At 31.2% G+C, this 72,089-nt stretch overlaps 4 protein-coding genes and 1 long non-coding RNA gene across 6 annotated transcripts; 2 read left to right on the top strand and 3 right to left on the bottom strand.

Moving 5' to 3' along the window:
• Positions 1-2,662: 2,662 nt before the first annotated feature.
• On the bottom strand, positions 2,663-4,490 carry LOC107946870 (bidirectional sugar transporter SWEET10). Its single transcript, XM_016881363.2, has 6 exons — positions 4,287-4,490; positions 4,133-4,169; positions 3,820-4,030; positions 3,563-3,724; positions 3,334-3,453; positions 2,663-3,227 (listed from the first exon to the last, which is right to left on the bottom strand). The coding sequence occupies exons 1-6, from the start codon at positions 4,327-4,329 to the stop codon at positions 2,979-2,981; spliced, it is 822 nt and encodes a 273-aa protein (XP_016736852.1). The 5' UTR covers positions 4,330-4,490; the 3' UTR covers positions 2,663-2,978.
• Positions 4,491-27,334: 22,844 nt separating this feature from the next.
• Positions 27,335-29,334, bottom strand: LOC107947646 (bidirectional sugar transporter SWEET12). The gene is made up of 6 exons (XM_016882234.2): positions 29,186-29,334; positions 29,004-29,040; positions 28,689-28,899; positions 28,427-28,588; positions 28,072-28,191; positions 27,335-27,946 (listed from the first exon to the last, which is right to left on the bottom strand). Exons 1-6 carry the CDS (start codon positions 29,235-29,237, stop codon positions 27,641-27,643), a joined length of 888 nt encoding a protein of 295 aa, XP_016737723.2. The 5' UTR covers positions 29,238-29,334; the 3' UTR covers positions 27,335-27,640.
• A 9,179-nt stretch (positions 29,335-38,513) lies between these two features.
• Positions 38,514-44,158, top strand: LOC121211083 (uncharacterized). Its single transcript, XR_005906459.1, has 2 exons — positions 38,514-38,552; positions 43,933-44,158. It is a non-coding gene; the product is annotated as an uncharacterized lncRNA (long non-coding RNA).
• Positions 44,159-65,697: 21,539 nt separating this feature from the next.
• Positions 65,698-68,930, top strand: LOC107946871 (probable protein S-acyltransferase 7). 2 transcript variants are annotated; one of them, XM_016881364.2, is made up of 5 exons: positions 65,698-65,971; positions 66,480-66,662; positions 67,205-67,501; positions 67,706-67,939; positions 68,163-68,930. In XM_016881364.2, the coding sequence occupies exons 1-5, from the start codon at positions 65,876-65,878 to the stop codon at positions 68,709-68,711; spliced, it is 1,359 nt and encodes a 452-aa protein (XP_016736853.2). In that variant the 5' UTR covers positions 65,698-65,875; the 3' UTR covers positions 68,712-68,930. The 2 variants fall into 2 exon arrangements, with proteins under 2 accessions (XP_016736853.2, XP_040939233.1); XM_041083299.1 differs by having other exon boundaries at positions 65,748-65,971; positions 66,586-66,662.
• Positions 68,931-69,956: 1,026 nt separating this feature from the next.
• Positions 69,957-72,063, bottom strand: LOC121211084 (mitochondrial import inner membrane translocase subunit TIM8). The gene is made up of 2 exons (XM_041083300.1): positions 71,906-72,063; positions 69,957-70,330 (listed from the first exon to the last, which is right to left on the bottom strand). The coding sequence occupies exons 1-2, from the start codon at positions 71,951-71,953 to the stop codon at positions 70,142-70,144; spliced, it is 237 nt and encodes a 78-aa protein (XP_040939234.1). The 5' UTR covers positions 71,954-72,063; the 3' UTR covers positions 69,957-70,141.
• Positions 72,064-72,089: the final 26 nt, after the last annotated feature.

Consider the following 72,089-nt stretch of genomic DNA (forward strand, 5'->3'; position numbering starts at 1 on the left):
CCCAAACGAGAAGATGTATTCAATACATAAGAATTTAATTTCTCGCGTTTTCATCTAAAATGAATTAATTTATCAGCACAACAATACCAACAATAAAAGAATGAATATATTTATATATTAATTAGAAGTATATTAATGTTAATTAATATTAATTTTATCCGAGGAAATATATATATATATATAAATGTTAAAGGGGTAAGAAACAATTAATTTGATCTGGGAATGGTTCTATCTATCTACACCTATTATGTTAAGGGCAATATTCCCCACAATCCACTATCAATACTAAGATGTAGGGCACACCTTGGGCCCTAAAAATAGTGCCTAATTTGTTGAAACAATGAGACCCAATTCTTTGAACATAAACAATTATATATAATTTCCTCAACCAAGACAACCTTGCCAAACAAATAGTACCTCTCTTTCTTAAGCAAAAAGGGTTATATCACATACGTTTTCAACAAAATCCCGAAACTTTTTTACAAATTAAGCATTGACCACTAAAATTAATGGTTTAGTATTCAACCAAAGAATCGTACGGCATCAAAGAAAATTTCTACAATCTTTTTTTTTCTTTCTTTTTTGATATAAAGAGATAGTTAATTCGGGGATCAAAAAGAAATTATATATGATTGTTAGCTCGGGGTAGAGAAGGGTTTTTTTTTAACAATAAAGGGTATTATGTGTATGTTAATTTGAACCACATCTTTCATATTATTGCAATAAAATTAATGTCAATTAAATTAGAATTCAATTGACCTTAAATATTAAATTCTAAACCCTATATGTGTAAAGTGGTTGTAAGCTTAGGGTAAGAAAAGAAATTTTTGCTTTTTATTTATTTATTCTTTTGTATAAATTATAAAGTGATTTTTAACTTAGGGATGGAGGAGAAGTTGCAGGATAGAATCTTATTAGAAATATTGTACAAATAAATTAAACTAAAAATTGAATTTTATGATAATTTTTTCAAAGAAATTTAAATCCCCTACCATTTGTTTGGTTTAAAATTTCAGCATCGTAGAAAATTGATGTGGTGGGGCATTTAGGTACTCTGCTTTAGAGTCATTGAACACTATTGATACAAGAATCTGAGACTCTCCACTATTTTAGATTTAGACTTAGGAGGGTAGGCAGGCGCTCCTCGTTTGATCTTTGAGTGCAAAAGGTACTTCTCTACAGAGCCAAAATTTTAAAAATAAAATAAAATAAAATCCTAGAGGGATTAAAGAAAGAATCAATTTCACAAGGTACAAACACCAAATTGGCAAAATGTGGGTTAGTGGATCACCTTGGCCAAAGAAAGTATACCCTAAATCAAACTATCTTATTTTTATTTATTAAAAAAATTCGTGGTTATAAAATTCACAATTAAAATCAAAAACTTGTAATAGGTTGAAATTAGATTGAGTTAAACATGTCAAAATTGACTTGTCCAATAAAATTGTAAGAAATTATTTAGTGAAACCCCAAGCCAAAAACAAGTATCAATGATTGAGTGTTGAAATTTCAGAAAGATATGCATAGTGGGCATGGGTTTGTCATTAAGCAATAAAGTGCTGGGATCCCAAACTGAAGATAATAAGTAAATAATACCAGATGCTGGGAAGTGCTTCAGGTTTGGCATTAACCAAATAATCACCTGATAAACAGCAAGACACCTGCTCCTGTTTGTGGGCCTTCCATTTGCACCATTTCAAAACAATAAGTCTATGATCAATATTATATAATACACCCATCAGTAGGAGAATTTCTAAAATACCCTTCCACAGATAATATATATATTACATGTTTTTATATTCCAATCTCAATATTTATAATCCATTACAATATATTTTCAGCCCGTTCAATTTTCGAAGAGCCAACCCTAAAAGTGCTTATATATATATATGCCCTATAATTTCTTTTGTTGTTATTAACAATCTTTTATAATTGTGATTCGAGGTTCACCTAAGAATATATTGCTGATTTAGGTGTTTCAAATTTCTTTTACAAAAACTTTAGGATTGAAACAATTTCTATACAACTAAAATAATTTAATTAGGGTAAAATGTAAAATAAAATCTACTAATATCTCATATTTTTAATGAATCTTAATATAAATAATGTTATTATATATGAGAATTAAATGATAAAAAAAAAACTTCACTAACAATCGAGGGGATAATTTGTTCAAATTAAAATGAAAAAATTAAGATAAATATATTGAGAATTCTGAAGGATGTTTAGAATTTTGTTTTTTTCTTTAAAAAAAAAATGTGTATAACTATAGTCGAACTTAATTATTCATAATAAAAAAAGTCAAAACCCAAATTTGTCCTTTTAACTTTAATCTTCGGTAGGAAAAAAGACAAGAAACATAAATGAGTGGCAAAAAGGAGCAGTAAATTAAAGTCTTCTCTGTTCGGTTTTGGCTAGCTTAAAAGGATAACAATCCGCAAAAAAAGGCTTAAAAGTAAGAGAGTTTTTTTATTAATAAAATTATATGCCCGAAAATAATTTCTTATTAAATCCAAATAAAAGTGTAACTTAATATATTTAAATTCGATTTTTATATGTAATTTTGTTTTTTATTATTTAAATAATATCTATTTTCTTTTATCTTTATAAAGTATATATTAAAATCGGTAATAACATGAAAAACATAGGATGAAGAAAATAATTATAAAAGAAGTACGTTTCATTAATAAAACAGTAAGTACAGAATGCTAATTACAGATTACATATGATTATTATAGATTTGAAAAGAAATGAAAGAGAGACAAAGATTTCACGATGTTGACTGAAAAGACAAAGAAATTAAACCCACATTATTAGACATTAATTTTTTCTTTTCTTTTTTCTTTTTAAAAGTTATTGTTTTGCATGGGTTAACCTCAGCCCATGCAAAAATCAAAGTAAACACGTAAGCTTAAAGACATGTTTCAAGTGGAAACCTCTTTTTCATATCACCCACTCGAAATAAACTTTTTTTTTTTTTAAACTTTGCTGAAAGCATTCCCTTCAGTTCTTCCGCCGTTGTTGCCGCCGTTGTTAGAGTTGGTTGAGTTAGGAATGACGGCGTTTACATCCGAGCCAAGCTTGGCAACATCAACGACGACGACTGGGTGGTCCGATAATTGAAGCTTGGGGTCTGATTCTTCCACTGTTTTCTTGGGATGGTTCTTGTAAACGGCATAAAGTATCATTTGAAGTACTCCAAAGATGAATCCGAGGATATTTGGAACCTGTTGTTGATTAGACGTTAACCCACAATCATTAAAGATAAAAAACAAAAGTAGATATAAATGTTTAAATCAATTGATTTGTGGTTAAATGAGATAATTAACGTACGGCGACATTCATATCTTTTAAACAAAGGCCATAGAAGAACCACATCACAGCTCCTAAAGTGAGGAACACTGATAAAGTAAATGGCATGTACTCAACGCTCTTCGTTTTTATGACTTTTCTCTGCAAAAAAAAAAAAATCAAAAAATTAATCTATTTTAAAATTATTAGTTTAAAGGGTTTACGTTTATTATGTTAATTATTAGCTTAAAAATTGATGAGTTATCCTCACCACAATGGCGAGAGGTGCGACGAACACAGCCAAAGCGAATGCCATGCAAATGTAACCCAAAATCAGGAGACGAAGGGAAGGGTTTTTTAGGAAGTAAGTTGCGAGAAAGATAACTCCGAACCCGAAAACGTTGAAGAGAAGCATAAGCTTCACCGTGACGATCTGCAAATTCACCCATTTCAACGTATTTGAATCAGATATGTATAAACTATATATATATGTTGAGAAGTAATTGATGGATGTAAAGAGAGTGTTACCTTTTCTTTCTTTGGGCCGTAGTAAAAGTAAGTAACAATGTAAAAAGTTTGAATGAAAACGCAGAAAGTGTTGATGGTAATGAGGAAAATGGCATCTTTCTTAAGCAGTGCATAGTAAATCCAAAGCATCGCACTGAAGAGCGAAACCACGTAGGGAATCGACTGGAAACCTTCCGATGTTTTCTTCTTGAATATTTGGTAAAATGTTGGCCTGAAACATTAATGGATAACATAATACCCTCCATTAATAACACAAACTCTCACTAACATCATACAGCAAAATAAAAATAATAGAGCTGACGAGAAAACTCACAGTGGAGCCAAGGAAACCATGAATGAAACAGCGTTGCCTAGAAAACATGACGACAAATTAACGAAACGTCAAAAGGGATTGAATAGTAAAGCTGATAATATTCACTAAAAGGAAGAATAATAAACATGAAGAATATGTGTGTGTGTATATATACCTAGAATACCAAAAACGAAAACCCAAGACAAGTGAAGAGCCATGATGATCACTGTGCTATATAAATGTGTGTTTGTGATTTTCTCTCAATCTCTGTAAGAGAAAGTGAGTATTGTTGTCAAAGTGAAGAAGCTCTTTCTATCTCTTACTTCCACGATCTGTGAAGCAATCAAGGTTTATATTTATAGCCGAGGAGAAGGGGCTGGGGATGAAGAAACGACAAGGAAGGTCAAGTTTTATTTTATCATATGCAATATTTGAATTTTTAATTCTCCTTACTTTTTAAATCTGATTATTGCTGTGAACAAAAAAAAAAAAACAAATCACACCTCTAATTCATGTTCAATTTAATTGTATTTTTTTATAATTTAATATTAAAGGTGGGTTTATCTATAATTAGTGTAAAAATAACAATGACGATAAAATTAAATACTGTAGTACAATATATTTAAAAAATTGTAATTCTGAATTCACTATTTAATAAATAATTTATATATATTTAAAAAACTGTAATTCTAGTATAAAATTTAACATAAATCTCAATAATTAAAGAATAACATATCATTAATTATAGCTAAAAAATAAAAAATATATATAAAATCACAATTCTAGCAAAAAATAAAAAAATCATAAAACCATTGAATTGATAAATGATTTTGTCATTCTAAATAAATCATCATTTAACCAGTCTACTTAATTAATATTATTTTTTGAATGTGTGGTATGCATTAAAAGAGTATTAATTTGTTTTTTTCTTGGGCAGTGAGCTTTTAGAAATACAAAAGGTGTCAATAGGTAAAAAGAGCTTTTGTAATTAAACTTCCAAATAAGCTCCCTTCCTAGCAATAGACAAAGGTGTAGTAATCCCAAATAGGACGGTTGATCTTGAATTGAATGCAAGCACCCCTAATCCCACCTAATTAAACCCCCCTACATCACATTAACCTTATATATTTCCTACTACACACATATATTTACACAATGCTCCCATATGGGTCCTACATTGATCCCTTTATGATGTGTCACCCACCATGTGGTTTTAAGGTTTACAACTCACACCTGATTGGGTCTCATTTGGGTTCGTGGAACTTGCAATGTAATTTCCTCATTCCTCTCCACAACTTGGGTATCTATTGCCCTATTTAGAAAAAGTTGCCCTGCTACCATTATGACATACCATATCAGTACCACATAACAACATAGTATATATAAACACATGGTTTAAAATGATTTTGATAAAGACCTTCGATTTAAGACTATATGCTTAAATGTTTTTTTTCTGTTAAGTCAAAATTTTATTAAAAGTTTTTTAAAAAAATGATCATCAATGAGATACAAGTCTCACAAAAAAAAGGAAAAAAAACAAAAACCACTATAGGTAGATTAGTCACTCGAAAATCCAAATATAATGTAATCAATACAATGATTTATGCTTAAACACGTATGAACTTTTAAGATTTTGAATGTTTTTCGTCTTGTAATTTTGTTTTTCATCAATAAATTAAATTGAGACCCACGTAATCTTATGTTAGATTATTAATACTTATAATCATGAAAATGTTTAAACTAATCATATTTTGATTTTTTTTAATTATTTGTTAGATGAAATTTTCTTCGAGGAGAAAAGATTATGATGATGTATGTATGTATGGTGATGGGATGCTATAGGGTAACACAAAACTGCATAGGAATGTATAATGGATATCCATACATAAAGAGAATCTAACCCACTTGCTCCATCTGATGAGTTCTTTTGAGTTGAGGGATCTTAAAAGTCATGATTTTTAGTGACATCTTTTTACTCCCAGGTGTAATCGCACTTGCTTAGGCATGAACTGAATGGATCCATCCCCATCCAACCCTCCACAATCCATCCACCATCACCATGCAACATAATCTTGATGTTCTTTCTTATTTACTAAAACAAGCAACACTTCTCTTTTTTCTCAATTTTCTTTTTATCTTCTCACAGTTAATTCTAAATACAGGACTCCTACTCTTTGTCAACTGTAATAGGTTTGGCCCATATGAATTAAGGATTTTACTATTTCAACTCCATCTTTAAATATTAATATATTAAATCATTTTAACCATTTAATAAGTTTTTAACTTGTAAAAAAAATGAAATTTCAAAAAAATAATATGAGTCGACATAGTCTAGCCAAATCCGATCTATAAATAAATCTATATTCAAGGCCAAAGTAGTAGACGACAATGCCAGAATTATATATATACTATATAAACAATGGCTAACTGAGTAGGCGTCACGAGTCAACTTAACACCAATTCAGTTGTAAAATTATTAAAATACTCTTTATTTTAAAGGGTAATTAATATTATTAGTAGGGTATTTTTATCTTTTTAAACTTTTATATAAATTTTAAACAAAACAATTGAACAGCATTATTTAAGAATCAAACACAAGACCAACAATCATATAGAAAACTCTTACCACTCCACCAATAATCATCATTTGCTGATATATTTTTATAAATATTTTTTTAATATAAAATATTTCCATTCACCTATATCCTGGTTGTGATAAAATCTAGTATATATATATAAAGTGTGAGATTTATCATTTTGTCTAAGTTTGAACTTGTGTTAATTGAAAATTTGATATTGAAAATAAGTGATTTGTCACTCCACCAACAATTAGTTATTAACATTAAGATTAAAAATTTAAAATTATAGTGAGTATAACGAATTTTAAAATGATGAAATAAGATAAATAATAACAAAAAAATATATAAAGTATAAAATATTGTGAAAGTTGTTTAAAGTCCGAAAACCTAATCCAGGTTCAACTTGCATTTGCAAAAAGAATGAAATATCCATTGCTTTTGTTTACGTTGGTATGGATTACAGAAATGGATGGTTACATTATCCAGAACATCATCCATACGATATAATAATAATAATAAGGAGGGAACTAAATATCTTTTCTTATTTTAATTTAATTTAATATAATTCGTATGTTCATTACGTAAAATTTCCGGAAAAGAAAAAGAATCGAAAGTGGGCAGCAATGGTGGGTGTGGGCAACATGCATGGCTGCCTTTATTAGGTTTAACTAACTACTTAATTCAAGCTACATTCTCTCGTATCAACTAATTTTATTTCTCGTAAAATGTTTTTCCAACTTTATTTTTCAGGTCAGATTAACTTCCATTTTATCATTTATGAAATTATATATTATTATTAGAAAAATTGTCAGCAAATTAATCAAGCAACTTTTCTTTTTCTTGAGCCGGATTAATTATACATAGCATTTGGTCCGAAGAATTGGGCAGGGATAAGGATTTATTTCCACTCTGTATATAAGGTTAGCATTTGGAAAGTTGAAAGCCCACCACCAAAAAAAAATTAATTAAATAAATAAAAAGGGTAGATAAGTTCTTGAGCTTTATACTACTGAAGGAAAACTAGAAATGAGGGATGAGAGAAAGTGCGATGGAAAGTGCTTGATGTGGAATATTTTTTAAATACTAATAATTGTAATTTAAAATGAACAAATGTTGTTTTATATATATCCGAGATTATAATTAAATTAAAGTATGATTAAAAATTTTGAATCAAATAATCTATTTAATTAGATTTATTTATGTTAATTGAGTTTTAGTTACATTGACACGAGGAGGATGTAGGTTCTAAAGCTTATTATCTATAGATTGAAATCTATAATAAAATTATTTAAAAAAACGAATCAACTAGATTTATCTATAAATTAAATCAATCTTTTTAAAATTAAGATTAAGCTCGAATTAAATTAGTCCAATTTAGTTCAACAACCCATTTTACTAATATATATATTTATATATTTGATAATTAAATCTAAATTTGAAATATTGTCTTATTTAAATTGAATTCCTCTTAAGCTAGAAAATCTCTTGCTTAAATCTAACCTTAAAAAAAAATTAAAAAATAGTAAAAATTGGGAAAAAGAAAGCATAAAAAATATCTTTATTTTATAAAACATTTAATTATTATTTGATTATTTTTGTAAGTGATAAGACTTAAAATCGTAACTAATTAGTTAATATATTTACCATTTATTTAACATTAAAATCATTTTCAGAATTTTTAAAATCCATTTAGATAAACTGACAAGTGGCAACCAGTTGAAGCAATTATTAGATCGAAACAGAAAGTCAGACCAATTTAATTTTTGGTCCGATTTTGTTTTTCAGACAAAAGCATCAAGGAGGAAAATAAATGTTTATAGTGATGTATATTAGATTCATGTGACTTTATAGGATAATGTGGCTGCTTATCCGGAGTAGATGTTTGACAAATGAGGAGCACACACGAAAATGTATGATTTTCTTCTCTTTTTGTGAATAATGTGGAAAGGCAGTGGAATGAATAATTCATATGGTGAGAGATTCAAGCGAAAGTTGGCTGACAAGTTTTGATATGGTAACAAGGGTGTCCGATAGTTTCCAGATTGAGGCACAGATGATTGTTGAAGCTTGAAGTTGGTTTGGTCAAAAGACTTCAATCAAGAAGTGGTTTATTGTGATAATGCAATGTTAATTAATACTATTTGAAATAGTTTCGCATCAATTAGTAACATTGCAGAAACTCGGTTAAACTCAGGATTGAAAAGTGAAGTTCAAACATATATTAAAAGGAAATAATAAGGTGGTTGACTACTTTGCCAAAGTAGCAGCAGGCATTATTCTCACATATCCACTACAGCATTTAAGAAGACTGCTAGAGGAGCATATTCATAGCTCTCTCCATGTGGAGAATTTTATTTCTATACATTCCTAATTTTTAGGCATGTATTTTTTATTTGCTACCCAAAAAATATTTATAGTAAAATGTAGATTCAGTTCATCCAAATTGCATTTGCTTCTACCCATAGAAATGATTAACATATGATAACATCCTTTCGAGAAAGAAAAAAAACAGTAATTTTAAAAATTTGAATTGTTGCTGATTGAGTCTTAGCTCGGTTAGAATAGGCATTGTTGCCAATGTAAAAGGACATGCGTTTGAGTGCGCTAAAACGTATTATCCTTCTATTTATGAGTTGGGAAAAGATTATAAGTAGTTTTAAACATTATATAATAAAATTGATAAAAAAAAATTGTTGAGAGATAAAAAAGGGAAATTTATAAGCTCTCGTTGACATCTGCCGAGCTTTAGCTATTTCCTTGTAAACAATTTTCATAAATTTTCAAATCACAATTCCAAGTAGGTACACTAGTTTTAGTAAATGAGGGTTGAAACTTTGAGATACCAAGTTTAAATTTTATTATGCATAAATGTTATTAGAGAGTATTGTGTAGATTTTATTTAGATTTATTCTAGTTTTAATTTGAATACATTCTAATTTTCAATTTATTGTGTTTTTCAATTGTATTAAGCTAATTCTAATTTAATTTTATTTGATGGAACCTATTTTATTTATAATTTGTATTGTCCTTATAATTATGATTGTTTCTCTAAAAAGATTCACAATAATTGCAACAAAGTCTATATCTTCAATTGATTCTTTATTACAAAACAAATGATAATGTAATTTATATAAACACAATTCTACTAATAATATTTATAATCCCACAGAAAATTGCATCATGTAATAATTCTTAAAATTAAGTATTTTATAGTTAGAATTTTCAATTTATTTTCATATCTACAATAAATATTTAATCATATGAGTTAATTTTTTTTTCTAATCAAACTTAATTAGAAGAATCTCATATAAAGTATGTATTCTTTTTATTATTGTAGAGGGCTAATATTTACATACATGATAAGAATATCTTCACACCACATAGCCGGGGCTTAGTTAGGGGAACTGGCAAGAGTTTTGATTTCTCCTTAAATGGAAAAATTTCTATTTAAGCCTTTTAAAATTTTAAATTAATAAAGGTAAAATGTACTTTGCCTCCTAAAAATGATAAAATTTTGATTTAATCTTTTAAAAATTATAAGCTATTAAAATGATGAAATTATATTTTCACTTTCGTAAAAATTATAATTTAATTTCGACCTTTTAAAATAATTTCCTAACTTGACGCTACATATATCCATACATTACATCCAAATGAAATTAACCAAATAAATGTTTAGTACCACCTAGAATCCAAATAAAATTTATAGGTAAATATCTGACGGCAACAATTACTAAAAGTCGTATACGTGAGCATGTGAAATTTATATTTAGAAGTATAATAGCAGTGTAGTAGGCAAGATATAGGAATTATTAACATATGATTAGCTCTAGGTTTTAATGTTTTGTTTAGCATATTCTAGGCTAGGCATGCCACATATATGTATTATTTATACAGTGTATAGTAAATCTACCAGACATTTGAGATTCCAATCTATTATAATCAATATAAAAATTTACGTGTATTTTGTTAGGGTGAAAATAAATAAGGGATGAAAGGAAAGAATAAGAAAATAAATAAATTTTAAGTGTAAATAAAATGAAAGAAAATAAGATAAATGATTATTTTTTATTCTAATGCATATAAATTAATCCTTTTAAATTGGGGTTGGGGTGATAAAATGAGAGGAAATGAAAGATATATATATATATTAGTTTAATTTTATATATATTTCAAATATTTTATTTTCTTTCATTCTATTTTTCAACTCTATTGAACAATGAATCTTCTTTCCATTTTCCAATCTCTAGTATCAAACATACCTATGAAAAGAAAACTTATGTTTTCTATCCTTTCAATTTTTCATCCTTCCAATTTTCTTTCTACCCTACCAAGCAATATAAGATTAAAATCTATTAGTTCACAAATGCTACCAAAAGAAGTCCAGAAAAAAATTTAGATTTTCAACTATATCTCAATACTACATGTTTGAAGCACATTTAAACCTATGTTCTTTTAATTATTGTAACCATTAAATTTTAATTAATAAAATGCATTATAATTTTTTTATATTTTCCGAGTTGGTGGCAAAATATTTTTGTTTAATAAAATGTTTTTATTGTGTATAAGGTAAGTTACTTTTCATGTTTGAGATTTATGATTGTCTCAATTAACAATTTTGTCTCAAGGTTCAAACCTATAATTTCTTTTGAAAATATAATATATCTCATCATTGTACTCAACATTTATTAATAAGGTAATATTATTTTTAATTTAATATGAATTGAATTTTTGATTTTTTTTTCAGATTTTAGTAAATTCTATCCAAATCATTGTTTAATGATGACAATTATCTAAGTTAAAATATATAATATTTTTGTAATTACTATTATTGTTATATGGCAAAAATGAAAAGATATATAATAAATAAATCGCGACTCGACTCAGCCTATCAACGATACTACGACTACTATAAGACAAGAAAACGTTATAAATAGGCAATAAATGCTGATACGTTGTGATTTCTATATTTGGTTCTCAAATAACATAACAAAGATTCACCAACTTTCTAATTTTTTTAATAATAGTTTATATTGTTAGTCCTTATAATTTTATAAAATTTGAAATTTATATACTTCAAAATTAAAATCTAAATCCTTTTACTTTTTAAAAATTTTAAAAATTTAGTCCAATCATTAACACTATTAATAGTTTCAATCAAAATTTATAAACTTGAAATATTTATTTTTCATCAATTATATGTCATGCTATATAGAGGTAGCCTAATCAATATGTCAAGTTGACAAATTTTAACAAAATATATCATCAATGTTAATTATTAGACCGAGATTTGTAAATTGAAAAAGTAAGAATTAATTTTTAACTTTTTCAAATATGAAGATTAAATTTTAAATTTTATCAAATTACATTGACTCATGACATATTTTAACCTTTCATATTTGATATACATTATTAGAAATACAGTGCACTCATAAGTATAGTACAAACACAAATACATCTTTCGCCTCTCAAAAAATAAAAAATTGTTTATATAATCCTTTAATTTTTTAAAAATTACCCAAATTTTATTTATTTATTTTTGACCCTAATACATTTCTCTGACTCCGCCCTGAATGGAAATTATCATTTTAATTCACTAAGCGTCAAATATCTTTGTTTAATTATATTGCAATTTACATTTGTATTTTTCGGAAAAAAGAAAGAAATATGGTTTGAATTATGACTTAGTTATAGGGATCATTAATGATTATTTTACTAATTTTGTTGTTTTCTTTATAATCAATTTTGTCGTTATTGACGTTTTAACTTAATATTAGTGGAGGGGATTAATTTGTATCATGTACACATTGATTAGGTGGCTCCTAAAATTGTCTAATGTTCAGAGTTAATTACTTTGAATTTAATTTCCATTAATATTAAATTAGAAAATTATTTTTGATGTTATGTTTGAGTATATAAATTTATGATATTTATAATTTAGTCCTTAAATTACCTTTTAAGTCATGATTTAGCTCTTGAATTATATATATATATTTCCACTTAGATATCTAAATTTTTTTCATTCCATTTTGATACTTTTTATTCTGTAAAAAATGCAATACGAAACAAAAACTATAAAGCACTATTCCTCGGAGATAACGCACTAATCGGCGCGCGGTTAAGAAAAAAAGAACTAAGCCTAGATCTTTATTAGCTAGTAAAACTGCGATAGCATTAACTACCACGATAAATATCTGTGAAAGTCAACTCCTATTATCTCTTGCGCGCGGATTGCTCTAATAAATCAACCTTTGTCTATTTCCATCATCAACTTCATTATCTAGCATCTCAATTACCATTGCATTATCACACTCTACAACCACTTTTCGAAAGCACTTGTCCTGAGCTACAGTAAGTCAATCCAAGATACCCTATAACTCTGCTTGGAGCACGAAACATACGCTTAATTGTAAGTTGTAACCAGCGATCCAATTAGCCAAGCTATCTTTCAGAAAACCACCAATACCTGTATGTTAATCTTCCCCTCGCACAGCATCATCAAAGTTATACTTGATCTAGCTCGCTTGAGGCAGCTTCCATCCAACCGGTAACAAACCCCATTTCAGTTGTAATCTCTTACATTTCAACAAGCTTAATATGCTTTGCCCAGCCCTATTATTGTGCTAGTATACCATCAACATTGAAGTTTCCATCTCCGAACATAATCAAGTTCCTTTGTTTCTATACCTTCCAGCACACAAGTCCAAATAATGTCTCCTATTCAAAGTCATCAAAAACAATCCAAAATGATTAGTAATATTTGCACAGAACCAATCAAGGTAAAGAACCTAATAATATGATTGGTTACAGGTATGAGCTCCCTCCAAACTGCTACAGTTGGGCAATCCCGTAAGATATGGAAGATCGGTTCATCCCAAGACCCACATAATCGACAGGTTCTATCTTCATAACGACCCCGTCAATATCATCAGGATACTCCTGATTACCTTGAGCAAAAAATTCATAAGCTTTCGGAACTGAAATTTGCGTAGTTTTTGACCATTTCCACTCGCAAATATCCTTCCACTCTCCCACGAATGGAGTCCAAATGATAGCAATCTGTAATATGATGGAATCATTAAGATAACTTGAAAACTTACCCCAATCTCAATTTCTATCTCTATCCACCATATTATGATCCATTACACTTAGCAAAGTGCAATAGTTTTTAAGAGGTAGCATGCCCGATACCCAAGTATCGTTCCAAAAATGAACCCGTTAACTAGAACCTATTGACTACAAAATACTTCCACGTAAGTGTCCCAAAAAGATTTCCATACAAAAGAGCTACATCGCCCTTCAATTGAAACCAGGATTACCATCCCGAATCTTCTATTTGCTACGCATGACTATGATCCAAAATGCCTCCGAATTAGTCAACAATATTGAACCCCAGCTTCGACATGAAGCTCCATTCTGGTCCCCTCGTTTCCTTTATCCAAGACTACCTCGCTAAAGAATCCTATTTAACTAAATCCATTTATCAACTTCTATTCGATGAACCCCAAATAAAATTACGAACAAGCTTTTCTATTTCATTACAGACTCCAATTGGGATAAAGGTTGTCAACATAAACTAATTAGGAACCGTCATTAAAATCGACTTGGCCAAGGTAACCCGACCAGCCGTCAATAAAAGTTTCTCATCCCAGCCATTTAGATGACTACGAACCTTGTCTATGACAACCTAAATAGTGCCTCTTGTAACCCTCTGATGGAACAAAAGTACTCCAAGGTATGAGCCAAGATCATTAACCCTTTGAAACCCAAACATATTTGAACAATAGCATCCCTATTACCCTTAATTATCTGTGTTAGCTAACAAACAAACCTGTGTTTCCTGGCATTAATTCGATGCCCAGAAAAAAGGCTAAACTGGAGATATATTTCACAACTATCGCTTGATTCAATTCTGCCTCACAAAACAACACCAAATAATCCGCGAAAAGTAAATACGAGATCAAGGGACAATTTTTAACCAACTGAATTGGTTTCCACCTCCCATCCTAAATCGCCTTTTGGATACTATGGCCTTGACTTTCCATACCCAATACAAACAAATAAGGTGATGAGCTATCCCCTTGTCCACCACTCCTACTTGGCTGAAACTCCACAATAGAAGTGTCATTCCATAGAATTTGCATGGAAGAAGAACTGCAATTCATGATTACCATAATCAACCTATTTGTAAAGCTCATTTTTTATGAAGCTAGTATGTTCCATAAACTACCATCTTAAGTCATCATACATCTTTTCCAAGTCAACTTTGATTCTCGTTTCTAATATTTTATTATTATGTGTCTTCTTATTTTTTTAAATGATTGTATTTTTTTAAATATTTTACTATATTCATATATGATACTTTTTAACTTTCTACTCTTATTTGTCGAGTCTAAAAAATCCACTCACAGTGTATAAATAAATGGGACACATGAAAATATCTTAATCTTACTTGTGGAGTTAAAAAACTCAACGACTTGTGTAACAAATAATAATATTTCTATTCATATAATAATAATAATAATAATAATAAAACATGCCCAACCTAAAATATTTAATGTACATAAATTAGTTGCGTCTGTTGATAATAATGTAAGGAATACACAGAATTGGGAGTGGAGACCTCAGCCTTCCGGGTACATTAAAGTTAACACAAATAGAGCAAGGAATTCAGGCTCGGGGTTGGCTTCAGTAGCAGTGATGAGAGATGGTCATGACACTTGGCTTGGTGGAGTTGGGAGGAACATCGGAAAATGTAGCATTGAGAAAGCTAAACTTTGGGCAATATGATGGTCTCATATTGGCTTGGAATGCAAAGAGGAAGAAGATTATAGTTGAAACAGATTGTGCTCTAGCTTTTTGGGCCATTTTGGATACATCCCGTGTAGTTTTATAAAGAGACTTGGTTCTACGGATTCAGAATCTTTGTAGACGAGATTGCTAGTGGTCACACAACAAATTCTATGGGAGGCTAATGTTGTCGTGCATGAATTGGTTGATTCGATGATGAATCTTTCTTAGGTCCTAAAGTGTTCCAGGAGACTCCGAATCTATTGGTGGAGTAGTTACGCATAAATGCTCAGGATGTGTTTACTTGTGCTGCATATAGTCTGTAGTTGATTTACATTTTTATCTACCAAAAAAAATATGTTATTCTTTTTAATTGAAATTAGAGAGAAAAATCAAGGTTTTCAAAACTAGATTGGTGGTCGAACCGGTCATACCACTGATTCTCAATCTAATTGATTTGTTTGGTTTAATTGAATAAATTATTAAAAAAACATAAATATTAAAAAAATATATGCTAAAAATAGAGGAAACTGATTCAACCAGTTCTTTAATTTGATTCAATCGGCTTGTCTGTCAACCAATCTAATTGTAACGACTTGAATTTTACGGTTATCGAAAAAATACATTTTTGGATCTTCATTTTTGAAAAATGAATTTGTAAATATTTATTAAAAATATTTAGGAAGTTAATTGAGCGGTTAATTAAAGTTTAATTAAGTGAATTAGCTCAAATTAAGGATAATTGGATAAAAGGATTAAATTGAATATAGTGTGAAAGTTTAATTATAGAATAAAGAAAATTGACGGGACTAAATAAGCAAATAAGCCAAAATGAGTGCCAAGTGTGTGGTAAAAATAAAATACATGTGTAATAAATATTGTATATACATTTGTAATACATGTATGTATTTACTTATTATTTAAGTAAATATTATATTATTATTCTTTTATATTAATTAAATAAAATAAATAAATAAATAAAGACAAATGTGTGGTGATGATTTGATACAAGTGTGTAAATAAAAAAAATACATACACTTGTAATACTTGTATTTAATTACTAATAGATATTTACTATTTATAAAAGATATTTATTAATTAAGTAACTATATTATAATATATTTATATAATAAATAAATTTAATTATGACAAGTGTATGGGGATGATGATATACAAATGTAAAATAAATATTTATTATTTAAAAAATATTTAATATAGATGTTTTATTGTTATTATTATATTATATATATAGTAAATAAAGAAAGAACAAGAAAGGAAACAAAGAAAAGAAACAGAATGCTCAATCGAAAATGGGGAAAAGAAAGAAAAAGGGAGAAATTGAGGTTTTGATGAAATTAAGTTGATATTTTAAAATATATTAGATTTCTAGATATGGTTCATGTTAAATAAATTAAAGAATTAAGGGTTAAATTGATAGAATTTCAAGTTAGAAGTGAAATAATGATTGAATTGTAAGGTAAATCATAAGTTTTGAATAGTAGGGACTAAATTGAAAGAATTTCGAAATCATGGTTTTATGGTGAAATTAGAGAGTTGAAATTAGTTTAAAGTGGAAATTGAATGAAAGTATTGAGTTAAATGTGAAGAATAAAAGTTAGTTTCGGTTTAGTGACTAAATTGGAATTTAGACAAAAGTTGAATAAAAATTGAAATGTTCAATGTGAAATTGAATGGTAGTATATTGATAATTTTTAATTGATTTCTGTAGCTAACATTGTGCCGGAAAATCTCGGCTAAGCAAGGAAAAAGGCAAAGTCGACGAGGGTTAGCTCGGAAATTACGGTTTGTATTTCTATAATCCGAACTTGGTTATTGATTGTTATATTTTTATTTAAAGTATATGGAAAATGTTAAGGTAAGAATTATTGTGTTTTATGATTGAGATGGATTAATTGGTATATGTTAAATTTATTGAATTTATATGGATAAATGTGATTGATGTGGAATTGAATATGAATGTAGGTTATATTGAAAAAAAATATTGATTTGGGAAATGATGAAATTGATTTGAAAATATATGATTACTGTGAAATTTGAACATTTGTTATTATAAAGTGAATTGAAATATATTGAATTAAGAATATATCTGATTAATTGAAATATATACTCATTGAAAACTGAAAGTTTACTGAATACCCTATTAACAGTATCGGGCTAAGTCGGATATAATTGGCATGCCATAAGATTGGAAGTGTACAGGGATACTTCGACCATGGGTCGACGAGGCACTAATAGTGTCGTACTGTTACTTTGGCTTTGTGTTGATAAGGCACTTCGTGTGTCGTACTGTTTCTGTTACTTCGGTTTAATCTGATAAGGTACTATGTACCATACTGCTACTGTTTACTTCGGCAAAGCTGATGAGGCACATTGTGATGTACTGGTGTGTTTTGTTGGATCCGTGTATCCGCTAAAGTTTGAATTATGTTAATAAGGGTAAATAAAAGTACTGAATAACTAATTATTACTGAATAATTGACTGTTACTGAATAAACGACTGTTACTGAATAATTGATTAATACTGATGACTGATTGATACTGAACAATAAAGATCAATTGATTGTTACTAAAGAATATCGACTGTTATTGAAATGGAATAGTACAGAATATTGAATAAAAGATGAATAATTTTATTATTCAAATGAATTGTAGATATATGTTGGAAACTGATTATCAAAGAATAATTGATTATTACTGAATGATAATGATAAACTGATTGATATTGAAAATTATTGACTAATATAGAAGTTGGATTAAAACAGATTATTGAATGAAAAGTAAATAGTTGATTATTACTTAATGATATTGAACAATTATACCATTGTGTTTATTATATGATTTTAAGAGTTTGTAATATTATTATTATTATTAAGTGTTCGAATTATAGAAATACCACTGAGTTCATACTCAACATACAGTTTGTTTCCATACGCAGGATAGGTTAAAGTCAAACCATTGAATCAGCATCCCAGGCCAATCCCGAACTCAACGTGATGAGGTATATAAATTATTGGTAATGGCATGTACCTAAAATGTCTGTGTGACATTTTAGATTGTCAATGTAAGGATGAAATAAGCAAATTTAGATTTAGTAATAGTATATGGTAGGAATTGGCTTATTTGGTAAGAATTTGAACTATTTGATAATGCAAGTAAAATACTTAAAAGATTCATCAATAGGCACATAAAATATCTAATTTGACATGTTTTGAGTAGGTTTGAATGTGATTTAGAGTAATTGAACTATATTAACTGGTAATGCCCCGTAATCTTGTTCCGAGGACGGATAAGGGTTAATGGTGTTACACTAATCCCTTATTTTGGACTGATGCTTCATCAGTTCTCGATCCAACCAATTCAATTTAATTCTAAAAAAAAGGCGAAACCATCTAAAAAGAATCTTAATTCCATAAAACCTCAATAATGTTATTATATTGTTGTTGCTTGCAAGTTACTTGTCCTCTTGTCCATCTTGATTAATCTCCATCTTCTCTGATGTCAACTTATCATCTTGTCCATTTTCGACTCTCTGTCTCTCTAGGTGAATGGCCTCCTTAACACCATCACTTACTTTTCCTTACATCTTCCTTATCTCATCCTTACCTCTTCTATTATTGTACATGGTAACAACTAGTGAAAAGTTAGGATTGAGATGCTAGATTGAATGCAATGATAAAGTATATTGCACTCTTAAAAAAATATAAATTTAAATTTTGAATACAACACATTGATATTTCAAGTTTGAATATTACATGCTGTTATTGTTAGGATCGACTCGATTAAGCAACAAATAAAAAAATAGTGGAATAAATTGAGAAATTGAACACACAAATTTAACGTAGAAAAACCCCTCCAACGAGGATAAAAAACCATTGGCAAAGATAATTTTACTATAATGGCAAAAGAACGAAGAGAACAAAAGAAGGAGATAAAAACTAAACCCCGAAAACCCAAAAACAAAGAACCCTCAAAACGTAAACACAAAATTCTCTAAATGTGTTATGAGTTCTAATATCTAATGGGTGTATTTTCTAATGTTGTAAAAGAGCCTATTTATAGGCTAAATTCATAGGTAAAATAATAATAAAATAATCTAAACTAATCAGTGTTTGATTGAAACAAATAAACAGAGTTTAACTAAAAGATTATTTCTCAAATTTGACTAAAAATAGGAGTCATGTTTAACAAATCTCCACCTTGACTCATATTTCCACAACGCCATCTTTGCCAAAGCCCGCCACGAGCCTATCTTGAACTATGTAGAGAGTTAACTGAGTCAAATTTGTACTTAGAAACTGAAAGACTTCTAGCCTTCGAATTGTACACTACCAAATCAAAACTAACTCGAGTCTTATTTTCACGAACACAGTGTCCTAACTTTTCAAAACCTGCATCTAAAAGAGAACCTCTCTTCAACGAAATAGTCATACCTTTTTTCCTCCTATGACTAAGTTGCCTCTGCTCCAAATGAGTTGACTTCAACTCCATAACGGACGAGGGACGTTCGATTTCACCGGTCACTATAGAACCTTCCAGAATATAAAGACTGCCGGTTCTTTTACCTTTTAACAAAATGAGAGCTCCACGAGATACTTTAATGTCGCTCGACTTGATGTTGACTCTGCATCCTTTCAAGTCTAAAATACTCAATGAGATGAGATTCTTTCGTAAATCAAGTACATACCTGACATCTAAGAGTGTCATAATCGTCCCATCGTGTATCCTAATTTTAACAGTACCAATACCAATTACTTTACTAGATGAATCGTTTCCCATGCGCACAACTCCACCTTCAACCGAACTGTATGTGGAAAACCATTCTCTATTGGGACAAATGTGGAAAGAACATCCCGAATCTAGGATCCACTCGGACGTGAGCTTGGAGTTATCGCTCGTTGACACTAACAAGAAATCATCACCGTTTTCACCGACTAAATTAGCACCAGCTACATCTTCCTCGTTACTCTCAACAGTTCTTTTATTTCACAGTTTATAACAATCTGCTTTAATGTGACCTAACTTTTTACAATAGTGACACCTTTTGTCTCGTTTCTTTGATGCTACTAAAACAGAAGCTTGCTTATCTGTCTTGCTATCCAAATGAAACTCATTGTCAAGTTTGTCTTTACTCAAGAAATGACCCTTCACATCTTTGAACGAGAGTTTATCTCTGCTATAAATCAGGGTCTCCCTGAAAGACTTATATGAAGGGGTAAAGAGCACCATAATAGCATAACCTGATCTTCATCATCAACATGAACCTCAACATTCTTTAAATCATTTAAAAGAGTAATGAATTGACTGATGTGATCTCTGAGAAGCTCACATTCGTTCATGAGAAACGTAAATAGACATTGTTTTAACACTAAATGGTTAGCTAAAGACTTAGTCGCATAAAGAGTTTTTAACATTTTCCACAAGGCGGATGAGGTTTTCTCCATCAATACCTCCTACAATACCATATTCGCGAGGCACAACTGAATTGCAGACAAAGCCTTTTCATCAAGCTCTTCCCATTCTGTTTTATTTAGATTCTCAGGCTTTTTCCCGGTAACAACCTTTTTCAAGCCGGATTGAACTAGAATTGCCATCATCGAACTTGCCACAAATTGAAATTTATCTCATCATCGAACTTATCAATTTCAAACCTTGTTGTTGCCATATCTGAATGAGCTGATCTATGAAAACTGAACTAGCTCTGATACCACTTGTTAGGATCGACCCGATTAAGCAACAAGTAAAAAAAAATAGCGAAATAAATTGAGAAATTGAACACACAAATTTAACGTGAAAAAACCCCTCTAAAGAGGATAAAAAACCACAGGCAAAGATAATTGTTGAGGCCCAATTTTGGCCCGCAATAAACCCCGCTACCCAATTACAATAACTAAACCTACCCAAGCCCAATACCCAAAACTAACCCAAATAACAACAAGCCCAAAATTAAAACACCAACCCTAGCCCAATACATTAAAAAATCAAAAAGAAAGAAAAACCCTAGCCCCTCTATGTTCAGCCGCCGCCCCTAGGGCCACTTGCCTCTGCCACCACCTGCCCACTGCAGCATCGGCCACCAACTCGAGTCACCTCCACCGCCTCTGCACTTGCAACCATTAATAAGAAAAGACAACATAGAATATAGGAAAAAAACATCTAAAAAGGCTATATAAGCCACAAAAGAATCGGGGGCTTTCTTCTTGATTTTCTCTTTTTTTTCTTTGAAATATAAAGAGGTGAATAATATCAAAAGGCTTCAACAAAACTAAAACTTGCAGCAAGAAATATCAAGGACGAAATTAAAGGTCTTTTTACCTTTTTATCTTTTTCTTTTTTTCTTTTTTCAAATTCATTTGTATATACAATCTATATTCTATTAAAAACAATATATATTAGATTAATATATTAAATAAAAAATAAAAAAGGAAGAAAAAAACAATACCTTTTGAAATTTCGGCCACCGCGTGACGACGGTCGGCGGTGACCCTACGACGGTCCGGCGATCCCTCCTGGCCGGGATCTGGGATTTTCCGAGAGAAAAAGGGAAAGCTCTCCCTCTGTTTTTTCTGAAACATCAAGGAAATGAAAGATTTTAAAAAAATTTTGGGTTTTATAAGCTGATCGAAACTGTAGCGTTTTGGCCCTCCCCCCAAAGCATAAAACAATGCTGTTTTATGGTGGAGCGGGCCGACCCGACCCATCCGGCTTGGGATCCGCGCGTTTTGAAGCGGAGGGGTTATTTGCGCTTCTGGCCCCTCCGCTTTTTCATGGCTTCGCAATTAAGCTTTATTTAATTTTAATCTTACCCTGAAATTTATTTCGTTTTCAATTTGGTACCTATGTGAACGACACCGTTTTAGGGGGTCGGGATATTTCCTCCTTTAGACCCTCCTGATTTTTTGCGTGTTCAAATCAGTCCCCTTTTCTTTTATTTATTTTAAATTCGCCTCAAAAATTCCATTGTCAATCCAATTTCGTCCCTTTTTCACTTTTTTCTCATTATTCTATTTTAATTTTAATATTATTCATAATATTATATTTTATTTATTAGCATTCTATCATTATCATTTTTATTTAATACTTATACATATATATATTATATATATTTATAGTTTTTTTATATCATTATTATTCCTAATAAATATTTTATGTATACATATTTAAATACTATATTATATACATATTTTTAATACCACGTTATATACGTATTATCATTATTTCTATTTTTTTACCCCTATTATGTTTGTTATTAATATTAGCATATGTTTTATTATATATGTATATATCTTTAACATATATATACACGCATACATTTATATATTATTATTAATAGTTTTTTAATATTATTGTTTTGTTATGCATTCGTATGCCATATATACATCCTTTTAATATATATATAATACTCCATATTATGCACATGTATATTAATATTATGTCATGCATATCATTTTTTATTATTATGTTTTTTTATGTATATATATTGTAAATATCATATTATTCATATATTCTATTATGTATATGTTTATAACTATTATGTACTTATTTCACGTATGTATCCCGTACATATATTTTTAATATTATATATATTTTTATTTCTATTATCACGTATATATTTTAATACCATATGTATTATTATCGTCTTATGCTATTATTATTATTATTATTATTATTATCGTTTTCGTTATCATTGTCATTTTTATTTTGCCATGCTTTATTTATTTTTATCTGTTTATTTATTTATTTATTTACTTATGTATTCGATCATTTCATTTACCTTATGCTTGTGTTTTATATTTTTATATTACTAGCCTTGCTTCCATCTTTTTATAATTGCTTATATCATTGTTATTGATACTGTTGCACTTATTATTGCGTATTAGCACGATGATTTGGTTTTATGTTTTACAATAAATCACATTATATTTTTTACTCGATACCTTAAAATAATTCCTTCATAAAAGTAATATTCCGTATTTGGTAATTTGAGACAATCGTGCCCTAACTTATTGGGTTTCGATTTTTCTTATTTAACCTAAATAACAGAATACTATTTTAAATCGCAATACGTGTTTTGAAAAATGCTTATTCTCGGAGATACGAGGTGTTGTGCCCCAACTTACCGGATATGACATTTTGTCACCTCGAAATAAGAATTTGTTTTAAAATAAAGGCAATATTCGGTGTTTGAGAATTCGAGAAAACGTGCCCTAACTTATTGGGTTTTGATTTCTTTCGTTTACTCTAAATAAGAATTTATTTTAAAATAAAGGCAATATTCGGTGTTTGAGAATTCGAGAAAATGTGCTCTAACTTACTGGGTTTTGATTTCTTTCGTTTACTCTAAATAATCGAATACCCTTTTAATAAGTTAAAATACGTAAATTTTAAATAAAAGGCAAGCTCGCTCTCGAAAATTCAATATGTCGTGTCCTAATTTACTGGATGTGACATTTTATATTTTGAGACAAGAAGGTCTTTAACACTTGAGCAATTTTTTACAAAGAGGGATCGTATTTCAACGTCTTTCAAGTTTTCAATCTTCGACACTAAGACACTAATTAATCAACTAGGTACCAATTTTTGGGCGTATCGAGGGTGCTAATCCTTCCTCATGCGTAACTGACTCCCGAACTCATTTTTTGATTTTCGTAGACCAAAAATTATCCTTTTAGTAAATCTTAAATTTTATTAAAATGATTAATTTGAGGTGACCCGATCACACCTCATCAAAAAGGATTGGTGGCGACTCCTCTATTCGTTTTCATTTCCAAAATCTGAGTCGATTCCCGTTTTCGAAAAATGGTTATGACAATAATTTTACTATAATGACAAAAGAACGAAGAGTACAAAAGATGGAGATAAAAACTAAACCTCGAAAACCCGAAAATAAAGAACCCTCAAAACGTAAACATAAAATTTTCTAAATGTGTTATAAGTTCTAATATCTAATGGGTGTATTTTCTAAAGTTGTAAAAGAGCCTATTTATAGGTTAAATTCATAGGTCAAATAATAATAAAATAATCTAAACTAATCAGTGTTTGATTGAAACAAATAAACAAAGTTTAACTGAAAGATTATTTCTTAAATTTGACTGAAAATAGGAGTCATATTTAACGCATACGACTAATTCTAGCAATGGTAAGTTTGAGGTCTCTAGTGCAATAAATAAGAAGATTTTATTGTGAGTAATAATGAATGTCATTGATAAAGTAGTGAAGATTGATTTAATGTTGGAATTGGTTCGTGGGAAGGCCTCTCACATTCCCATGTTTCATGGGGCCACTCTTATATGCTCACATTTTGTTGCCCACCACTTTCACACCTTTGTATGTGTAATAGTGGGATGTGTACTTGGTGATTTTTTATGGGGAACCACCATTATAAATACAGATGAGCATAAGGTCCCTAAGCACTGGAAAAATAAAAAACAAACAAAAAAATTTTCCATATCTAGTGAAATTTTTTTCGAGTACTTAGAAGATTTTTGCGGTTATTAGTTTTTTCGTATGGCTAAATTTGACAACCTCATCGGTGATTTGACATGCTCGACAATGGTGCCACAACATTTGAAATTTTTGCATTTGATTCAGGTGATGATTAAAGGTATTTATATTTGATATTTTTCACTATACTATATTATAATCCCACGGATAAAAGATGAAGAAGGTGTTTCACACAAATGGCGCCGAATGTTGATTTCTTCAATTCGTTAATGCCAACAATGTTAATTAATAGGAAATTGCAGCATGTTGAATATGAAGCTTTAGTTGATTTCAATATCTTAATAGCATCTCTTTTGATGAATGAGACATAGATATCACGTTTAATACATGTTTCATACATTTAGTGCAAAAATTCATTTCAGTCGCATCAATATATAATTTTAAGACCTCAATCTTAGCATTGAAACCAAAATTTTGTTTTAATTTTTTTTATTAAATAATAATTTAAACCTACAAAATTCTTACAAAGTTTTGTTTGTATGCTCAACTCTATTAAATCGTATAAATAATTTGATCACTCAATAAAATTAGTGCAATCATTTTTATCAAAAAATATTTATACTATTGATTAGGAGTAATTCTCAAAATTAATGAAAATTTTTAATTTCTTTAGAATTAAAAAAAAAGTAATTTAATAAGGAGAATTAAGACATTAACTATACCGGTTAATAAATTACAAGGTATGAAGCAATTTTGTGCCTATAAAATGGACAATACAATTTAGTGCTTACAGGGAAGTCATGTTAATCATTTCAGTTAACATGGCCTTAAGGAGGGGGAAAAAGGACAAATGCATATATGTGGAAAACTTGGTTATGTGTAAATGTATAATTTGATTAAATTATTCTTTAAAAAACAATTAAAAGATTAATATAATATTCATAAAATTTATAGAATATTTTAAATATTCAGAAAAATATATAATGTAAGAAATTAATAAATGGTTTTAAAATTTTGAAGATATTTTAAAATTTCAAAAAGTCCTCTATTATCAAAATCCTCTCATTTTTCTTCCCTTTTCTGATACACCCGATCCAAAGCCCACTTTCCTTATTGTATCCGTTGTTCCCTCTCCCAATAATGGCGGCACAAATGTCTCATTTGCTTTGACCCTCGTTGCCATTTTATCTGTCTGTGAGGCCATTATCCTGCCCACACCACCACCATACAATGTCAACGCCATCGCCTTCCTCTTCTCCGTGGACTGCTCCTCCCTCATATTGAACATGATGGATTATTTGTCCTTTTTTAATGGAATCTTGACCTAAGGTTGTAACCTTTTTTATGGTATGATTTGCACAACTACTAAGTTATATAAAATCACAAAGCCCTTTTTGGTTATTGTTGATGACGTGCAAGAGGGAGGATGGAGATGGAAAGAGAAAATATTAAATAATAATTTTATTTAATTTCATATTTTTATTTAACATTAAATTTATTTTTAATTAAAAATGTCACATATCAACTCTTGATTGATTGAAAGGCTTAAGGAGATAACAGTTAGAACCTATAATAGTTAGGGAATTATAGTTTAGGTATTTAATTCAAAAAAAAAAAGCTTAAATACCTAACTTAAATAAAAATATAAATTGAGGGCTTATTATTCAATTAAACTTGTTCTAAAAAAAAACTTAATATTATACCTTAAAAATACATGTGACTCATTTAATCTTCCTTGTGGAGTTCAATTCCACCATCTTTATAAACTGTTTATAGCAATAAGGTAGAGTTGTTGGGTATTTAAGTATTTAGATCTAAGTTTCATCTAGTATAATTGTAATATATGGATCTCTAATTTTATTATGTATGGAATTTTCTTCGGATTTAGAATTTTTATTTGTTGTGCTTTGTATTGATTTTTTTATGTTGTAATTATTATTATTTTATTTATACTTGTATGGATGATGTAATCTATTTGTAATATTAACACTTGTAAAAATAAAATAAAATATTTACATTGAATTAATAATTTAGATAATTTTAATTTAATAAGCATAATTTATATTAAAACTAAAGTTGTTTTATAAAACCGTGAATATATATATTGAGAGTGAGAAATTGTTTTAATAAGATAAAATAAATGAGTTAGTATTGTAGGGCATAAAAAGTTATTAGATTATGATACAAGAATAAAAAAATTTATCTAGAAAAATTTTTATTAAAATTTTATAAGAAAAACTGTTTTAGGTTTTTGGGGTCACAATCAAGCCCACGACTAGAGAAGAAGTATAGTTCCATAACCATTATAATTTTGTTAATAATTTAGTTATGATTTGACATTGTGAGAACATCTAAAATATAAAATATATTTACTCAAAAATAGTAATAAATTGCGAAATTTATTTAAAATAAATAATATTGATCTCTGCAGGTATATGGAAATACACCATGAAGTATATATCAATGATTATTATAATTTAGCTCCCTCGATTCAACTTACAAGTGATCACATATATAGAAACAGTACTACTAGAGAAGTTATAGAAAATCATAAAATGTTGACATATACATACATAACATTTATAACAGTAACAGAGATGGCAATCTAGAAATTAAGAGAGATCAAAGTAGTACAGAATTCCATGCATGCATATGCATGTGATCATTGATGGAGAGGAGTGATTACTGCAGAACTATATCAAGCTTGACATGTTCCCAGCATCTGGTTTGAATTGGGCAACTCCAAGATTTTGGGTTCCCTTTGATCATGATCATGATATTGGTTTTGTAATTTACAGCTCATTCCAATCATTTGATTGTGATCATCACGGATTCCCGGCTCTGATGAACTAATTTCCTCAACTTCAGAAGTGGTAACCGCACCCACGTCGATTGTATGCTCTGGTAACTTAACCTCCTCCACTACCACCGTCTTGTAGTTCCTGTAGACTGCATACAGCACCATCTGAAGCAACCCGAACACCAACCCCAGAACATTTGGGATCTGTACAGCCAAACCAACAATACATTTATGTCTGAATATATGTGTACATGCATCAAACACAATGATAGTATTTAGGAGATTGCTTTTGTGTGGTTGGTTGGTGCATAAATTGGACTTCCACTTACCGCAATATGTAAATCCTTAAGGAATATGCCATATAAAAGCCAGGCGATAGCACTAAAGGTGAGCATCAATGATAAATGAAATGGCATAAACTCCACGCTTTTTGTAATTATAACTTGCCTCTGCAAGATTTTAAACAAAGTTATCATCGTCATGTCAACATTATAAAAGAATATTTATTTTAATCCAAGTAACAATGTTTTGTTCAGTAAGTGGGAGTCACATAAACTTTGGAAACAAATCAACTAAAATAGGAGAAAAGCATCAAAAAGCAAGAATATATATATATATTGAATATGAATCAAGTATTGATGTTGGTGTAGGAATATGTAAGGAATATGGGATGAGAGTCCTTACCATGATGCTTAGAGGTGCGGCGAACACACTTGTAGCAAATACTACACAGATCCATCCAAGAAATTCAACTCGATTCGATCCTTTGGTTAAGAACTGGATGAGAAGAAGAATCGAAAAAAATACTACACCGTCCAGCAATATAAGCATCCTCAACGTAGATATCTGCAATTCATTTTTACAATTTAGTAATGCAGACTTTGATCATTTTCATTAGCTTTAAAACCAAAGGAAAAAAGGGAGGATAAACTATATATATATATACCTTGGATTGCTTTGATGCGTAAGCAATATAGATAGCAATGTAAATGGTCTCCACGACACAACCGAAGGAATTAATGGTGATGAGAAGGAAAGCTCCAGATTTGACAAAGGCATAGTAAATCCAAAGCATGGCACTGAAGAGAGAAACCACATATGGAATGCACTGGAAACCCTCTGTTGATTTCTTCTTACAAATTCGGATAAAAGTTGGTCTGAAATTAAACAATTACTTAGTATCTCAGTTCTTTGTCTTAAATATATATATATATATAAGCTTATTATCAGATCAAACCATGTAAAGTGTAAACAGACTTACAATGGAGCTAGGAAAACCACGAAGGAGGAAATGTTACCTACAAACATTGAGAAAATAATCAGCTCTTTAGTGTGTGTATTACTCAAATGTCATTAAATGAGAAGATTGAAACTTTTGAAACAAAGTTTTTTATTGTAAACATTGTGAAGTAGAAACAAGTAGTGTTAATGAATAATGAATACCTAGGAGACCAGAGATAAAAACCCAAGGATTATCAGCTGAATACACGCCCATCTCTTGGCTATATACTCACCCACTCCCAAAGAGATGATCAATGTAAAAACTGGGGATGTAAGGCAAAATGCCCTTTGATTTTGATCTCTCTCACTCGACCTGGGATGCAATTCTTAGTTCAAGGTCGTGGGGTATATATAGGGGAAGGCGCTCTGTTGCTTTTGCATGAAAATTGGTTAGTTAATATGTTTCGACTTATCACTTTGGAGCTAGTGGGTGCTTACTATAGAAATCCATGTCTTTAATATTTTAATTTTATTTTAAACTCGAATCATCATTGTTATTGCAATTGAAAAATATTTTTAAAAATTATTATAAAAAAGTGTAGATTGTTAATTTAAAATATTTGATATTATTGATAAAAATTATGGTCAAAAGTTAAGTAATTCATTTTAAACATATTTTTTAAACTTAAAAATAAATTAAATTAGATAATATTTTAATATAATTATATATGAAACTTTTAAATTGACAATAAATTATTTATAAATTTAAAAGATAAATATAATAATATTGGAAAAAAAGGAATTTATGCCTCAATCATTGAATCAAATGTTGGGAAATCCCAATGTAATAGACAGCAAAGCAGAACCGGCAAAAGGAGAAGTCGTAACTTTAATGAACTTTTACTGTACGGATTTCAAAGCATCCAAACTTTAGACAGGTGCAGGCAGCATATGCAGGAGTTGATCATTTTCAGCAGTAACTAAATCAGCACTATTCCCTTCAATTATTTGTCGTAGAAAATCCCTAAATCTGGTAACCTCTTGGCTTTTTCACTAACTTTTGCTTTTGTTGTTCTGGGGTTGATGGTGACAATGAAACTAAAAGATGAGATGAGCAAAAAAATTGTTAAAACTTGCTGCTATTGCGTTCTATCTCATATGTCCTTTATTTTTTGACTGTATCACGCGTGAAACTGAGGGAATTCAAAGTCAGCTTCGTAAAGCACCCAAGTGGCCAAACTTCATTCCCTGACAGTTATATGTATCTACCACCATTTACACAAGGAAAATCAAACTTCCACAACTACCCTTCTGTTTCTTCATCTTCTTCTTCAATGTAGGGGTCGTGTTTGGACGAATGAAAAATCAAAAGCACAAAAGCATGAAATGTTAAACCAAGATAGGCCCTCAAGTAGTAGGTGGGGTATTAAATTAACTAAATCTCACCTGAAATGATAAGATTTTTACTATATATAAAATTATATGTCATGTATTTTTTTTTTTGCGCCCACTATGATCATCAGAATAAATAAGATTACCCTATGCATGATTAGATATCATCAGCATTCACCACCATCACCCATTTTAAAACAATTTCTTCACTTGAGATATTTCCTTGCTGGTTCTGCACTTGTGAATGTTAATGGAGGTTCCAAGTTAGTTACTTTCATGAACAGAGTTTTTGAAGGCGAAAGCTGTCCATCAACTTTGCACTTGGACATGCAATAACCCCTTTGCATGTCTTTAATGGGGACATTGAAAGTTTTCAAGCTTCTTTTTGCTTTGGTAAAGATGATTTGTTTCATTAGGAGACGACCTTTGGGTTATTGAAACATCTGTTATAGATTAATATTTAAAAAGTTTTTTTTTTTTGCTTCTGAAACAATAATTCTCTTTATAAATTTGGGTAAAGTTGAATGAAGATAATGCAAAGAATTGATGAAAGGGGTCATTATCTTTGCAAGGTGGTAGATTACCTGACTTAATTAAATGAATAACTTTGATTTACCTTTGATCGTCTAAAACCTGTACTTTCCTAACTGTAGTTTAGTCAAATATGTATGATATATGCAGTGTTTAGTTTGGTTAATTAGTAGATTTTGGTGGTAAAATAAGTCAAGAAATCAATGATTGATCAATTATTTCTTTTGAATGTGTAATCATCAATTTTTTTACCTAAATTTCATATCTCAACTACTCTAAAAACACTGACATTTCATTCCGGTAAAATCTGTATAATGGGATTCAATTACTATCATGTACTCATAATACTTTTCTGAAGGAAAAACAAAAAAAAATTAAGAGCATCTCACTCTTATACCTTAAATACATTCGAATATGAATATTCAAAAATTAATTATTCTACATACAAAGTAACATAATATTTTATAAGTAATTAAGATTAGAATGTTGCATGTGTACTTATAAAAATTGTTATAGCCTTATCTTAGCAATGACATGTGGCAAAATTTAAGACGGCTTGGTAAGGATTCCTCCCCTGATGAGTGGCTCTTTGTTTGATACCTCTTATGGTAGCCCTTCGTCCAAAGCCATCTATTGCCAACCCTTCACGGATCTTTCTGGATCATCTTAGAAACCATTTACTACAGACCCTTTGCGGGGGTCACTAAAGGACTCTTTGCTAGTGATATGGCACTACCAAACAAGGGACACCCCCTATATATACCTTGGAGCACGAGAGGCAAAGGATTCCTCCTTCTTCTCTAAAAAAATTTAAGCATTCCTCAGCTATCCTTTTCTTTTCCCCCTCCCCTCCTCTTTCAATCTTTGGCTCTCTTCATGTCATAGGTGAACCAAACCTATAGTCACCACAACCTTCTCCTCCCAAACTCTCCCTTACTAATTTCTTATATCAACAATTTTTTTTAAAAGATAGTTATATAATTGTCCAAAATAAGTCATATAAAAATATCACTTTAAAATACATAAAGAAAATTAAAAATATAATAATAAATTTAACCCTTATTATTTAGCCTTTTTGTCAGTTTGTGTAACAGTCCAGTTTTGACCCTAGTCAGAACAATGGTTTCAGGACAACAAATCCGAGTCAAAAAATATTTTAATATTATTTTCTGTGTTTATAATATGTGAATTAGCATGTGTGAAAGTTTCGTATGAAAATTTGGTCATTTGTGTGCTTAATTTGTGAAAAGGACCTAATCGCATAAAATATAAAATTTATAGATCCTTTGAATAATGGATGGACATAAATGCCTATGATTAATGATGGGCGTCGAATCCAACAAAAATAATTCCTACTAAATACTCTAAATAGTAGTAAGAGTGGTAGTAGGGTCGAGTCCACCCCCAATTTTTTGAAATTGGTAAAGTGAGGATTTTGAAATTGATTAGAAACTAAATAAGAAAATAAATAAGTAAAGTGAGGATTTTGAAATTGATTAGAAACTAAATAAGAAAATAAATAAGTAAAGTGAGGATTTTGAAATTGATTAGAAACTAAATAATTAAAACTGTTAAGATAAATAATTAAATAAATTAAAACTGTTATAAGAAAATAAATAAGTAAAGTGAGGATTTTGAAATTGATTAGAAACTAAATAATTAAAACTGTTAAGATAAATAATTAAATAAATCAGAAATTAAATTGGGATTTGAATCAAATGTAATAAGCCTTAGCCTTAGACTCGGTAAATCCCGTGTTGAGGATCGATCCTCGAAAATTGATCTTCTCCTTCAAACGATAAGCTGGTTATAGTGATTAAGAACGTCCTAACCACCAATTCTTCCTCTCATAGCTGGTTCTGGTACATCCTGCAAACCAACCCTTACCAATAGTCTAACCGAGATACACGTGTTCCCGATTCAAGATTTCAGCAGCCTTGCATTCTGAAAAACCCAACTCGAATTAACGGCCTCAACCGCGTGGGTCGTTTAAACCCGATCACCTCCTCTTCGATTTGTTCTCGGAGATTCAAATACAACATGACCGATTCGTTTCTCCAATTGTCAGAAAACACGACTCTAACCCAACGAGCTCTTTTTGACTTGAATCGAATTATCCTTAAGGGATGAGTTGTCAATCTCGATACTTAGGAAAAAGGTGAATACCGATTAGAAGGATTTTAAGCACGAGTACGAACTCACAATCCTCAACCGGAAAGAACACTGGCCTAAAGCTAAGATAGAATTTAGCTAAGCATGAAATTGTTCATGCTTTGTGAGTTTGGAAAGAAAATTGATGATTATGGTGAAGAAATAAATGGAGAGGACTTGGAGAGCAATTGACCCAATTATGGAAAAGAAACAAAAATTGGAGACAAAGCTACAAAATGTAACGTTAAATTGAAGAGAAAAAAAAACGATATTCCAACTCCAAATTGAAAAAGAAAATACAAGAGAGAGAGTAATTCAATTCCAAAATGAAATAGGAATGTAAAGACAAATGATGATTTTCTAAGAACTAAAAGCCCATATTTATGTACATGGGGTTTACTAAAAATAGCTTAAGCTAAATTAATAAAATAAATAAAATAAAATAAAAATAAATAATAAAATAAAACAAAATAAAATAATATCTTCCTATTTTTAGCTTTTTACAAAGTCAAAATATATGATAAATCCTTGGCTTTCTCCATCCTTTTCATTTAGCCCCAATGCAACGATTTGTCTATCAATTTGGCCATTTTTTGCTCGTTTTTGACCAATTGCATCCTTGATAAGATTAAATCATAAAAAAACCAATTAAGCAGGGATCAATTCAGAAATAAACCAAATTAAGCACCAGAATCATGTAAATTAATATGTTTATCAACTCCCCCCTACTTAGCTCATGCTTGCCCTCAAGCAGGTTATCCTTTCAAACATTGAAATTAATTCTACAATTTATTAAAAATCGAGTCTCTTTCTCGCATACATAATCAATGTAAACAATTTAGGCAAAAATAAATAAATGCTCAAGACATATAGTTTGATCAACAAATGTCATAAAATTGAAATATGTGAACTAAATAATTTCATTAAATTGAGTTTGAATCCAATAATTTGCAAGGCATTATTAATTAACTACGCATTTAGAAAATAAAATTATTGACGTGGTCAAACCTTTTTACACAAACTAGGATGACAACCAAAGCACTCTATCTCGGTTACTTAGTTCAAACAGTCTTTTTCTTTTTTTTTTGAATGAAGGCTCAGTTAGCGGAATGTTTATGAGTTATCGACTTGTCACTCAAACCTTTTTACGCGAGATAAGATGACAATCCAAGCACCTTACCCCGGTTACTCAATCTGGTCACGTTTTCGAAACTTCACTCATAACTTGAACCTTTATTTATTTATTTATTCATTTATTTATGCACAAATGTAATTTTTCCAAACAATCAATTTATACGAAAAATCTAGCTACATATATCAACTTTAAAACACAAATGTTGACTAATCTATTCACTTGAACATTTAAAATAAAAAATTTGCCCAATTGTCCAAATTGACTAAGTATAAGAGTACAGGCTCAATGTAAAATAAACTATCGAATGAATTCAACGTAAGATTGAACACAAATGAAAAGAGAGACATGCAGCAATAGTCACGCATATTTACTTACCAATTTAACCCCCCTACTAAATCTATGCTTGTCCTCAAGCATGTGTTATGTGCAATAAAGTTTAGTAACTCGAACAACAAGCAAAAAGAAAGGTTAAGAATACTCCCCATGTGTTTCAATCGATGTTGTCGGCATTGGGAAATAATTGTCAGCATTTAACACGGCGTGCCCACACCACCATCATTATCCTATTTCTGAAAAACCTCCATTACGTTCCTGAAAATAGCAAATTCACTAGATTAAATAAAAATTTATTTATTTACAACCTAAATCTTACTAAAACTCAAAATTAAATAAATGAAAATAAATTTGAGTTGCTTCCCAAAAAGCACTTTTGTTTAACATCGTTAGCTCGACGACCATAAATGTTATCCGTTTGGCTCATTGAGACTTAATTTCTCCATCTCGTGCACTTGGATGTTCTTGCAAAAAAGTTTCGACCTTTGCCTATTATCTTTAAAGCCCTTCTTGGATTCTCCTATCATTAGTGGATTGAGGTGTCTTTGAGCTTCTCCGTCCAAGTTTTCATTTTTCTCTGTCGAAATCATTGTATGTTCTAGAAACGGTTTCAGCTCTAACTTCAAGGCTTTCATGACAGCTTCACATATTGGTTTTTTTATCATCGATAATTCCTCTTGCTTAACATCGAGATCTACATTCCTGCAAGGCACAATTTGTGACTTATTATTGGGATGTCCCATATCCTCATAAACATTAAACCTAACCACTTCACTGTCAAATTCCATGGTAAGTGTTCCACTCCAAACATCAATTTTCGTTCGTGCAGTACTTAAGAATGGTCTCCCAAGAAGTATCTCAGACGAATTAACCGAGTTTTCATCCTTCATGTCGATGATGTAGAAGTCTGCAAGAAATATCAACTCGTTTACCTTAACAAGAACATCCTCCAGCACTCCTTCCGGATGCACTACGGATCTATCTGCAAGCTGAATAATCACACCTGTTTCTTTTAAAGGACCCGCGTTAAGTAGTTTATAAATTGAAAAATGCATAACATTAATTGATGCGCCTAAGTCACACATTGTTTTTCTAATACCAACACTAACTATTTTACAATATATGAAAAACATACTTTGGTCTTTACATTTGGGCGGTATTTTTCGTTGCAAAACGGCGGAGACATTTTCTTCGACACTTACATTTTCATTGCCCAGAAGTTTCCTTTTACTTGTGCATAACTCTTTTAGGAATTTTGTGTATCATGGGATCTGCTTAATCGCATCGAGAAGAGGTATGTTGATTTCCATCTTTCGGAAGGTGTCGAAGATCTCCTTTTCATATCGCTTTTTCTTGCATTGAACAAGTCTTCTAGGAAACGGAGGTGGTACTACAAATGACTTTTATAGTGCTGACTCTACTGGAGCTTTTATGTCAAGTTTCTTCTCATCTCGACCTGTGTTGTGGGCATGACTCGTGACAAGTACGGACTCCAAAACCTTCCCGCTTTTCAACGTTATAACTCTTACATTGTGTCGAGGATTTGGCTCAGTTTGGGATGAAAACTTATCTTGGGACTCCAAACGGCTAACCGTGAGTGCAAGCTTGCTCACTTACTTATCTAACTCCTGCAAATGCATTTCAGTTTTTAGCTGAAACTTCTTAGTACTATTGGCTAGCCTTTCCACTATGGCTTCCAAAGATGACTTTAGGGGCGGTATCTGTTGATTTTGCAGCGGCCTTTGTTGGAACGGTTGATTGAACCGCAGATTCGACCCGTAATTGAGATTCGGGTGATCTTTCTACCCCATATTATACGAGTTCGAGTAGGGGTCGTATCACCTTTGGGACGGTCCTAGAAAGTTCTCAACAGAATTCGCTTGTTCTATCGAATCCTCATGTAAAATCAGACATGAGTCTGTCGGATAGTCTGGCTTAGCGTAAATTCCGTACAACCGTGCTGGGCTCGTTTTATCTATAAGTAAATTTTGAACAATATTAGTCAACTTGTCAATTTTATCTTCTAGAGATAGAGAACTGAACCCATGAACCCTTCTAGTGGGTTTTGTGGCCAGTCGAAATTGTTGAGAATTAGCAGCCATGGTCGAAATCAACTCTCTCACTCTTTGGGGAGTCATATTGACTAGCGCCCTTCCACTTACAGCATCTATCATCTTCATCTGCATCGAGAGTAATCCCTCATAAAAATACTACAAGAGTGACTATTCAGTCAGTCCATGTTATGGGCAACTTGCACATAACTTTTTGTATCGCTCCCAGTAATCGTAAAGAGATTCAATGTCCTTCTGACAGATTCTTACGATGTCTCTCCTTAGTTTAGCCGCTCGAGCTGCAGGAAAGAACCTGTCAAGAAACAAACGAGACATGTCAGACCATGTATTGACAGATCCCGAAGGCAAATAAAATAGCTACTCTCTAGTAGAGTCGGCTAGTGAGAAAGAAAAAGCACGAAGTTTGATTTGGTTTTCGGTTACTCCCTGAGGCTTCATGCTTGTGCATACCATATGAAATTATTTAAGGTGGGTGTGCGGATTCTCATTCTGTAATCTATGGAAACTGGGTAGTAGATGGATCAAACCCGACTTTAGCTCAAACGGCGTTCCTCCTACCGGATAGGTTATACATAAGGGTTGTTGTTCATCCAGTGCCGCTGCGAGCTGACGTATCGTCTGTTTGGCCATCTCGTCTAGTTCGTCAAAAAATTTTTCGGTGTAAAATATGGTTTTGAATCTAGGATTTGGCCGTTTACCACATCGTATGGCTTCTCTTCGTAGTTGTCGGGCCAATTTCTCAATTTCTAGCTCAAACTCTAGATTTCCCGGTTCTGATCTGGTCATAAGGTAAACAAACAAAAGTTAGAAAATATCTCCAATCCCCGGCAACAGCGCCAAAATTTGATGGGCGTCGAATCCATCAAAAATAATTCTTACTAAATACTCTAAATAGTAGTAAGAGAGGTAGTAGGGTCGAGTCCACAGGAATTAGTACTTTAATCAACTTTCGCATTTGACTTATGAACAGAATGTCGTGTCAAGGGTCGTGGCTAGAGTCGTGCCCATGACTCAAAACGTACCAGCTGCAAAATAAGCAAATAAATAAGTAAAACGAGGATTTTGAAATTGATTAGAAACTAAATAATTAAACTGCTAAGATAAATAATTAAATAAATCATAAATTAAATTGGAATTTGCAATCAAATGCAATAAGCCTTAGCCTTAGACTCAGTAAATCCTGTGTTGAGAATCGATTCTCAAAAATCGATCTTCTCCTTCAAACGATAAGCTGGTTATAGTGATTAAGAACGTCCAAACCACGAATTCTTCCTCTCGTAGCTGGTCCTGGTATGTCCTGCAAACCAACCATTACCGATAGTCTAACCGAGATACACGTGTTCCCGATTTAAGATTTCAGTAGCCTTGCATTCTGAAGAACCCAACTCGAATTAGGGGTGTGCACAATTCGGTTAAAACCAAAAAAATTCGGTTAATCGACCCAATTTGGTTAATCGGTCGGTCAACCGAATTTTTTCGGTCGGGGGCCGGTTAATAATTTTTTGAATTTTCGGTTAACGGTTAATTCGGTTCGAAACATGTCGGTTAACCGAATTTTTTCGGTTAACCAAAAAAATAAATAAAACCCAAACCCAATCCAACATAAAACCCAATCTAATATATTTAAACTTAAGTGGCCAACCCATCCCAACCCATTTACCCAACCTAATTATCCAACCCAATACAAATAATTTAATAAATAAAAATAAAAATCTAAAAGTAAAACTATGGTAAAACTAAAACTTCCCTGCTCACTCACTAATCACACACACACACACGCGACAGAAAAACAAAAAAACCCTAACTTTTCAAGTTTCAAACCCCTAATTGAAATTTTCAAATCTCTCAAAACCTTTAAAACCTTCAAAATCTCCCAAAACCTTCAAAAGTATCATAGTTGGAGGCTGAGGCTACGGCTGCCCACTGGTGTTGTCGTCGAAGCACAGAAGCAGGCAAGCAGCTCTGTTACCTGCAGGTAAGAAAACTCTTTGTTTTCTTGATTTTTGAGGTATTTTATGATCTTATTTAATATTTTTATAATGATATTTAATCATATATGTATTTAAAATTTAAAATCAGGTTTCAATATACAGTTTATTCAGTATAATCCCATTGATTCATTTACAGTCCTACAAGAAAATGCAATGCAAGTTACATAAACATAAATTTGAGCTAAAAAATAAAAAGGGCCATCATCTTCAACAATCCGCAAATTAAATTGATCTTAACATTAGAAATAACCTTCATTTGGTAAAAGATTTGAACTTTATTAAGAATAAAAATAGAAACTTTATTTTTCACTTGCATTTCAAGCTAATCGACAAAGTGAAAGACAAAAAATGGAGATACCCACCATTATAGTCATGATCTTAGAGAAGTGAATTAAAAGAAAACCCCAAAACTAGGCAGATACAAGCAAAACCAAAATACCCATTTTTCAACTCAAAGTTTCTCTCATGAAAAAATCTACAAGAGAAAGTGTGACAGCCCTAATTTGACCCTAGTCGGAATGTGGTTTCAGGACCACAAAACCGAGTCATAAAAATTTATTTTTTTATTTAATTGCATATATTTTATATGCTTAATGACTGAATTAATATGTTTGAAAATTTGGTATTTTAATTTTGTCTTTTGGACGTAAAATTAGCTAAAAAGGACTTGTTTGAGAACTTTAAAAATGTGGTAGGTAAATGTCCAAGAGATTAATTTGTTGAATTACTAAAAGGGTGGATTTGCATGTCTATTTTTCCTTTTTAAATTATGGGTACGATAATGGGGTTGGCATACAATAATTATATGCTTTTTATAATAATAGATTATATAATTGAAATATGTTATAATATAAAATAAGTTATAATATATTAAGTGGGGGTGATAAAAACAAGGAAATGGAATGTTTCTCTTCCATCCTCATTGCCGAAAACATAAGGGAAAGAAGAAGGAAAATGTCAAGGGCATTCGGCCATCTTAAGGGTTAATTAAGGTAGGATTTTATGTTATTTTTATTAAATTTTATGAAAATTGAGTTAGTAATCAAGCTCTTATTATAACCCATATGTGAATTTTTTTTTGAATTGGTGACAAAATGTGCATTCGGTTATAATGGATAAATGCTAAGAAGATAGTGTTTTTATGTTTTGGATAGAAATATTAGAAAGGTGAAAATGAGCTAGCTAAATAGATGTTGGTGAACTTAAATGATGGTATGCACAAATGTGGAGCTTTTGATAGTTTTTAGAAGTATTCGGTCAAGGTGGTTATGTGTTGAAACTTTCTGTTAAATGACAAAGTGATGTGCAATTGTTATTTTGGTAGTAATAATGCTGAAAGTGAAAAGATTGTTAAGGAATTATGGTTTAAATGTTTAGTGAAGATGATATTCGGCTTGTTAGTATGTGAATAAATTATTTAAAGTATAAACTTTATATGTATGCTAAAAATTTATATGCATTCAGCCTTGAGACATTAGATAAACTTTAGTTGAAGATTCAATGTCTTGAACAACGATGGTTATAAGATGAAATGGAAATTATTAAATTTATATATATATGTGAGTAATTAGCAAGGAGTGGTTACCGTATGTACATATATATAAATATAGGTGTTTTATTGAAATATTGATTGGGTTATGGATAGTAATATGGTATTAGGTGAACAATGGCAGAATAGCTTAAAAGCCTAAGGTGAAAATAATCAAATTTTAGCCGTGTGATTCTCGTGATATGAAATCATTAATATTATGGGATATAACTAACTAGCAATGTAATTAAATTAGTTAATTTATTTATTTTAGCTCAAGAACCCAAATGAGGGGAATCAAGCAAGGGCAAAGCAAAGAATATCGAGTAGCCGATTGCAACCGTTTCATCTAAAACGATGTAAGTCTATAAGCAATTAAACTTGGTTATTTTATACATAATTGGTGTATGCATATCGTGAAAGAATTACTCTCGTTTATGTATTCTTTTGATTGAAAGGCATGTGACCGATTATACTTAGTTAATTGAATAAATCACTTGTTTAAACGAAATGATTTTGGCACTATGTGTGCGAATTTGAATGGCACTATGTGTGCGAATTTGTATGGCACTATGTGTGCGGATTTGTATGGCACTATGTGTGCGGGTTAACATGGTACTATGGATATGAATTTCCTTGCTTGAGCACTATGTACGGGAAAATGGTTGTTGTATGTAGATAGCATGCATGCTAATAATGTTTTTATTTTCTACTTAATACCTTATTGATTATGAGTTAACATGAATATTTAGTTGAACATATACCTTGAATTATGTTCAAAAATTTTAATTGATTAGTTGTACTCTTCTTTTTGCTTTTGAATATTCGAAATATTGAAGGTGAAAGGCTAGAAAATTTCAAGTTGAAATGTTATCCAAATGCTGGAAATTTAGCATGCATATTCTTTTATTTAAATGCTTTGAACGAATGTTGGAAGTTAACTTGCATGCTATCTGGTTACTGCATGAAGGAGTTAAAACTGAACTTAAGATAGTTTATTACTAATTAATTTGCTGTTGTGATGCTGTAAATTATTGGCTGTCCAAATTAGGACAAATTTATGGTACTTAGTTAATTAATATGCTGCTGTAATACTTAAATTATTGGCTGTCCAAATTAGGACAAAATCATGGTGTTATGTGCTAGCATGATATGTATGACTTTTGAACCGAAATGTAAATGACGGTGTTCATATGGAGCTTATATCTGAATGTAGCAAATGACTACTAATGTGATATGTTGAATGAGATGTGTTAATATATGATTAAATATGCATGATATTTGATGTATATCCAGACTTAAGGTCCGCAGGCTTCGTGCTGGAATTGTATCCGGACTTAAGGTCCGCAGGCTTCATGCTGGAATTGTATCCGGGCTTAAAGACCCGTAGGCTTCGTGCTGGAATTGTATCCGGACTTAAGATCCGCAGACTTCGTGCTAGTACTATATCCGGACTTATGGTCCGCAGGCTTCGTATTGGTACTATATCTGGGCTTAAAGTCCCGTAGGCTTTGTGTTGGTGATTGAATTCGGGGTTTAAACCTAGCAGGCTTAACGCCGATGATTCGAATAAGATTATGAATTTGAATGTTCGAGGTAAACTACTACTGATTATGTATGTTACATTATGAGGGCCAGGTACGTATTATGTACTCGTATGCGATTTTGATTTGGATTGAATTATAAGTGTATAAAGTGATGCATATGTGAATAAGTGTTACAACTATAAATGTGATCGTGATACATTCGGTAAATCTGTGAAGTTATGTGGAAGTATATGATTGTTATATGTGATTATGATCATGGAAAATTAAATGTGGATATGATATTGTATTTTGTTCGTTTTGATTGAATTAAAGTTGATAGTGAAGCATTTTAAATGCCTATGTTATATAAGTTCAATCTTGAATGACATGATATACATGTTTAAATAATATGAAAGCAAAGAATGTGTGAAAGAGTAGATTGTAATAAATCTGCTTGGGACAGCAGTAGTAATATGATTTTTGGAAAATTTCCATAAATAGTGGGAGTTGAGTTAGAGGCTAAATAAATTATGTAATGAAAGCTTAATGAGTCTAGTTTCTTATAAAAGAACTGTGTAAGCAAAATAATTTCCGATAATGAGATATTTGAAGTGGCGTGGGACAGAGTCAAAATGACTTCGAGGTCCCCTGTTCTGTATTTAGAAAATAATTGTAAATTTTACAATGATGGTTATAAAATAAAATTTATATGCTTAGAGTCCTTAATGAGTCTAGTTTCAAATGAAATAAACGAGAACATGTTTTGAATTCTGTACAATGAGAAATCTGATTCAAAGTGAAGAATGGTCAGAATAGTAAAACGGTGAAACAGGAGAAACTTTAAGAAAAATCTGGTATTGATTGGTCAATCCAAAAATTCTGAAAATTTTATGGATAGAATATATATGAGTCTATTTTCAGGGAAAATTAATGGCAATTGATTTTAAGTTTCGTAGCTCCAGTTATAAATAATTTAGTGACTGTTGCTCAGGAAGATAGCTTGTCATGAAATTGAGTATATATTGTAAACATTGATTAAACATGTAAATGAGCTGCTAATTGTTTTCTTAAGAACTTACTAAGCGTAAAGCTTACCCCCCTTCTTTCCCATGTTCTCTAGGATTGCTAGGTTTGCTCGAGTTGGAGTTCGCCGAAGATATTATCATACTGTCGAGCCTCGAACCCTGTTCTGGTGAGGGATACGGGCGAGGGGTGTTACAAAAAGAACACCAAAAATCCTTTATTTAAAGAAGAAACCAGACATGAAAGAGCAATTAAAATTGTAAAAGAAACACCCAACAAAAACAAAAGTACAATGTAAAAGCAAGACATAATAAGAACTGGAACAGTAACTAGAAAACAAAAGTATGATATAGACATAAAAAGCATGCCTTGCCTTGCCTTGCCTCTGCCTTTGCTCCTATGCGGCTTTGCCCATTTTCCTTGACTAAACCCCCACCTTTTAACTTTTAAGGACATAGCTCAATTATATCTGCACAAAAAACAAGCTAGTTGGGCCATAACATATTAACTCGCAGTCGGCTCATGTTTTTGATTTTCTCAAATTTAGTATTTTAATTTAAAAAAATCAAATTAAGCATCATATATAATTGCATCAAATCAAATTTTTAAATATCTAAAAATTATTTTTTATATAATATTTTAGATTATTTTTTATTAAATCTGAAATAAAATATTTAATTTGTACATTTTTATTTTAATTATAGAAGTACATTTTTATAATTTCCTTACTAATTTGTAAGTCGATTAATGGTGACACTAACTCAATTAGGAGTTTAATAAATAGTATTAGACATACAACTGATGAATATAGTGAATTGTGTATATTAAAATAATAATGTATAAAGTATATTAAAATTAAGTTTTGATTGGATGATAAATTTAAAAGTTTATTAATCCAATTTACTTACGTTCAAGTTCCATCATATGCATATTTTTATTGATTTTTATTAAAATAAAAAGATTAAAATACCTTCTAGTATAAAAAACAAACAGCAGCTTTTGATAAGTTATATATTTAAAAGAAAAAAAATAATGGTTATACATATATATATATGTATAAAGTAATAGGTAAAAGAATTAAGAGAGAGTTTGTACTTTTGTTCTTTTTACTTAAAATTGAATAAGTTAATATTTATAGTATAAGACCGAAATAGTACTTTAGGTTAATCTTTGTACTTTTCTTTTGGTCAAATGAAAGATTTGATTTCATAATAAAGGAAAGCAGTATAAAAATATGTTTAATATTATTAATATATTTTAATTTATTATATAATTTTTTTCTTGCAGAATGTCCACCGAACCAACATCTATTGAGGGTAGTGTTACACCTCCTACTTCGATAGATTCTGAAAATTCGGGAATTGGAGCTCCAAGCCAAGCAAATGTGACTACTGGGAAAAGAAAAGCCACTCCTCAAAGGTCAGAAGTTTGGTCTCACTTCACTAAGATTATTAATAGTGAGGGTGCAAGTAAGGCTAAATGTAATTATTGTCAAAAGGAATTTTGTTGTGATGTGAAAAGAAATAGTACAGGGTCATTGAAATATCATATTGGTGCATGTAAGAAAAATCCTAGCAATGTTGTTGACACTAGTCAAGGACAACTAGTTTTACCTAGAAAGGGAGTTGAAGGGGGGGGAAGGGCATCTTTCAACTTGGAGATTTGATCAAGAAGCATGTAGGAAAGGATTAGCACAAATGATTGTGATTGATGAATTACCTTTCAAGTTTGTTGAAAGTGAAGGCTTTAAGAAATTTATGTTTGTGGCATGTCCTAGGTTTCATATTCCTTCACAAACTACTATGACTAGGCATGTTTATCAACTGTATTTAGATGAAAGGGTCAAGATAAAACAACTTTTGAAAAGTTCTTGTTCTAGAGTTTGCTTAACTACTGACACATGGACTTCTTTGCAAAGAGTTAATTATTTGTGTATCACTGCTCATTTTATTGATAACGATTGGAAATTGAATAAAAAGATTTTAAACTTTTGTCCAATTTCTAGTCATAAGGGTGAGTCCATTGGGATGGTGATTGAGAAATGCTTGTTGAATTGGGGGATTGATAAGTTGTTTACTATTACTGTTGATAATGCAAGTTCAAATGATGTTGTTATTGGTTATTTGAGAAAGAAATTTAACCCTCGAGAGGGTTTAGTTCAAAATGGTAAATATCTTCATATGAGATGTATGGCACACATTGTGAATTTGATTGTTGTTGAAGGCTTAAAAGAAATGAATAAATCTGTTGAACGTGTTAAGGGGGCTATTAGATATGTAAGACAATCTCCAGCTAGATTACAAAAGTTTAAGGAGTGTGTTGTGGTGGAAAAGATAGAGTGCAAGAAGATGTTGTGTCTTGATGTTTGTACTAGGTGGAACTCGACCTACTTAATGTTAGACACTGCTCAGAACTTTGAGAAAGCTTTTGAGAGATTTGAGGAGCAAGATACAAACTTTAGGGCTGAACTTGAAAAGGGAGAGGGTTGGCCTAGTGTGGATGATTGGCTAATGTTAGAGACTTGAGGGATTTCTTGGAACACTTTTATGAAGTCACTTTGCGTATATCTGGCACTTCATATGTCACATCCAATAATTTTTTGATGAGCTTTCTGAAATAGATATTCTTTTACGAGATGCTCAGTTAAATAGTAATGTTGATTTCAATGTTATGGCCATCAAGATGAAAAAAAAATATGATAAGTATTGGGGTGATATTGATAAGATGAATTTGCTTATGTTTGTTGCTTGTGTTTTAGATCCTAGACAAAAACTAAAGTATCTTGAATTTGCACTTAGTGAAATGTCTAGTTCTGAAAAAGCTTCTGAAATGATGCAAAAGTTGAAGGAATCTTTGTATGAATTGTTTGATGAGTACAAGCCTTCACTTCATAGTACTTGTAGCCAATCGAGTGTGCCAACACATGTTTCTCTCGGCGAACCACAACAAAAAATGAAAAGGCGAATGCAAGCTTTGAATAAAAAGCGTAAGTTGGAAATTTGTGGTGAGGATAAAACATCTAAGTTGGATAAATATCTAGCTGGGGCTAATGAGGAATTTGTTGAAGATTTTGATATTTTATTGTGGTGGAAAGTGAATAGCCCTAGATTTCCCACTCTTTCAAAAATGGCCAGAGATGTGTTAGCTATACCGGTTTTTACGGTTGCTTCAGAGTCTGCATTTAGCACCGGGGGACGTGTGCTTGATCAATATAGGAGTTCTTTAACTCTTAAAATTGTACAAGCTCTTGTGTGTACTCAAGATTGGATTCGACAATCATCATCACAAGAAGACATCAAAGAGATTGAAGAACAAATCCAAGAGCTTGACAAGATTGAAAATGGTATATTTATTGTTTTATTTTAATAGTTTCAATTTTTTTATCATATCACTCCTATCACTCCTACTTATTTATTTGATTCAATGTTTAGACTTTTCTTGGAATGCATTAGAGCCTACCCTAAATTCATGAGCTTTCGTGAGTTGAAGGGTATGCTTACTATCTTATTCTTGTTAACTTATAATCTATTTGTTTGTTTATATTATTTGATTTTTTTAAATGCATATATTTCTATTATATGCTAAATTGTTGCACATGTTTTTTTTTATGTGTAGGTTTAATGCAAATGGAGATCTTTTGGAGAGAAGAAATGGATACAAATGGAAAATATTAAAGACTTACATTTCAATTATGTGTTAATTTCAAGACTTATGTAATGTTTTTAATTATTTAGTGATTCAAAGACTTATGTAATGTTTTTAATTATGTAGTAATTCAAAGACTTATGTAATATTTTTAATTATGTAGTGTAGTGATTCAATTCGGTCAATTCGGTTAATTCGGTCAATTCGGTTAATTCGATTAATTCGGGTAATTCGGTTAATTTTTAACCAAAAATAAAAAATATATAATTTTCGGTTAATTCGGTTAACCGACCTAATTAACCGAAAAATTTTGGTTCGGTTAATGTTTTTTAAAAAAATTTCGGTTCGGTTAACGGTTAAAATTTTTGAAAGGTCGGTTAATTCGGTTAATAATATTTGGGGTCGGTTAACCGGTCAGTTAACCGAATAAACACCCCTAACTCGAATTAACGGCCTCAACCGCGTGGGTCGTTTAAACCTGATCACCTCCTCCTCGATTTATTCTCGGTGATTCAAATACAACACGGCCGATTCGTTTCTCCAACAGTCAGAAAACACGACTCCAACCCAACGAGCTCTTTTTGACTTGAAATCAAATTATCCTTAAAGGATGAGTTGTCAATCCCGATACTCAGGAAAAAGGTGAATACCGATTGGAAGGATTTTAAGCACGAGTACGAATCTCACGATCATCGACCGGAAAGAACACCGGCCTAAAGCTAAGATAAAATTTAGCTAAGCATGAAATTATTCATGCTTTGTGAGTTTGGAAAGAAGATTGATGATTATGGTGAAGAAATAAATGGAGAGGACTTGGAGAACAATTGGCCCAATTATGGAAAAGAAACAAAAATTGGAGACAAAGCTACAAAATGTAACATTAAATTGAAGAGAAAAAAAAATGATATTCCAAATCCAAATTGTAAAAGGAAATACAAGAGAGAGAGAGAGAGTAATTCAATTCCAAAATGAAATAGGAATGTAAAGACAAAGGATGATTTTCTAAGAACTAAAAGTCCCTATTTATATACATAGGGTTTACTAAAAATAGCTTAACTTAAATTAATAAAATAAATAAAAATAAATAATAAAACAAAATAATATCTTCCTATTTTTAGCTTTTTACAAAGTCAAAATATATGATAAATCCTTGGCTTTCTCCATCCTTTTCATTTATCCCCAATGCAACGATTTGTCTTTCAATTTGGCCCCTTTTTGCTCGTTTTTGACCAATTGCATCCCTGACAAGATTAAATCATAAAAAACTAATTAAACAAGGATCAATTCAGAAATAAACCAAATTAAGCACAAGAATCATGTAAATTAATATGTTTATCAATTAGTGAAATTTTATATGTTATTAATGAAGGGTAAAATGGTAAATGATGAATTAATATGTGTTCAATAAAAGAAAAACATGGATTAGTGATATATTCATCTCATATTGCCGAAAATCAATGGAAAATAAGAAAGAAAAATACAACTAGAGTTCGGTACTTGTGATTGTTGATTTAGGTATGTATTTTGCTCGGTTTTTTATAATTTCTACGTTTTTGTGATCGTTGTTTAGAGTTCTATCAAGCCCATGTTTAAATTTATGAAATTGATGATGATTTTGAAATGTGTCATTAATGAAGTTATTAGTTTTGTGAAGTTAGTTGTTGAAATATGAAAGCTTGATGTTGGGTTTACATGTTTTGTCTTTGGATTTTTGATGAATTTGAGTAATTTGGGCTAATTTGTAAAAATATTATTTGAAGGGACTAAAATGTGAAATAAATGAAATGCGTGGACTTGAATGAGAGCTATGAAAATTTGGCTAAGCTTGTGTACAAGCAAACTTTGTGTATTTTGTGATTTTGTGAATTAGGGACTAAAGTGTCGAAATGTGAAAATGTGAGGGCTAGTCTGCAAAATGCCCTAAAAATGTGTCTATGGATTGTTTTGAATAATTTAGTGAATAAAAGGGTTAATTTTGAATACATATAGATCAAGAAAAGAGGAATTCGGATTTAGACTGTATCACCCTTGACCCCGTCCCGTTACCGGAACAGGATTACAGAGTATTACCAGTCATTACAGTACATTTGCACATAAACAAGTACAAATGCAATATATCCATCTAAATATAATTTTAATGGGTCCACAGTACTTTACAAGTGTAATTAAAATAAACCGGGATTTGATCCTAAAGCTTAGTAAATTTTTTTCATGAAATTTTAAATTTTCTTCTTTTGAACAGTACCACACGCCCGTGTGGCTAATTAATCATGCCCGTGCGGCATGGGACACGCCCGTGTCCTCAACCCGTGTGCAACACTGACTTTTAAACACGGTCATGACACACATCAGTGTGGCCTGCCCGTGTACTAAACTGACTTTAAGACACGGCCGTGGCAACCAAGGCACACGCCCGTGTGACAAACTATGTGAACTCAAAATGAACCTTGTATTTTAAAAATTTACCAATCCTGTAAATTTCAATCCACAACCAATACAAATACCAATATTAAACCAATCCAAACGCATTTTATATATTATCTAATACTTACTTTAAACACTTATCACGTATCATTATCAATTATCAATTTACTTATTTCACTATTACAATCACAATCCAATATAACACACTTAAGACATCCTAGGTACATGCCATTACCGATAATTAACATGCTTTACCTTTTTGAGTTCGGGATCGGCTTATGATGCTGATTCAACGATCTGTCTTTAACCTAACCTGGGCACGGAAACAAACCGTACGCTGAGTATGAACTCAGTGGTATTTCTATAAACCGATACTTAAGTCAATAATAAATCATATATCAATGAACCTTGAGAATTCAATCTATTACTTATAATAGTTCAATCATTTTTTTTATATATAATGCTAAGATCTTGTTAATCACTTTCGATGAAATGTATACAGTTTCAATGTTTATTCATTATCCGTCGATTTTTCATATTTATTCAGTAATAACCTGTGTTCAGTATCATTCAGACATTCAGTAGCAGTCCATTACTCAGTAACAATTAGTTTTTCAGTACTTTTATTTACAATTCATTTGAGTAATAATATTATTCACATTTCATTCAATATTCTGTACTATCTCATTTCAATAACAGTCAATATTCTTTGGTAACAACCAATTGATCTTTATCGTTCAGTACCAGTCAGTCAATAGTAATAATCGGTTAATCAGTAATATTCATTTATTCAGTAGCAGACAGTTTTTAATACTTTTCCTTACCCTTATTAACATTACTCGGACCTGGACGGATACACGGATCCAACCCACACACCGAGGATAGTATACAGTGTTTCATCGGCCGAAGCCGGAATACACCGTAAAGGTAACAGTAACAGTAACAGTAGCTGTACACAAAGTAACTCATCGGAACAAATCCGGAACAGTCACAGTAGTCAACACATATAGTGTCTCATCGTCACACAGTCGGAATATCCTTGAACACTTCAATCCTATGGCATGCCAACTATATCCGACTAGCCCAATACAGTTAATAGGGTATTCAATAAACTTTCAAATTTTTAATTCCATTTGTAATTTAATTTCAATTCAATTTAATATATTTTTCCATAACAATCCACATGCAAATTAATTTCAATGCAATATACATTTTTCAATTTTCCACTCAATATTCACATATTTTATTCAATATCAATAATCACTAATAATTCATGAATTTTTATTCAATTCAATACCATAATAATAATAATAATAATAATAATAATAATACTTACCATTCATATAAATAATAAATTCAACAAATAATTATTAGATTCGGTTTATAGAAATACAAACCGTAGTTTCCAAGCTAACTCCCATTGTCTTTGTCTTGTCTTTGCTTAGCCGAGATTTCCCGAGACAACATTAGCTACGGAAATTAAAATAATTATACCATTAACTTTCAGCACTCATTATAACAATTAATTGAATTTCTATTCAATTTACACCCTATTTCCAATTAGGTCCTAACTAATTCATTCGCTTTACTAACTTAATTCATTCTCCATTTCTATTCAAATTCTGTCCAAACTCAAATTCTAACTATTAAATTTTCAGCTTATCTCATTAATTTTGAAATTTCCTCAAATTAACCCCTACAACATAAAACTTATGAATTATTTTACAATTCAATCCTTATTTCATTTCTAACTTGAATTTCTATCAATTTAGCTCTTAATTCATCATTTTATTTAACATAAACAATATCTATAAATCTAATAACTTTGAAAATCTTAACTTAATTTCATCAAAACCATGTTCCAAGGCTTTTAAAACATCAAAATTAAGTAAAAGGGGCTAAATTGACTTACCTATTAAACTTCTAAGCTTCAAAATCCCTATTTCCCCTTTTTCAATTGACTTACCTATTAAACTTCCAAGCTTCAAAATCCCTATTTCCCCTTTTTCCTTTCTTTCCTTTCTTTTTCTCCTTTCTCCCCTGTTTCGTTTCTTCTCTGTTTCTTTCTATTCTTTTTCTTTTTCTTTTACTTTGTTTTGCTTTATATATATATATATATATAATAACTTAATAATATACTTAGATAATAAGTAAATATACATGTATTTTACAAATGTACATATACTAATATTACACATGTCACTATACATACCATACATTTGCCAACTTTTTATTTATTTATCATATAATATCAATTTAATAATAATAAATATATTAATATTTACTTAAATAATAAGCAAATACATACATGTATTACAAATGTGTGTATTATATTTATTACACTTGTATTTTATTTTTGCCATACACTTGACACTCTTTTTGGCTTATTTACTTATTTAGTCCCTTCAATTTTCTTTGTTCTATAATTAAAATTTCACATTATATTCAATTTAATCCTTTTTCCTAATCACTCTTAATTAAATTAAATTCACTTAATTAAACTCTAATTAACCACTCATTTTACTTCGTAAATATTTTTAATAAATATTTATGAATCCATTTTTTAGAAATGGAGACCCGAAAATACACTTTTCCGGTAACGGTAAAATTCGGGTCATTACATAGACTCAGGGAAGTCAAAGGTTATTGAGTAAACAATCTGAGCCGACAACTCTGAGTACGAGGTAAGCTCATATGTAAAACATGATGTTATAATTATGTTTTCATGCTTAGTTTATACATAGATTGTACATACATTTAGTTTGGATGAATACGATGATAAAACAATGGTATTTGGCACTAAGTGTGCGATTTAAACTAGCTTCGGCTATATGAGGCACTAAGTGTGCGATACTGAGATAGCTTCGGTTAATTGAGAAAGCATTAAGTGTGCGAAATTATTATAGCTTCAGCTAATCTTTAAAGCACTAAGTGTGCGAATGTTAAAAGCATTGGTAATCTTCAAAAAGTCTTAAAATATCCGAACAAGAGGTGAGAATGAAAATGAATGAATACGGGAATGTTCAGGTAAGTTTAATACCTATTTGGTAGATGGTATTATGTATATAAAGTTTATTGAATTGGTGTAAACATATGGATGATGTTGGCATGAAATTGATAGATGAGTTGAGAATTTACAAGTTCTTATGTGTTGATGTTTCATATTTTATCTACTGCTGATGATTATGGTACGAACTTACTAAGCTTTTGAAAGCTTACTTTGTGTGTGTGTTTGCATTGTTTTATAGATATTGAAGCTACTGTGAGCTCTGGGATCGTCAAGGATCATCACCACACTATCGAACCTCATTTTGGTACTTCAAAAATGTATAAATATTAAAGTATGGCATGTATAGGCTAGAAGTTGTGGGATTATGTTTTGTGATGTATATATTTAGCCATGGGATATGGCTTGGTATGGTTGTGGATATGTCATGGTTTTGGTATAAGATATGTGATGAAATATTATATATTTGATATGTTTTTGTTGGACAAAAGAAATGGTAAATGTTGGTAAGTTTTGGCAAGTTTTAGCATGAAATTGAATGATGTATAGAAAGAAATGTTTTAACAAGCTTTTGACTTATGTTTTGATATAGATTGGTAAGGCTTATGAGTATGTATTTGTAACACCCCTTACCCGTATTTAATGCCGAAACAGGGTACGAGGCATTACTAGACTTAAACACAATAAAACATACACAAATCGTGATTATAAAACTTCATTCCAAATTAAATATTATTCAAACACATGCTTAAAGTCCCTTATACAGGCCTACGAGGCCTAAAATATTCGTTAGAGATAATCCGGGACCAAACCGAAAAATTTAAGAGTTCTGAGATAACTTAAGAAAATTTTATCTTAAAATAGGGCCACACGCCAGTATGAATAGAGACGCACCCATGTGGATAGGCCGTGTGGTCACACACGCCCGTGTCCCAAGCCCGTGGAGCTCTCTGACTTACATTCAAGAAGAAACTCGAGTCACACGGCCTGAGCACATGCCCGTGTTGCTAGGCCGTGTGATAATTAAATTTCACAATTAAGGTGCAGACTTCACACGGCTACATTACACGGCCATGTTGGATCCCGTGTGAGTCACATGGCCAAGCTACACGCCCGTGTGCTAGATTGTGTGCCCAAACCTGGACATATTGTTTCTCATTTTTAAGTTGCAGGGGACACATGGCCTTATCACATGCCCATGTTGTAGGCCGTGTGGATGAAAATAGGTCATTTAAGGCTACATTTCTCACCCTTTTTTATATCACTTGCACAAAATCACATTTATACACTAATAGAGTCCAACCAATCAATTATTTCAGGACAAAACATGTATATTTGTTTTTCAAACAAAAACATTAGATTCAACTTACTTATATACTTAATCATTCATACAATTACATTATCAAATCAACCCCTATACATGGCATATAAATTACAAAGTTGTTTAACAAAATCTACCGGAATAAATCTGGATAGTGTGATCCTTGATGTAGATCTGATCCTCCATATATATAAAAGTCAATCTACAAAACAAATAATAACATACACAAGTAAGCTTATAGAAGCTTAGTAAGCTCATAGGCATAAAAACATAAATCTTACCGAACGTTGTACACAATCATATAACTTTTAATTTAACTAATTTTTCCTGTAAATCACAAAATCATTAATAAACTCATTTGAATAATTTCCATGTTGCTATTCACAAATTTAACTCTTATGGGCCCATTTCTCACTTACTTCCAAGTTAAATTAGGGAACAATAATGGAATTGAGTGCTTCATTATCACATTGCCATAGTAAAACATGGACTTGCACATAGTCACATATCACACACCGAAGCCATAGCCTTTCCATGGTCTTACACGGATCACATATCATACTGATGCCATATCCCAGATATGGTCTTATACAGAGGCACATTATCACATCATACCGATGCCATAGCCCAGTCATGGTTTTATATGGGAGTACATATCACAATGCACCGATGCCATAGCCCAGCTATGGTCTTATACGGGCACACACATCACATCTATTCCGTCAATTTATCATGTTCATTAAATGAAAGCACTCAAAACCATTATTCCGACTAATTTGCACTTTTAGTTAAATATCATTTGGTAATTAATACAATTTGATAGTGTTTAACTACAATAAGATTCCTTAGTAATCATAATATTTTCATAATAAAACATTAAACTTTGCCATATGAACTTACCTGGGCTGATTTGCAAAAGTCGTAGAATTTTTAGGGACTATTCTTGTAATTTCTCCTTTCTACGATTCACTTCGTTTTCTTGATCTATAATTATAAAATCATTCCCTCATTAGCATCTAATTCAATTCTATTCTATTTCATAATTTATGCCCTTTAATTTTTAAAATTACACTTTTACCCCAAACTTTTTAAAATGTTACAATTTAGTCCCTACTCAATTTATTCATCAATTGAAATAATTTCTCTCAAAGAACACTTTATTTAAACATTATAATCTATTTCAAAATCTTTGACACACAAAGTTTCAACATAAAACCCTAATTACAACAACTTTCACAATTAGATCCTAAAAATCAAATCCTATAAAAATCTCTTCCAAAAATCATCATATAATAAAATTAGAACCCCAGTTCCGTACTAAATCATCATAAACTTTCAGCTCTTATTCCGTACTAAATCATCATAAACTTTCAGCTCTTACTCATGGAAACTTTCTAAATCATTCATAAAAGCAAAAACTAATGGATTAGATAATATGACCTAGTCGTAGAAGTCTCAAAATCACAAAAATTACAAGAAATAATCAAGAATTGTGCTTACATGTAAAAACATACCAGCTTAAGAAAATCCTTCAATGGTGTTTTTGCTGGAGAGGATGATGAAACATAAAGAAAATTCTAGATTTCATAATTTAATTCAATTTTTAACTATTAAATTTTAACTAAATTACCAATTTACCCTTACTTCACACCATTACTCAGCTAATGCTCACCTAACCGTCCAGCCCATTTTATTTTGGGCCAATTTTCTCTTTGAGTCCCTCTTATTTATTATTTAAGCTATTTAATCACTTCCCATAGTTTTACATCTTATTTAATTTAGCCCTTTTTCTTCAATTAACTATCAAAATGGTAAAATTTCTTAACGAAAATTTAATACTAACTTATTAACACTTCAAAAATATTTTTAGAAATATTTATGGCTCGGATTATAAATTTGAGGTCTCGATACCTCGTTTTTATCTCGTTTTATCTACAAATTTCCTTTAATTCATAATTTCACAAAAAAAATATTTCTAAAATCACACTTAACTTTTACTTACTAATATCTAAACTCACATGTCAGATTTAGTGATCTCAAATCACTATTTTGATATCACTGAAATTTGGGCAGTTACAGTATTTGATTGGAATTGATAAGTCACGAGTGGCTTATGTTTTGGTTTGGAATTTGGCTGAATTGGTTGTGCATATATGCTTATTTCTTTGCTTGTAGGTTGACCCAAATTGGGGTGGCAAATTGGCTATTCAAATGGCTTGTTTTGGTCCACACGAGCAGAGACACGGACGTGTGTCTCAGCCGTGCGCTACACATGGTCACGTTACACGGCCGTGTGTCCCCTGGGGTACCCTACGAATTAAAGGCAGTATACACTCCAGTTTTGACACGGCCTAGACACACGAGCATGTCTATTGGTCGTGTGTGGCACACGGACATGTGGTCAGCCATGTGGCTAAGTTAGTAGCCTCCCAAATTTTCACACGGCCTGGCACACGGGGGTGTCTTGTGGCCGTATGGACAAGTCAGTATGTATGCCTTATTTCGCCACGGCTTAGACACACGGGCGTGTCTAATTTCATGTGAGGTACACGGCCTGTTCACATGGGCGTGTGACCTTTTAAAAGTTGAAAATTTTTATAAGTTCTGAAAAGTTCACATGTTATCGATTTAGTCCTAAATGCATGGATTAGACCTTGTATGCTCGGTTTAAGTTCGTAATGAATATGAATGAATGGTATTTTATTGAATTGAAATGGTATTTGATATTTGGTTGTTTTTATCTAGGTTATGAGTCTGGTAATGCCTCTTAACCTATTCCGGTGATGGATACGGGTTAGGGGTGTTACAGTTTGCCCCTATTTTTTTATCACTTTCGCCCTCAACCTTTAAAAGTTAGTCCATTTGATTTTTTTAATATGAAAAGGTTAACTAAATCGTTAAAATTTTAGTTAATTACACTAGACATCCCCAAACTATAACCTTTATTTAAAATTAGCCCCAAATTTTAAAACATTCTAATTACATCCCCCAAATTATTGAAGTTATGTCAATAAGATCTTTTTGTTACTAAACTCGTTAATTTAACCGTTAAATTAGACGTTATATCTCATGTGATATAATTTAAAATGAAAATTTTAAAGAAAAATGAAAATTGTGAAAATGAGTGTTGCAAAAATTTTAGTCTTGAGGTTTTCGAAATTTTTATAGAAGCTTTATTGTTTGCTCTCTCTTTTTTCAATTTTATTTTATTTTTTGCTTTTACTTTTAAAAGTTACGTGACAATAATTTACTTTTATTTTAAATTTCATTTTAAATCATGTCATATAAGATTCGATGTGTCATTTAGCAATTAAATTAATGAATTTAATAATAGAAGAACTTGATTGATATAACATCAATAATTTGGGGGTGTAATTGAAAGGTTTTGAAGTTTAGTGACTCGTTTAAAATGAGGGTCATGGTTTGAGGGTGTACAATGCAATCAACTCTCAAATTTTTAATAGCATGATGTGAAAATTCACATTACAATCTGCGTATACTTTTGTTGATACAGAATACAAGGGAGGAGAACAAAGAGGAGGTTAAGGTGGAGCTATGAAGGTCGATTCACCTGTAAAGCTGAGAGCAGAACAAGGACAAGAGGACAAGCTGATTGAGAGGGCAAATGTTCATAGTTTTCTAGGGTATTTATAGGAAAGGTCCTCTTATCCATTGGTATGACCTTGGCTAGATAAGTGTTTAATCCCATTAAATGCGCAATGGATAATCATAGGCACATATTATGAGATTATATCAGTATGAGGTAGTCAAGCTAAAATAGACTCATTATTGTCTTGGAAGTGTGTTTATAGTAGGATAGTGTTTAATTTTGTTTGAAGTGGGATAGATGGCTCAAGAGGTTAATCTTGTTCTGAAAAATGTCTTCTTGGTGGTGCGATATAACAACTTCAAAAAAAATTAATAAAAATATTAAAAAGTTCATACAATTTTTTTTAAAAATTAGACATATTAGCAATGAAGTCTATGTAGATTACAAGCTGAGCTACCATGTTAATACTATTAAAATTTTAACAATTCAATCAATTTTTTTGTTCAAAACAGAGTAATTTTGACTAAATTTTGAAGATTGAAAGCCAAAGTGATAAAAAAAAGGGACCAAAATGACAAATGAATAAATGTAAAAGGCTAAGTTTTTCTTTAAACATATTGATATTGAAACCATAAAACTTACCTGAAAATGATTTGAATCCCTAACTAAGACCAAATACCAAATGTTTAATATGGATACTATTTGCCAATACATTTTAAAGCAATGATTAAAGTTATTATTTGACATTTAAATGATACAAATTCAAACTTTGTCATCTTTTTATTCTTCCCGATGATAAAAAATATTTAGGTACCACGCTCAAAGTATTATTCAGTATATTTGGTAATAGCTTATAAACCAACCCAATATCATTACTTATGAATACAATGTCGTTGCTTTTAGGAAAAATGTAACGCCCTAATTTTCGGGAATTCTGTGAATGTTGGCATAAGTTTAATTATGTTAGTGGGCCTCTAGAAAGCCAAGCTTAAGATAGAACCCGACAATTTTAGTTAATTTTTGTTCCATAAGAAAAAGGGGGTGAAATTATGAAATAGAACCTATGTGAAAATGTTTGAAAATGCTATAGGCTAAATTGAAGTGGCCAAATAAATAGGAGTGCAAAATAGGAGGATTTGCATGACAAACCTCCCATTTACATGAAGTGGCCAGCCATCATGTTGTTGTAGACAATATGAGCACTTGATATCCATAATTTATGGTACAAATTGATACAAATTGATAATGGGTTAGGTAGATGTTCCATGATAATGGGTTAGGTAAACGTTCCATGATAATGGTTTAGGTAAATGTTCCATGATGGGAATTTCATGTCTTTTGTATTAAAGAATTAAATGGATGAAATATGAAATTTTATTAAAATAAAAAGGGGTGAAAAGAACAAAGTTTTGTCCATATTTGTTCATCATAGCCTAAAGTTAGAGAAGAGAAAGGAGAGGAGAAAGCTCTTGAATGTTCGGTCACTTGGGGAAGAAAATTGAAGGTAAGTTCATGGTAATTTACTTCTATCTTGATGTTCATGGGTTCTTCTTGATTCTACCTTAACTTTTGAAGCATATTTTGGTTTTTGGTTGTGCTATGAGCATTTGGTCATGAATTAAAATGAAGGAAATGGTTGTTGTTTCATGTTCTTTTGATGAAAAATGGAAGATAGATGAAGTTGAGCCAAACAAATGAGCATGCATGTGCCTTAGATGCTAAGGGGAAAAATCGGCTAACATGTTGTGCTTTAAAATGATGATTGATTGGTGATATACATGTTTAAATAACATGCATGCAAGTTATGTGTGAAAGAGTGAATTTGGTAATAAATCTGCTTGGGACAGCAGCAATAATGTGACTTTGGAAAATCACCATAAATTGTGGGAGATGAATTAGAAGCTGAATAAATTATGTAATTAAAGTTTATTGAGTTTAGTTTCAAATGAAATAAATAAGAACATATTTTGAATTCTGTACAATGAGAAATTTGATTCGTAATGAAGAGTCGTCAGATTAGTCAAACAGTGAAACATGGGAAACTTTAAGAAAAATCTGGTATTGATTGGCCATACCAAAAATTCTGAAAATTTTATGGATAAAAGATATATGAGTCTATTTTCAGGGAAAATTAATGGCACTTGATTTGGAGTTTCGTAGCTCCAGTTATAAATAATTTAGTGACTGTTGCTCAAGAAGACAGCTTGTAGTGAAATTATGATTATGTGGTAAACATTGACAAAAATTTGTTAATGAGTTGCTTATTGTTTTCTTATAAGCTTACTATGATCTATAGGTGTGGTTGGCCGAATATTGTAAGGGGTTAATACGTAGTTCGTATTTGAATAGTTAGATTAATGTGTTAGTAATCCAATTGTAGGCAGTTCGTGTGTGGATCTCGTCAGCATATCGTCGCAAACAGGTGTGTAACTAACACCCTCTTTCTTAGTCTAGATCGGCAAAAGTCGAAATGCCGAAATGCCGAAAACCGGTATTTTGTAGATTTGCGAGTGTGCGAATGCTCGTGAGGTAAATCGATTAATGTTTTTGGTAAGCTGCAAAATTTGGACTGCAAAGTGCATGATTTCTGTGCCCTCGATATTTTTGGGCTTAATGGGCCAAAATTGGAATGATAGGCCAACGGGCCCAATTCGGTAAGAACCCTCGGTAGTGATTCTGTTAGTACGTGAAAGGTAGGAATATGCATGAAAAACCCTAAAATAGATAAATTACTGAAATACCTTTAAAAGTGAAAAATTTACAGTTTTACCCCTAGGAGATAAATTATCGAAATACCTATAGGGTTAAATTGACCTAAATGCATGTTTGACTGTTGTTATTTACTGCATGTCATGTTGTTATTATCTGATGCATGGGACTGGGATATTGACGAAGGAAGTACTGAAAGTGGCTTGTCCACGTACTGGAGGCTTTGCCTCAATTTACTGTTAACTGAGCAGCAAGGCTGCAACTGTGGAGTGTTGGGCTGGGTGGGTTGAGCTATTCCCCACATGGAGTGTATGGCTGGTACAGGTGGAGTGTAGTGGTTGGTGGGTTGAGTAGTCTCCCCAAATGGGCTTGCATATGTTTACTGATGTTGCATGTATTTTGAAATGGGCCTATGGGCCATACTGTTATCTGAATAAGGGGCTAAGGCCCAGTTTATTGTAATCTGAAAAGGGCTCTGGCCCAGTACCACTGTTACCTGAATGGGCTTAGGCCCAATAGGCTTGAGCTGACTTGGGCTTTGAATGGGTTTTCCTTACACACTGAGTTTCCCCAAACTCACCCCTTTTATTTTCATCCACGCAGGAAATCCCCAACCATAGTGGCCTTGGAGCTGTGAGGGAATTCGGAGTGGCCACCCGTTCTGAAAGTTTGGTTTTCTTCTAGTGAACTGGACATCCTATTATTTACATTGAGGTTTGGGTTTTTAAATGTAATAAGGCCGCTTAATTATTTTTGATGGTTTTAATATGTATTACTAAGATAGGTATTACTTATTTTAACTGTTGAAATTGGATAGCTTTAGGGCGCGTTTTCAAAAAAACAACAATTGATTTCAAAATAACACGACAACAAGCAAAGCTTCCGCAATGAAAGTATTTTCCAAAATTAATCACTTTTCCTAAAAATGACTTAATCAAATCGGTTTCCTAGAAATATACATGACGTTAAGGTGTGGAAATGGCGGTGTGCATGTCTAGGATTGGATCCGAAGGGAGCTTGGTACTTAAGTAGTCCGATAGACTCACCTCCTCTTTTCCGGTTTCCTATCTGGTGCACAGCTTCCATTCACTTTAACCTATAATGAAATTATCTTTTAAAACACTAAGTAGGTTTTTTCTGGATCAACAATATAAAATGTTTTGAACGCTTTGATGTGGCATGTCGGATCCGGCCATGACGTCTGGGCCGGGTTTGGGGTGCTATAAAAAAATACATACAATATCATTACTCATGCATACAATATCTCATTGTCCTTTTGTGTCGTTGAGGGGAAGTTGATCTCAGACCTTTAATGGAAGGTATTGTCTCATTTAAAAGTTTTGTTTCTTGTACTTTGAGGAGTCCAAAGTAGTTCGTGGAGTTTAGAGAGTGTCTCGGTTGATATAGATACAACCTACAAACTCACAAGAGGTGTCAGTATTGCTAAAAATATAACAGATCAAACAATCAACCGAGGCTTAAATGTCTTACTTTAGCTTATCACAATGGCATTTAAGCCTTGACTAATGGTTTGATTCCCACAAGCGCAACTTACAAAATTAATATTTCTAGCAATATTGATACATTTCCGTTGAGCTTGTAAGCTTGTATCTACATCAACCAAGAAGCTCTCTAAATTTTTTAAACCCTTTAAGCTCTCCTTAAAATCTAAAAGACAAAACCCGCAAAAGAGACAACATGGATCCAAAACCAACCTCCCCTCTAGAAGTGTTGAACCCTAAAGTGTGTTGCTATGTTTAGCCGCGTATTTAAAATGAAGATTAGATTTTACTTGAGCATACATAGAGGCGTAGCCAGGGGGGTTGGCATGGCCTCGCCCCCCCTAAAATGGAAAATTTCATTTAGGCCCTTGAAATTTTTTAAAAATTTTAAATTAGTGAAGATAAAATTACACTTTGGCCCCCCTTAAAATTATAAAAATTCAATTTAATTCTTTACAAATTATAAAATTATAAACTATAAAAAATTAAAATTTCATCCGGCCCCCCTAAAAAAATTTTTTAGCTTCGCCCCTGAGCATACATATATATTATTTTTATCATCACAAGCTTAAAGTAAAAAGAGAAGAAAATGTAATAATTGAGAGTCAAGCTGTAAATTTTAGTAAATCCAACACAAAAATTAAACCATCTATTTTTTAAAGATGTTAGCAGTTAACATACACATATTTGTATATATAATTGTAATTTCCATAAAACTCTTTATCAAAGATCTTTATGTCATCTAAATTTATTTCAATATATATATATATTACCATATCGAATCTATATCTATTCCCAATACTTACTCGAATTCTGAATCATAATATATACATAATACACAGCACCGGGGGGCTTTAGTAATTTGATAGTTTGGATCCCATCACCCTAATGTATTTATATATACCCACGCGCGCGCGTATATATTAAAAGGAAGGTCCAAATTACGTAACACATACCATTCTCTCTCTCTCTTTCTTTTTAATTTTTTGAACATGGTTAATTTTTAATTTTAGTTCTTTTAATATGTTTAAATTTTAGATTTAATTCTCTTTGCTCTATGTATTTTTCTAATGTTATTAATTAGTTCAAATAGTTAATATAGTTAATTTTAAAATTAAAATGTTATATGATTATATATAATTTGAAAGTAGATTTTTAAATTCAAGAAGTAAAGGGATTAAATCTTAAAAATAAAAGTAGGATGACTAAATTTTAAATATACGAAATTTAGAGTCATAGTTATTTGACCCAGATCAGTTAACCTGCGAGTCGGTATAACCCAATCTAAAAACCAATTAAACTGATTTTTATTTTTTAATAATTTATTTAATTAAATTATACAACTAATGACTTGACAGATTTAACATCAACTCAATTATGAAAATTTAATTTAGAATATATTTTAATATTTAAATTTTTATTTTATAATTTAACACAAATAAATAATTAACGTAGAGTAAAAACTACATAAGTCGTATCTATCTCCTATGCATGAAGAGCTAACGATTCAAAATGTGAACCAATTTTGGGCTAATTGGGCATTTCTGAGTGATCCATATTAATTTTAGCCCAAGCTGTTTTCTCTTTACAACCTATAAATGCTAAGCTTTTTTTTTTTTTAACTTTATTTTAGTTGTTTATATATATATTCCTAGTTTCTTATCTCAATTTTCATGTGATATGTATATATCTATTTAATTATATTAATTATTAATTTAAAATAATTTTAAAATTTGTAATGTTGAACAAATAAAATGATTCAAAATAAAAAATCATATAAATATGATTGCTTGATTTTTGTTAGTCTTTATTTATGATATTATAATGATTATAAAAATCATATATGATATTTTTTATATGTGATATTAATTTTGACAAAAATAAATATTTAAGAATGTATATATTTTAAGATCTCTAATTTAATTTCATATAAATTAATACTAATATATACCAAATATGTATATATTCATATTAAAATTTATTGTTATTACATAAATATATAACTATTGTAAACTCTTAAATAATTTAATTAATACATTAACTAATATAGAAAAATAAAATAGTATTATCGTATTCTAATCATAATTAAATATATCCATCTAAAAACTTCGAATATTGAATTAAAATTTGTGAGAAATTTATCATTTTGTCTTGGATTTTAAAGATGAGATCTTGTGAATTTCACTTGATAATATTAATATTTCATTCTTTATAATCAATATTATGTTTTAAGAGAAGGGATTGTATGAAACTCTGATTTCACGTCATTTTTATAAATGAGAAAAAATCTAATTTATCATTCTCTTATTAGAGATAGATAAGAATGACATGAAATCATAATATCATACAATCTTTCTCATATTTTAATTGATAAATGAGTTAATAATCCATATATTCCCAAATATGTTTTTGGAATATGAGAGGCTTCTATTTCCATTCATTGCTGCTAGGTTTCATTTTTGTTTGTGTTTCTTTTGATTTTTCTTTTATTCAAGTGCCTTTGAATTTGTTCTAAAGTTTTTATTTATCTTTTAACGTATTTTGCATTTTGATTTTAGTCAAGCGGAAAGAATCTGAAAAAATCTTGTGAAGAAAAGGGAAACCAAAGTTCAGAGAGAGGGAGAGGAAAAAATAGAAGAAGAAAAAGCTTACCAAATTTTGTACTTGCAACCCTTGAGAGTTTTGTTTTTATGCTTAAGCACAATTAAATCAATGTCTTTCAAGATGTTGCAACAATAATAATACCAACCAAATTAAAATTTAATCATTGGTAGTTTATTGTTAGTTTGTTAATTTCTCCCTTACCGCAACACATAATAGAAAAATCAATAATTTCTTAATAAAATTTAGAAGTAATTGGTGCTTCGATAATTTGCAAAAGAAGCATGCACCCCATTAACATGCTCATAGATATGAGCGTGTTGTTAAACATCTTATGGTCATGGTTAATTATTATTGTTGAAGTTCCAATCTAGAGCACACCACCTAAAGACAAACGTGCATGATAGTCTTTTATTAGATAACAAATCAAAAGAAAATCTTGATCAAAGCATGGAGATATTCCCTTTTATTGATGCATGACACGATCTAGTAAGGGGCAAAGTCAGCGAAATTAAATTATAAATTTTGCAATAGTAAAAATATAATTTTATCATTTTAATACCTTATATATCTTTATAATTTTTAAAAAATTAAATCAAATGTTTATCAATTTTATGGGGAGCCAAAGTGTAATTTTACCTTCACTAATTTAAAATTTTAAAGAGCCTAAATTGAAATTTTTTTCATTTTAGGGACAGAACCTCTGCCAATCTCTCTAGCTATGCCCCTAAATTTAGTATAAAATTTGATACAACCAAATTTCAAGATGTAGTGATAATGATAAAGACTCACATATATCAACGAGTTAAAATACAAGCCAGTTAATTAGATGTTAAAAAGATACAAGCAGAAATCACTTAATTGATGTTACAAATTGCTGAAGCTACAGTCAGTTAGATGAATTGAATTAGAGAAGCAGTATGGTCAACATCTTGGAAGTTGAAGGAGAAACATTTTATGCACTCGACTGCATCCTCCGGCAAACAAAGTTACGTGGCTCCAATGAAAGAACTTTAGATTAGATATTTGTCATGGCATGCTCCAACATTACAAGCTAGTCTTTTCTCTCTACCAAAATTGCTTTTGACTTTTTAGTATTTTTGTCTTTTTATTGCATGATTCCACTCCAACGACAATGATATTTTTAATTATCAGTGGAGAAGAAATAGATGTCTACTCCCATGACAACCACGTTTTAATTATTTTTTCCAACTTTACATTAGGCTTATATTGCATTAAGTTAGATTTCTAGATTTTTTTTAGTAAAATCCCTGTAGATTTCTAGATTATTTTTAGTAAAATCCCTGCTCCTCTTTTCGTAATTTTCATAATTGAAATTTATTAAAAAAATTCCAATATTTACTTGGGAATTTTGGCAAAATTTTAAAGATGGAAACTTTTATGAATCCAATTTCTTAATAATATTGGTTTTTTTTAATATTGATTCTTAATTATTATTTAAAAAGAATCGGTTAATATTTTATTTCATTTGATGTTATAAATATTAAAATTATATATAAACTTTAATTTAATGTGCATTGCATATATGGATTTTAATTTGTTGTAATTATATACGTGAAACTCTAATTGTGATTCAAATATATACTTAAAATTTTAATTTTAATTTAATCATAAATATTTGAAGAAATAAATACATCAATTTATTTTTATACTGGATAACTATAATTATTTATATGTGTAACATATATAAATATAAAATAATATTATATTAATAATTCGTAAAAATTAAATCAATTTAAAATTTTATGTATAAATTTACACAAAATTAAAATTCATATATAAAATTATAGATTTATCCGAGGTGCTATAAAAAACTTATTCTTCAACGATCCGGAGTGTGTTCCCATTCCATTAATGAAATGGGACATCATGAACCATTGGCTGGCAGTGACACGGGCATCGCAGAGTCAGAATCATATGTATTTGTGGGAATGCCACTGTATTGAGGGTCAACATTATCATACATACATGCATACAAACCTGTCTTGTCAGAAAATGAGAATTTACCTACAGTTTATTATATGTCTATCCACATCATATTCTTAACCTGGCCTTGTCTTGTTCTTAATGGCTAATATTATTATTTTATCTTATTTGATAGTATAATGAAATATTAAATTACTAATTAATATATACCCACATAAATGGGAATCTTTAGAGCAATTTTGAAACTGTTGACCAGCTCGACGTTGGACCATGGCCACCTTAGACGGCGGTTGCTGATTGGCTAAGTTATATAAAGTTATGAAAAGTCAATGCAAAATGTTGCCTTCAATATAAGGGAAAAAGTTGAAAAAAAGCCAACCCAAAATTAAAAAAAGAGCCGCCTTTTCTATTTTTTTTGCTGCTTTTCGCCAAGGAAGCTTTTTTTTTTCCCCCTTTTACTACTGTTATTCTTCATTTCTCTCTACTTAATTGAGAGGAAAGGAAAAAGGTTGAAATTTTGGAAGATGAACGGTTTTCAGCCTCCTCGACCAGATTTGGCTGATGAAGCTAATCATGGTGATGGTTTCATTAGAACTTATAAAGCTTGGAAAGGCAGCAATGTAAGCAAAAAAAAAAAACTTTCTTTTATATCTCTTTTGATGGTTTGTTTATCAAAGATCTGAAATTTAGGGTTGATTTGATGGAATCAAAAGTGTCTGTTTATGAGTTTTTATTGCGATATGATTGATGGGAAAGGGTTCTTTTTTGTGTTTAAAGTTTGGTAACAAAACAAAAAGGTGTTTGGGTAATTGAATTTTCTCGGTTTTAGTTCTTTGGTAGTTCATGAGGTTGATTTGAATAAGGATCATTTGGAAGTGAAAGGCAATTGATTAAGCTTGATGTGAATTTTTGTGAATTAATTGAGATGTTGCAATATGACCCAACTTTTTTTTTAATGAACAATCTGACCAACTGTAAGCATATGGAAGATCAATTAAGTCTCAATTGTAAATTAATCTAGGGAAAAATAATTCTGGGAAAATTGAGCTGCAGAGTATAAATATAATGCTTTTATTTTAACTATTGTTTATGCCAATCGTTTCTGGGTCTTTTTGTTTTCTTCTGCAGGTATTTGTTTTGGGAGGAAGATTTATATTTGGACCTGATGTGAGATCCCTTTTCTTCACCATCTTCTTAATTGTTGCTCCTGTTGCTGTCTTCTGCGTCTTTGTAGCAAGAAAATTAATGGATGACTTCCCTCATCACCTCGGAATATCAATAATGGCTGTTGTTGTGGCTCTCACTTTATCTGTTAGTTCATTCCCTTCGTTAAAACACCATTGTTTTTCATGTATGCTGCTTTTTGTCACTGATGTTCTGCGTATTGAATATATTGTTTATGTTGATTTTATGATCTGGTATGGTTATTAAATGTTGATGCTCGCATTTCTGCTATTGTATGAAAGATGTCATGAATCATTTAGTTTTGCTAGTGATTGTCTGCATATAGAGTGCTTTTTTGTGTCACTGACGTTCGGCATAACGAACTCTTGGAAACGGTAGTGTCTAAGGTGATTTTACGACAGGATACAACTCTCTAAATACGATACTAAACATCGATGGTCGCTAGCCTTAGAATACAAGTTCTACCATCGTATTTGCTATTGATCGTTGAATGCAGTTCCAGTGTTTCCTCAAGTTATCAATTCAATACTTAATTTTGTACAAAAATAAAAAGTTTATTTTGTATTCTTAAATCACATTTTGATATTCAAACTTGTTTGTGATAATTGGTTTGATATTCCAAAATCACTGCAAATATAACTAGTTACAGTTGACTTATGTTTCCTCAGGATATAACTCTTCTTCTACTAGCCTCAGGAAGAGATCCCGGTATAATTCCACGAAACTTGCACCCGCCCGAACCTGAAGGTTATGAAGGAATGACTGAAGTTCGGCCTGGCCAAACTCCACCATTACGATTACCGCGTACAAAGGATGTGATTGTCAATGGTATAAGTGTGAAGATCAAATATTGTGATACATGCATGCTGTACAGACCTCCCCGATGTTCTCACTGTTCGATATGCAATAACTGCGTTGACAGATTTGACCACCACTGCCCTTGGGTTGGTCAGTGTATCGGACTGGTAATACAAATTGTTTTACGTGATACTCTATTTTCTTCTTCCAAACTAGTGGTGGCAGCAGCACTATGTTTTCGTGAACTTTTTTTGGCTATTTCTTTAGTTCCTTAACATCTGTTTAAAGCCCTTTGTTTTCCCCTCATTTTGATATAGGCACGATCCCTTTACAGTGTCTCTGATTTTTGTTTTCTGCTCCTTTTGGTGCAGCGGAATTACCGATTCTTCTTCATGTTTGTCTTCTCTACAACTCTACTTTGTTTATACGTGCACGGATTTTGCTGGGTTTATATCCGGAGGATCATGAATGGCGAGGAGGCTACAGTCTGGAAAGCGATGACTAAAACCCCTGCCTCCATTGTGCTAATAATCTACACCTTCATTTCAGTTTGGTTTGTTGGTGGATTGACTGTCTTTCATTTGTATCTAATCAGTACAAACCAGGTAATATTTATATTCCGGTTCATTATACGTTCATACTGTCAAAAATTTCAAATTCTAGCACTTCGAATCTGTTTTAACGTATATCGCTTTTCCAGTAAACCACGGACTACTTCTAAACCTACGACATAAGTTTATTGTGTTTGAATCTTGTGGTGTTCTATTTTTAGTGCTTTGCATTATCTTCAGCTGGAAATGACCAAGTTCTTTTTTATGCTTTTGGCAGTCTACATACGAGAATTTTAGGTACCGGTATGATCGTCATGAGAATCCATACAACAAAGGGGTCATCAGGAACTTCTTGGAGGTATTCTGCACCAGTGTTCCTCCATCCAAGATAAACCTCAGGGAAAAGGTTCCAAAGGAACCAGCAATTGCACCGAGAACAGTGAGTGGAGGTTTTATCAGTCCAAACAACGGGAAAGCCATTGGAGACATCGAAATGGGGAGAAAGCCAGTTTGGGATGAGGCTTTAGGAGATATTAGCGATTATGAAGAACAACACAGTGTTGACTACAGCGACAAGGACAGCAGATTGCCTGATGTATCTCCTGATTTCAGTAGGATCCTTCCTCCGGATAACACGGAGGGGCGTGGTGTCATGCATCATCCTAGACGTTCGAGTTGGGGAAGAAACAGTGAAAGATGGGAAATATCACCCGAGATTCTTCCTCTGTCCAGAATTGGAGAATCTAAGAGGATGAATGGTAAGAGCAATGGGGAATCTACAAACCAGAATCAACAATTTGAAATGAGGTTATCAACTGTAAAATGAACAGAAAATAAAAATGAAACAGGAAAAAAAAATGGTGCGCATTCTGTTTGGTGTTGATTGGAACCAAATGCTTTAATTTTTCACATGCTAAACTGTTTTGTACCGTGTAATGAGTTGTGTTATTTCATTTGGCCAGAGTGTAATGGGTTGTGTTAATACGATACCTTGGGGCAGTTTTATTCCTCCCCAACAGAGAGAGAAAAAAAATGGTTTCAGTGATATTTTGGCCTGGGTTTACGCTTTTTTACTTCATTTAAAAATGCTTCCACTTAAATGGCAGTAAGCCACGGCAAACCGTGCAGAGGCTTATATATGCAATCGACCGTAGTGACCGTGTCTCGCTGTGTTGAATGCTTAAAGAAAAATGAAGAATTTAGAGCTTACGTCCTATTGCGGAAGTTGCTGTTACATCGTGTGAGATGAACATCTCATCCTTCTGCAGTAGTTGTTCTTTTTCGGTGAATAATGGGTTTCAATGAAAATACGCAAGTTGGAACTACACCAGAAACTTATCAGTGTACCAGTTTGACTAATAAAAAGCTGACAGTAAATCAGTATAGATTAATTGAACCGAATTAAAAAAATATTGATTGAACCAAATTTTATCTTATTTAATATTTTTTAAATGAATTTTTATAAAACCAAACCAATGAACTGACCAATTGGCCATTTACAAAAGCGTTAAAAAAGGCAGTATGACGTTTATATAAAATGTTAATTATGATAAAAATACCAGAAGAAAATCAATCTACAACAAAGAGAATAAAATAAAACAGTAACGTGAAGTTAAAATTGGAGTAAACAAAACTTCACCAGTAAGGGCGTCGGATTGCGAAAAAGAGAATAAAAATAAAAATTAGCCATTTCTAAAGCCTGAACGCTGCTTTAATGATTCATTCATAGAATGGGCCAAACCTTGACTTGTCTTTAGGGACAAACGAGCACTCTGATTACCTTTGGCGCCTACCATTGACTGATTCTAAGGTGCTCTACTCACACCAATCGGTGAAATATCGTCCATTTCGACCTATTAGGTCCCATATTTTGTCCAAAAAGATATATCACACACTGAAGTTGGTGTGAATACTTGAATCCCAAGACTAATTCTAGAACACTGTCGATGTGAGATTCAGGACTCTTTCCTCTGATAATGACATTTTGACATGTAAAAGTGGTAAATACTGGCACAATAAAATACAAATGGGATAGCTGGTGAGTCCCCAAGAATAAAAAAGAAACAAGATGGATGCCAAGGCAAACTCTTTTAAGCCCACATAAAATCTTGAGATAATTAATTTGTAACCCACTGCAAGGGATGTCCTTCTGTAGGAATTTTAACAGAATACGAGTATTGGTTTAAAAAATACAGCAGATTTTGCAAGAAAAGCTCACAACTTGTAACCACGACTGCAGGCATAGTCTCCTCCAGGTTACTGCATTGACTGAACGCGTTTCATAATGATGAGTGTCAAGTCCATGTATCGTTGAGCACAATTAGAAAGACAAGCAGATTCACTCGAGCTGAATTTGTTCCCAGGAGTACTTGTGATACACTTGTCCCAGCACACACTTGTAAGCTTTGCCACCATCTCATTGACCATGGCTTTTTCCTTTTCTTGCTGTATAGCCACAACAAAATAAATCAAGAGCCTAAAATGGCAAGATCATAAGCTTCTCAATGTACTGGAAAGGCCACATAAGAAAATATTTTCGAATTTAATCCATCACAATTAACAACCATTAAGCGATTAGACTAATTATAAATCCCCTTATTGAATTATTGACATGAGTGTAATTGACTCAAAAAGTTTGACAAAAGCACTCAGCATATAATTAGAAGTTTCCATTCCTACATAATTTTCTCAGAGCTATACATGCTCCTAATCCTACCTTCTCTCTATTTTGCACTTTCAAATACCAGGTGCGCCGAAGACTTGTACAAGGATCCCGTTATTTGTACACTCATGCTTAGCCTATGTTGGCCAACAAATCAACAGAAGAATATGATACATTTGTCTCCTTCAAACCTAGTATGGACAAAGGATATGCATGGGCAGATGTGGAAATAATGTTTACCTATAACTGAAGTCCCTCATGTTTATTTTTGTGGACTCCTTTCAAAGTTCTTCCTATAGAATATGCTAATTGTATCATACACACAACATGCCAATAAATACTAAATGGATCTTGCATACTAATGTCCTAAGAGTACTTTCTAAGGTTTTCGTATTAAGTAATATTTTCTCTCATTGGACTGAAAATCAGTGTATAAACTGTCACCAACTGCAATTGTAAGAGAAAATTACTGTAACCAGAAATACTAACCTCAAAGTGTGCTTAGGTCATTCACTAACAAAATCTAGACTAAAAAATAATACTACAAACTGCCACTGAGAGTAAAAGCAAACCAGAATCTAATGGTTCCACCTAGAATATACCACTTAATATACATAGTTTTGTGCAAAATGATGAAACTATTTTATAAAATGAACAAACAAAAATCCTCAGACTATTAACTTCTGATAAAGAAGATATTACATAAATATCTTTCTTTTAAAGGATTTTGCTAAAGAGTGTCTTAAAAGCACTCTTCAAAGCTACTCTATACAGTAACATCTCTATCTAATGTATTGAAATGATCAATAAAGTTGCAAATATTACCTTTAATATAATAATCTTATGATAAATAGTATATTAGCTTACCTAAAAGTGTAATCTCAAGACACTCGTTAGCAAAACTCTTAAAAAAGTGCCAAACAATAATTAGTGGAACCGGTTAAAGAGATAAATACAGAAAGCAACGTCTAATTAGCAGCACCATTTTTTCTTAAATTCAAAGTTAGTAAAATACTAAATACAAAAGAAAAAACTCATGATCTGGTAACAATTATCAACCTGTGCCCATAGGCACCAGTTACGCGAACCCTAAAAAGGAAACTGCAAAATATATCATATAAAATAACTTAAGGGAATGCCATGAACAAATTAGCCTGACTTACCACCATGATTTTGCTTTATATTTTATTTGAAACTAAAATCTTTACAAAGGCAATAAAATCAAAACTCCAACAGTGTAAAACCCATCAAATCATCAAATCAGAGAAGGTTTGAACTTTGGGTGATAAAATTACCAGAAATAAGAGCAATTAACAGGTTATTTATGCAATGAAACAAAAAAATGAGAGAGAGCATACATTGAGGAATCGTTGCAAATCAGGAGAATTGAGAGCTGATGCATCCATTTGGAGAAGACTAAATTTAGCACTACGTTGGAAATGGCAGCCAAAAGGAAAATTAGCCTAAAACCCTCTTTCAAACACATCAAATTCGCAAAACCCTAAAGAAATACTGTATGTAGATGGGCTGGACTAAGCACAT

The sequence above is a fragment of the Gossypium hirsutum genome, chromosome A12 (assembly GCF_007990345.1).
Source record: "Gossypium hirsutum isolate 1008001.06 chromosome A12, Gossypium_hirsutum_v2.1, whole genome shotgun sequence".
Taxonomy (NCBI): domain Eukaryota; kingdom Viridiplantae; phylum Streptophyta; class Magnoliopsida; order Malvales; family Malvaceae; genus Gossypium; species Gossypium hirsutum.

Coding starts and splice junctions, on each gene's coding strand:
- LOC107946870 (XM_016881363.2), bottom strand. CDS start 4,329: ATGGCTCTTCACTTGTCTTGGGTTTTCGTTTTTGGTATTCTAG. Junction 4,031..4,132: donor ATGGTTTCCTTGGCTCCACT/GTGAGTTTTCTC, acceptor TTAATGTTTCAG/GCCAACATTTTACCAAATAT. Junction 3,725..3,819: donor ACGGCCCAAAGAAAGAAAAG/GTAACACTCTCT, acceptor GTGAATTTGCAG/ATCGTCACGGTGAAGCTTAT.
- LOC107947646 (XM_016882234.2), bottom strand. CDS start 29,237: ATGGGCGTGTATTCAGCTGATAATCCTTGGGTTTTTATCTCTGGTCTC. Junction 28,900..29,003: donor GTGGTTTTCCTAGCTCCATT/GTAAGTCTGTTT, acceptor GTTTAATTTCAG/ACCAACTTTTATCCGAATTT. Junction 28,192..28,426: donor CCGCACCTCTAAGCATCATG/GTAAGGACTCTC, acceptor AAAATCTTGCAG/AGGCAAGTTATAATTACAAA.
- LOC107946871 (XM_016881364.2), top strand. CDS start 65,876: ATGAACGGTTTTCAGCCTCCTCGACCAGATTTGGCTGATGAAGCTAAT. Junction 65,972..66,479: donor AAGCTTGGAAAGGCAGCAAT/GTAAGCAAAAAA, acceptor TTTCTTCTGCAG/GTATTTGTTTTGGGAGGAAG. Junction 67,502..67,705: donor TTGGTCAGTGTATCGGACTG/GTAATACAAATT, acceptor CTTTTGGTGCAG/CGGAATTACCGATTCTTCTT.
- LOC121211084 (XM_041083300.1), bottom strand. CDS start 71,953: ATGGATGCATCAGCTCTCAATTCTCCTGATTTGCAACGATTCCTCAAT. Junction 70,331..71,905: donor ATTTGCAACGATTCCTCAAT/GTATGCTCTCTC, acceptor GTGGCTATACAG/CAAGAAAAGGAAAAAGCCAT.